Source organism: Camellia sinensis, chromosome 9 (assembly GCF_055761805.1).
Source record: "Camellia sinensis isolate YWXY chromosome 9, ASM5576180v1, whole genome shotgun sequence".
Classification (NCBI taxonomy): Eukaryota; Viridiplantae; Streptophyta; class Magnoliopsida; order Ericales; family Theaceae; genus Camellia; species Camellia sinensis.
Window position 1 is genome coordinate 82314200 of NC_138969.1, and position 62189 is coordinate 82376388.

The 62189-nt window shown below is 35.1% G+C and overlaps 1 protein-coding gene and 1 pseudogene across 4 annotated transcripts; one reads left to right on the forward strand and one right to left on the reverse strand.

Moving 5' to 3' along the window:
* The first annotated feature begins 15452 nt into the window (after positions 1–15452).
* LOC114278582 (IQ domain-containing protein IQM3-like) lies at positions 15453–37174 on the forward strand (annotated as a pseudogene). Its single transcript, XR_014341291.1, has 10 exons — positions 15453–15763; positions 16242–16356; positions 16855–16864; positions 32379–32428; positions 32603–32691; positions 34085–34172; positions 34335–34481; positions 34588–34680; positions 35756–35857; positions 36393–37174. The product of XR_014341291.1 is annotated as an IQ domain-containing protein IQM3-like (transcript).
* Positions 37175–38991: 1817 nt separating this feature from the next.
* On the reverse strand, positions 38992–48621 carry LOC114278583 (subtilisin-like protease SBT4.15). 3 transcript variants are annotated; one of them, XM_082887181.1, is made up of 8 exons: positions 48178–48621; positions 47700–47805; positions 45438–45942; positions 45241–45341; positions 43382–43600; positions 41046–41154; positions 40729–40942; positions 38992–39685 (listed from the first exon to the last, which is right to left on the reverse strand). In XM_082887181.1, exons 3-8 carry the CDS (start codon positions 45753–45755, stop codon positions 39138–39140), a joined length of 1509 nt encoding a protein of 502 aa, XP_082743307.1. In that variant the 5' UTR covers positions 45756–45942; positions 47700–47805; positions 48178–48621; the 3' UTR covers positions 38992–39137. The 3 variants fall into 3 exon arrangements, with proteins under 3 accessions (XP_082743307.1, XP_082743306.1, XP_082743305.1); XM_082887180.1 differs by having other exon boundaries at positions 48175–48600; XM_082887179.1 differs by lacking the exon at positions 48178–48621 and having other exon boundaries at positions 47700–47982.
* Between the last annotated feature and the right edge of the window lie 13568 nt (positions 48622–62189).

Sequence of the window (62189 nt, forward strand, 5' to 3'; positions counted from 1 at the left end):
CATAATGACTTACAAGAACAAGATTGGAGGCATCCAATAATGCAGTACTTGGCTGGTCCATCTTCGAAGGTCAGTAGAAAAGTTAAGTTGCAGTCTATGCAATATATGATATATGGTAATGCTCTCTACAAAAGGGGGGGGGGGGAGATGGCTTATTGTTAGAATGTCTAGGCCCGAAAGAAGCATTAACAGCCATGGCTGAGGTTCATGAAGGCATTTGTGGTGCTCATCAATCTGGTGTAAAAATGAGATGGTTGCTTCGAAGGCATTCCTATTATTGGCCAACCATCCTTAAAGACTGCATAGAATATGCAAAGGGATGTCAGGCATGTCAAAAGCATGGCACAATAAGGCACGTGCCCATAACTGACCTACATGCAGTAGTGAAGCCTTGGCCATTCAGAGGGTGGGCCATGGATATGATGGGAAAAATACACCCACCTTCTTCGAAGCATTATTGTTTCATTTTAGTGGCCACTGACTACTTCACTAAATGGGTCGAAGCTAAGCCATACAAGGCTATAGACCAAACAGAGGTTATTGGTTTTATTAAAGATTTGATCCATAGATTTGGCATCCCGCAAACCATAACAGTTGATAATGGAACTGTGTTTGATGGGAAGATGGTGAAGGCTTTTGTGGCAGAATTTGGAATTAGCCTTGTTAATTCCACACCCTATTATGCACAAGCTAATGGTCAAGCTGAGTCATCCAATAAGTCATCCAATAAGTCATTGAAAAAAGGAATACAGAAGGTTGTGGATGACAATCCCAGGGATTGGCATAACTTATTATTGGATGTTTTGTGGGCATATAGAACCTCACCGAGGTCAAGCACAGGAGTCACTCCCTACGCCTTGGTGTATGGACATGATGCAGTCTTACCAGTAGAGATTAATGTTAAATCTTTGAGAGTAAGATGTCAAGATCAATTGAATCCTGAACAATACCATCAAAGTATGTGCTTAGAAATAGAAGGCATAGATGAAGCCAGAATTTTGGCATTAAATAGCATTCTTTTCCAAAAGAAAAAAGCAGCCAAGAATTATAATAAGAAAGTCAAACACATTGGCTTTGATGAAGGTGATTTGGTATGGAAGACAATACTCCCAATTGGGATTAAAAGCCATAAGTTTGGCAAATGGTCACCTAACTGGGAAGGACCATATCAAATTCATAGGGTTCTGCCTTTTGGAGCATACCATTTAAGAAATTTGAATGGTTATGTACATCCCAAAAAGATTAATGGCAGATATTTAAAACCTTATTTTCCAACCATTTGGGAAACACGAGGGATAGAGTAAACATCATATGCAAGCATCATATACAAGCTTGCTCAAATGGTATACAAAATATTGTGCTTTCATAAAGAATCAAGTACATTGTGCCACAAATTGGCCCAAAAATCATTACAATGCTTTAGTTGTTTTTCTACAATAGCTTTCCTATTGCTAAGGGAAGGAAATAATTGGATAGCCACAGCCATGTCTTCTTTTCGATTAGCCAGCCCTTGATTGGTGATGTGCAGTTTCTTATCAGTTCGAACCAAGGCTTGGTTTACTGCGGCTAACTCTTCTTCAAGCTGAGCTTTTTTCTCCAGAAGTTGGACTCAAAAGTGGGAGGCAGAAGAGTGTTGTTCTTTCAGAGTCGATACTTCAGTATGCACTTGAGAAACAAAACTCTGGTCCTTAGCCAGCTTCTCATCCGCAGTTTTAGCAGCATGACAAATATTGAGATAAAAATCAATAGTAGCTGCAGCCTGAGATAGATGACTTGAGACACTCATGGCAGACTGCTCAGCAATGTTACAGCATTGAAGGAACCCATTCCTGATGATGGGCCTTTGTAGAGCCTCGAAGGGGATCCTTGAAAAAGAAGTCAACAGTTGCAAGCATGTGTCCAAATCTACTAAAGGTGCAAAAGGCTTGTTGTTGGAGGAAGGAGAACTCTTGAAGATTTCCAATAGGGAGTCAGCCAAGGCTAATGGCTTAGCTTCAGCAGTGGAGGTGGGAGAGGTAGAAGGTATGTCAAAGAGACTAGCTAGTCTTCCTTCAAAAATGTCTACCTCATCCCTTGACATGAAGGACATAGAGAGTGTTGTGGTGGAAGACGCAAAGGGCTGCATAGGGATGGGAGAAACGGATGGAGCATCTTTGGCAGCCTCTATGGTCTTGGCCACCAGCAAATCAAGAGAAGAGGGACTGGAAGTAGGCATTGGTGATGAACCATGAATTGAAGGGCTACCAGTGTCTTCTGTGGAAGAATCAACTGCCATTGGGAATGGAGTAGCAGTTGGAGTTTCTATAAAGGATGGAGAAAGAGCAAGGCTTGAAGGAAAAGTAGACTGAGGTAGGTTACGAGCCAAAAAAGGGAGGTATGGCTTTAATCCAAGAAAAGGAGATGCAGGAATACTGGAGTCTAAAGAAGGTATGACAAATATAGGCTTTGGAAGTGGAAGTACAACTCGAACAACCCTAACATTCTGTATTTGGTCAACCTCAACCGAAATTGAGGAAGGTCTCATTGGAAAGGTGAGTACAGTAGTTGTCACTGCAAAAGGAAGAAATGCAGAACAATGTTAAACTTCAATACCACAAGCTGACAAAGTAAAAAACAGCAGAGGTATGAAAGAAATTACTTGTTCCAGAGGCGCTAGTACTGATGGGAGAACTGCGGAGAGAGTAATGTCCAGCAGTCTGCTGCCTTCTTACCATTTCCCCTTGTGTTGCATCGGCAGCAGCAGCTTCCTCTCTTTGCTCTTGCCATCTTTTCTTGGCCCTCTCAAATACAACGATTGCCTTGGAATGTTCTTGTTCGACTGCCTTGGCGGCTGCTTTATGAGTAGAGTCCTCAACATAGTCAGTGACAGGAACAGTCATTTTCTTTCTCTTCTCCCTTGGCAGAGATACAACCAATTCTTTTCCAACCTCCCCTTCTTCAGATCGGGGTTCAGACTCTCCGAAGATAAGTTCTTTCTCCGCTATTATGGTGGTTGCCTCGCTAACAGGATTTTCAATGACATCAGATGAAGATACAGCTACCTTTTGTCTCTTTGTTCTTTGTAAGGGCACTTCCTTCTATGACTCAACCTCTCTTTCTTCTTCAAGAGATTCAGGTACTTCAGGAGGAAGGACTAGTCTCCTTTTTGTTTTTTGTTGTTGTTTCTTCTTGAGAATAGCTAAAGTTTCGGCTCTCTTGGGAGACTCTTCTTGTGGAGATCCTACACCAAAAGCATGAGTATAAGGAAACCAACAAAAGATTCAGAAATAAAAAGGAGGAGAAGAACTTGAAGATACTCACTCTTCTTCGAAGCAGCTCTAGTAACCCTGGCTGGAAGGGGTAAAGTGGCAGGAGTAGTGGTAACAACTTCAGGAGGGGGAGAAGTGTTCTGGGCTGTTGTTGACTTATCCTTCGAAGGCAGTCCCAACCCCACCAACAAGTTATGAGGGTGTGCAGAGAGGCGCACTTCCATATTGGCTGTCCACCAGTTCTTAAATCTTTTTAAGACTGAGCCAAAGGGGCGAAAGGGGATAAATTGGAATTCACTCAATTCCTTCAGCAGTCTGAGTACTGCTGCCTCTGGCTTGGATTTGGGTATTCTCAAATCTCTGGCAGTAAGATGGACATTTGAAAGACTGCAAAGAGGAACAGGTATCCCTTGAGAGAGCCCAAATTGCCTTGCAAATTGAGAAGGGCAGTATACCTCAGATATGCATTTATAGGCTCGAGGGTTCAGAGTGCCAATGAACAGCTCCCTTGGTAATAATATAGAGGCCCACATATCTTTGTGGGGAGAAGTGGAACATTCCTTATCAGCCAGAAAAGATTGTAGCCAGGTTGGCCCTCTATTGGCTTCGAAAGGACAAAAGAAGGAAGCAGATGGAGAGATAGGAAGTTGATAAAAGAAGGTGAAGTAATAAGCAAAGGAAGCAGGGTAAAGGGCAATCCTAGCATATTTTTCCCCGTAAGTACTAGGATCCTGAACAAGGAATCCTAAACACTTGGGATGTAGGTCAGTGAAATAAGTAAAGAGCCAGAGTTGGAGCACCCAGAGGGGACCTCCTTGGTTAGCATCGAGGGGTTTTTCGCAAAATTGGGAGCAGGTTCTGTAGACATGACCTAGAAGATAAGGAGCAAGAGCGATATGTTTCTTCAAGACGAGTGCCTTCGCAAGTGGAGCAAACTCAGGCATAATCCTCTGAGATGAGGTGCAAAAGAGGAATTTGCATAACCAGTATAATATGAAGGAGAAGAATTCTCTGTCCCGCACAGGACCTTCTCTCTTATTTTCAGCCTTTACGAAGTCACTATAAGAAGAGTTTAGGGCTGGGAGAGAAAATTTGACAGGAAGGTCTGGATAGTTGGGAGTAAAAGGAGAACCATGGGGTGAAAGCCCTAGGAGATGGCAAATATCAAGAACGGTGGGGGCCATCATACCGCACCGAAACTGGAAGAAATTGAAAGCCATATTCCAAAAACATAAGGCAGCAGGAATCAAAAAGGGGTCTTCAGGAATAATGAACCTGGAAAGTCGAAGGACATCGAGGATATAAAGCTCTTGCAGGTCATCTTCTCTCGCAGGCACCACTCTGTCATACCATTCCTCCCAGTCAGTCCTCAATGTCGGCCAGCAGCGATGAGGACGGTTTACCCTCCAAGTTCCCCAATCAAGCCTTCCTTCGTAAAGAAGGAAATTGTCCTCCAAACGAGGGTACAGAGCTGGGAGTTGAGCAGGAACCTCCCGGAAGATAGGACCTAGGACGTACTCCTGTTTGTTGCTGTGGCGACGAACGAAAAGACGACCATCGATGTTACTTGACTCACCAGATGTCAGCTTGCTGATTTCTTCATCGATACAATGTTTCAAAGCCATGGTAGGACTGATATGGTCGCCAGCAAGTACTTTTAGAGAGAAAGGATCCATTGGTAGTAAGCAAAAGAAGAGCAAAGAAGATCAGAAGAACCAGTAGAGAGAAGGGTTTGTAAAAGGCAAGAGATTTCGGAACATGAAACGAGAGGGTTTTAAAACCTTTGTGTCCGAAATTATACCCCGTAAGTCGTTAAGTACTAAAAGTACGAATGCGAGGAATTTCTTCCAATATTGATAGTTTTGGAGGGAAAAGCTTATTCTGGGGATTGGGGCCAGCTTCGAAATGAAATATTTGGCTTCGAAAACAAGATCTCGACGTCAAAAAATCAAATAACAACGGCTTCGAAATACATAAGTCGGCTTCGAAGCCTAGTATATGCTTAAAGGTGCTAAATTGCTTGGTTATGGGTCTGTTTAGGGGTTATAAATTAAAGTAACGACCTTCGGAGCAAAACCTAGTATTCTCTGAGTATGAGAAACGCTGTTCGGAGCATACTACATGCTTAAAAATGCTTGAATGCTCAAAGTACTGGTCTACTTCAAAAAATCTAAAGACCTGTTTGAAGGTTATCAGTCAAAATGACAACATTCGAAGCAAACCCTAGGACTCTTTAAGGAAGAGGGGCACTGTTCGAAACATCCAAGACCAATCATTGGTTTCTATATGAGCAAGAAGGAATTGCCATATGTTGCCCTTCGACCAAAAGAGATCAGTTTAAAATTAATTGGCTTTATCAACCATGACCATATATTGGTTACAATTAGTGTTGAAGAGTAAAGTCATTCGAATTACTAAAATAATATCTGCCAGAATTGTCAATTTTACACCATGAATTGGAAAAAGACATGATTGGTTCTTTTAGTACTTCATTTGATTCGAAGGATGAGATTGTTCAAATTCGAAGTTACGAGTTAGCTGTTAAAGATAAAAGGAAACAGAGTCAAACAGTGTTAAGTACAGAAAGACTTTGTTTACATTAAAGCCAAGACGACTACATTAAGTGACCCTATTTGGGTACAAATTCAAGTTCATAAAAATAAGGAATAGAATAAATAACGAGGTCATGAAATTTTGTCCAGCAATGGTCAATAAATTTCTGTTCTTTCTTTATTATTTCTTCTATCTCTTCCAAAGTTGGCTGCATAAGCTGATGAGCTCTCACTTCATAATAGAGTTCTTCAGCCTTTGTTTCGAAAGCCTCTTCCCTCGATTTTTGTTCCAATTCATCTATAACCAAATCATCCCAGTACGCAGAATCTTTATTCCTGAAGTCATCGAACTCTTCGATAAAATTCTCTGCTTCATACTGGGCATGAATTCGGAGAGATGAAAGTTGATCCAGATTTTGGATGGTGATCTTAGAATTCTGATGCCAGTAGAGGAGCACTGGGAGTTGGTCCAAAAACAAATAAAGCTCTGCCTAGGCAAGAGGGTTGAGGACATGGCCCCTAGTCAGGATATCACAAGCCCATTGAAAGTTCTTAAGAGGAATGTCATCCTCAAGAACATTGAAGGGCAGGTGGGAGAAAGCCGCGAGCAAAAGTTGAGCTTGCTTTCGCTCGGCTGGAGAAGGGGGTGACGGAGGTTGGTAAGGTGGAAAAACTTTGTCCATTGGAAGGGCAAGTCTTAGTTTCTCTGTCCAAGAAAGAATGGGAGAAGGAGAAGGAGAAGATGATCCTGCTTCGGAAGATGGGAAGAGAGTAGATGGCTCTGCTTCAGAAGACAAAGGGGAGGGAGTAGATGTTTCTATCTCAGAAGGTGTAGAAGAGGGTGTGGATGCCTCTATTATGGGAGATGGCACGGGAGCAGAAGGAACAAAGGCATTAATGTAATCAAGCCAATCAGAAGAACAAATCTTCGCCTTCTTGGCTAAGAATGAAGGGGTATACCCTTGTGCTTCTTCTGGTCGCCGGGCAGGGTGCATTATCTTTGTAGGCATGGAAGAAGTATACCAAGCCACAAGCAGAGTCTCTTCCAAGCTACGTCGAAGGTCAATGGGCACGTAAGGGTAGACCACTGAGCTTCGAGCGTAGGAGGGAAACTCCAAGGGGTTAGTAAACTCAACAAAATGGTGATTGATTCGCTCCCTTAAATCATAAGTCTCAGGAGTTGACCAGCTTGTCCAGCCAGAAGCCCCAGAGAGTGGAGAGGTTACAGTTTCATCCCATGCAGAGGTCTGTGAAGAAGAGTTTCCTAAGTCCATATTTTCAACTTGTCGAAGCAAAGGCTTGAGAGTAGTTCGGTCAAAATACAAAGGGAGCTTAGGGGAAGAACTCTTTGTGTCTGTAAGTTTGTAAACCAAGGGATTGAAGGAAATGTGTTCATAGTCCAAAGGTTTATAATCTGCAAAAGCCTCCATTACCTGAATAGAGAAGGGCGGGTAAAGGTGGCTAATGAATGCGTGGAGATTCTTTCGAGGAGGAATAACATCACTCAAAGGCTCTTCATATGCTTGATCAGTAGTAAGGAAAGTTGATGCAGCATAGCCTGTTCGAATACTAAGGTATTGGGATGTTCAACGAGTTAATGCAAATAATCACCAAATGGATGACGGTTGTATTTCCAGAATTTGGACATACACGATCTAGAGGCGCGGGAAAACTGTAATCCACTAATATCACCAAGTATTGGGTATATTAGTGCGGGGGGTAATGTTGGCTACATATTTTGTAAAAGCCAGTTACAGTTCGACACGTGGCAGAGTAAGGGTAATAAAGGGAGGTTATTCAAGCCTTTAATCCTGATCGTACACGTGGCAACAAATATTGGTCCTCACATGATCTGAGTAACACTAGATCAATGACGGGATGCAAGATGACATATCTTCAACGGTTACTCATATTCAAATTCAAGTACAAGAGGGAAACTCAACTGCCAGTAATGGCGTAATGGAGCTATTTGTAAGGAAGCATGATTAGCGATCATGGAGGAGCGGTTCGACAGTTCGAAGTGCAGTTCGAAGGTCATCACTGACAAGTATAAATAGCAGAGCAGCCCCCAGAAAAAAGGACGGACTCAGATCATACAAACCAGTCATTTACTTCATATATTTTCTTTTCCAGTCTTTTACATTTCCAGTCTTTAAATACCTGTTCTTTAAATACCTGCACTTTAAATACCCGCACTGCACTTCAATTCATAGGAGTAGCTTCAAGTAGATTGCTGTTGTAAACCTCTCTGAGGCTGAGTTCGAACCATTGTAAGTGTTCATTTTTATGAAATACTTCAATTGTTCTTCATATTATTATTATTTCTATTAACTTCTCCTAAGTCAAGCCACCAGTAAAAGTCCTCTTCATTGAGGCTGAAAAGAACTAAAACACAATCGTCTGATAATTGGTTGGCAATCACAATTTCTGTAAGGACTGATTGATCCTTACTGGCACGCTCACATTCACAAAAATATCATTCGAAAAGCCAAAAAGCCAACAGGTCTACTATGAGGGAAAAAAAATATTTTAAAATTTAATATGTGTTATCCTTATTAATAAATTCATATTAAGATATAATAGAATTAAAATTTATGAATTTAAATTAGACGTAGACATATTTTAAATTCAAATAGAATCTCCCAAATAAAATGTTATGATGGATTTCAGTGGCGTGGTCCTCATTCAGAAATGTGATCAACCTCCATTCCGAAAATAAAAGCCCACCTAACCTAGGGCATGAAGTCACACACCCCTTGCCACACCTAGCAAAAAAAGCGCCCATATTAATGAACGGGACCGAACCTAGAATTCTAATATAAGGGGCCAACATATATATTGATAAAAATTTAAAAAAGAAATTATAACTTATAACATCGATTTTTATTGATATAAAATGTGAAAAATATCATAAGAATAAATATAAATAAAATATTTTCTTATATTTATGTTAAATTACAAAAAAAAAAAAATGCAAGACAACCTATGAACCCAAGTTATGAGATTTTTTTTGGGGGGGGGTTATAATTTGTCCAAATTATTAAATTTTATAGTTTCATAGATATAAATATAGATGTGTGAGCTATGCAACAACTTAATAATTTTTACGAGGCGAATCAATATAATTTTAAAATAACTAATAGTTAATATTATTGTATAAAGAGGGTTTTTGAAATCATAAAAGGAGGGTGATAGCTCCTTTGGGTCTATCCTTTATAATGAAATAATAATCACCCTGTTTTGTTCTGAATTTTTAAAAACAGTTTTTAAATTTTCAATTCGTATTTTTATATTTTTAATGATTGTTTTTAATATCATTTTTTTTAATTTTTAGATTCACTTTAATCTTAATATACATAAAAAGTAAAATTTTTTACAAGAATCCTTAAAAAATTTATTAAATATAACAAAATACAAAAATGTATTAAATTAATTTTTTTTTTGTATTTTTTATATTTGGTAATTTTTTAAATTTTCTTTCACAAATATTATACTTTTTAAACGTATTTATATTAAGTGTATCTTAAAAAATTATATAAAATATTAAAAAATTTCATTAAAAATAAAAAAATATAAAAAATAAAAAATTCAATTTTCTAGAACCAAAAACTAGAAGAAAAATGCTTCCTACCCCCAGCTGGGGGTGACACCCAGTGAGGTGTCAGCTGGGGGTTGGTCCAGAAAAAACAGTTTTTTTTTTTTTTTTTTTTTTTTAATTTCCGACCAGTGGAGGCGCGCCACGTCACGGGGGCGCCACCCCCACTGGGTGTATGAAGCATTGTTGAAACTAGAAATGGCATTGTAATGGTGCCTTTGTACAAGCACAACAGCAAGAAAGTTTTCCTACTTTAATCTTGACTTTCAGTCCCTACAAACTCTGATCTGTTGTGACAGTAACAACTAATTTCTGGGTCTGGACGGTCTCCGGTCCAGATCTAGGACAGTTCAGTTCGGCTCATTGGATTTACTTTTGAATCCTTTTCGATAATCAGAACCGTTCACATTTTAAGATTTTTTAGGTACATTATTCTTGTAAATAATCACGTTGATCGGATAACGGATAATATATATTCGGATCACCTTTATCTGAAGAAAAAAAAAAGATCAAAAAGTTAACGGTTTTAAAAAAATGATTTAAATAGGTAGTATCTGTTATCCGATTAACATAATTTTTTATAAGAATAATATACTCAACAAATCTTAAAATATAAATAGTTTGAATTATTAAAAAAAACCCAAAAATAAACCCAATAAATTTGACTAGATCATCCAGTTCAGATGGTGAACTGAAAGCAAGCCACTGCCTTTCTGAAACATTCAGTACTGAAAGAAAGTGTTGTTTGCCTCCTTACTTCCTAGTTTAAAGGCAAAAGGATATGGCACCATTAGTTCTCCAAAAATAAAGCCATTGTTAACGTTTCTGATTCTCTTGTCTTCATCAACTTACCCATACCGTACCCCATCACAAGAATACTGGATACATAACCCTACTGATCTTGTTTGGAATTATGTTATTTTAGTAATTTTTTTAATTTTTTAATTAAAATATGAGGTAAAAAAAATTAATAGATGTGAGATGGTTTTTAACTTTTTAAGAAATGATATGTAAAAAGTAAAGAGAAAAATAAATCTTAAACTTTTTTTTTATATGTTATTAAAAGATTGAGTTGTCAAACAATAGTGAATCTGTGTTTCTACTAACTCTCTCTCTCTCTCTCTGTGTAGGATAGGATTAGGATGAACAGGAGTAATAGAGTTCGAGAGAGCGAAGAAAATAGAGATTGTGCATTATTTTTCATGGTTTTACTCATAATATCATCCATACTGATATTTCCTTACTACATGCTGTTAGGAATCCAGTGGTTGTGTGTATGTATAAATAAATATATAAATAAAATAAACAATAAAATAAAAATGAATAATCCAAAAAATAATTATATAAATTAAATTCCGAATCAATTACTTATAGAAATTATAAGTCGAGGTTTGTGTTGGACACAATCTCCTCAACGTAGATTTCGCCCTCGCTTCAGTACTTCGAGATTTAACGGCGTCTATTTCCCAATATGCAGCGACTACTACTTGATTTGCAGCACTACAAAATCAAGTCTGGCGAACAAAACTATGCTATAACTCTCTTTTTCTTTTCCTAGAAACTAAATGGTAGACTGATGCAAGAGCACAGAAGGACGAACAGAAGAAGAAAAGGAAAAAATGTTTGAAAAAATCGATGAAATAAATTGCTGGAATGGTAGGCTATTTATAGCCTACCATGCACCTGTTTGGGTTGGACTTAGTGGTTGTTCAAACATGGCCGGAAAGGTGCAACCAAAACAACACTGGTTCGGAAAGGAGGCAACTTCGAATTCGAAATTCAAAAAATCGAATTTGAAATTTAGGCACAAATTTTGAATTATTTCTGTAAGGAAAAAAATTTTCCCGCAAGAATTTTTGATGCCAAAATAATTTAATTCATAAAACGATTTTACCAAAGCCGGTTTATAAAACAGCTTTGGCAATGCCGTTTCATAATACAGTTTTACAAAAATCGTTTTCATAATTTTTTTTTTTCGGTTTTGTTTTGTTTTGTTTTGTGTGTGTGTTGGGTTAAAAAGTGATACACAGTTCGAAACACATCCACACGCACCCAAACACACCCATACACTCTGCAGTTCAACGAAGAACGACGAAGAGAGAGATGCGAGTAGAGGATGCCAAGAAGACGAAGTCCACCGCAAGAGTTGTTGCAAGAACGAAGAAGAGAAAGACCTCAAAACATCCTCGCACCTCTCCCTTCCATCATCGACATTGAGCTTTGTTTGGGATAAATTAGGGTTTTAATTTTTGATTGGGAAATTTCAAGTTCAAAATTAGATTTGTTTGGGACTGTAGACATTGACAGCAGATTGTGTTTATGCTGTAATGTCTGAGATTGTAGTTGTATTGTACCCTGGCCCTCATCCCCTGAACCCCAAGCAACGGTTGTTTTGGACTGAGATAGGTGTTATGGTTCTTCTAGTCTAGTAGAAAGTTTATCCTGTGACTGTGCTGTTTTGGCCCCTCTACTGGACGACCGACTTTACCTTTCATTTCAGCCCTAAAATTCTAATCTGAAAGCACCTAATCCTTTCCAGAACTACTGTGTCAGCTAACCATCTACTTGCCTTTAAGATTGTTTTTTCAGCTCCCAAATGATGTTTTTTGTGAGCCCTTCATTGCTTGGCTTCCCATCACTGTGGTCCTCATTCTGATTGGACTTCCAAGAATTGAATGGTGACTCTTATTACTGTCCTGATGGAGAGGGGCAGCGAAGGGAAGTTTTTGATGGAGCTGCCCATTCATATTTGCTGTGCCTTTATTGTGGGCACTTCGTCTGTTTAAACTTTATTAGTCCCCCAACTAGACTAAGCACTTGGCTTTGAGCTTGTTTCACCAGCCCCCAAGTTCAGTTTTCTGTCAACCTCTCATTCCTTACCAGAGTCGTCATCCTCATTGGACATCCCAGGATTGAATGGTGACTCTATCTTCTTGAGTTTTAGAGATTGAAATTCTGAACCCCGACCATCACTAGTTGAAGAAGCCTAGTTAAGGGAACCTTTTGACTGAGCAATCTGCTCTGTTTTCTGTGCCATTGAAGAGGGCACGTCATCTGTTTGAATTGCATTACCCCCCTAACTGGACCAACCAATTGGCTTTGAGATTGTTTTTCTAACTCCCAAATTCTGTTTTTTGCCAACCCCCCCTAATTCCTTTCCATCAGTGTGGTCATCATTCTTACTCGACTTCTTCTAGGAATCACCTGGTGAATCTTTTTGCCATCCTGTCAACGATTGTAATTCAACTTTACTCTAGCCCTCTTCACTTGAAGAACCCCAACCCCCTCTACTGGACCCCCAACCATTTGCCTTTGACGTCATGTCGTCTCCCAAATTCTATTTTTTGTCAACAGCCCACTCTTTGCTACCATTGGACTCAGTGTTTTTATTAGAACTCCAGCTATTAGTAGGTGACTCATTGTCATGCTCGGTTTGAGATTGTATTTCAACTTTACTCCTCTCAGTATTGGAAGAACCCCAAGAAACATAAGTTTGTAATTGTTACTTATTCTACATATTCTGATTGGACTATATGAGCCCCTAACAACCTGGTTTGAACACCGTAGGCCCTGACCCCCAATTACTTGTTCTAGCCACATGTCAACTAGGTTACGAGCTTGTAGAACAGGTTCATCTGACACTATACACGGAAGTCATGGTTGTGAAGGAGTAATATCTTATTGAAGTTGCATGAGTTTTAACAAAGTTTATGTGTTAATGTAATTGTCAACGTCTTTTGATTTGTTTAAGCAATTATGGCAGTCTCAATTTGGTGCTTTTTAAATAGTGAACAATGTCTGACAATTGTAATGGTGTAGACGAGTAGATTGGATTGTCGAATTTCTTGTGGTTGGTTTGCTTCTATTCTCTACGCTATATGATTATAAGTAAGGTGTTTGTATTTCTACATTTAATTCTTGTTGCCTACTATTGAGGAACTTCAATATTAAATGCATGACGTAGCTATTGGTTGAATTGTGTTCGTGTTGGTTAAAACTTGTATCCGTTAATATTTTTTGCTACATTTTGGCCAACAAGGAGTGAAATGTTACTCCATAGTTTCTAGTGTTGCTCTAAAACCATGAAAAATAATTATTTCTTCTTATTTGAACCTTTTATTTTTTTCTTGGCAATGACAAGCACTTAGGTTTTGAACGATAGGCTGATTGTTGTTGGTTTGGATTAATGTGATTTTTAGTTTTTAGTATTGCTCTAAAACCATGCAATTATGAACTCTTGTTAAAAGTGTAAATGACACTGAAATACTTTCAGATTTACAAATAATATGCACTCAATTATCAATTATTTCGTAAGTAACGTACGTTCTTTTGATTACAACGCTTACCCTATTTTTATCAATAAATTGGTAGCCATGAATAAAGAAAATTATTACATTGAAATACATAGCTTGTGTTTGGTTTAGTGGTGGAATTATGTTTTCAGTGTGGAGTTATGATTTCAATGTCAAATTGTGACTTCAGGTATCAATAAGGGAAAATTTCTTTGCTTAACAGTTTTGAAAAGAGTTTTGCAAAGTGTTTTGAAATTAATTTATTATAATTCCTAATTGAAAGCCAACATTATGAAACTTTATATAACTAGCATTAGGCCCTAAAGCTTGTTCATACAACCTAATTACTAATGTATATGACATTATAAGCAATAGGGCTTTGATACAGCAAAATCTAATAATCTAATTTGTCATCCTATAAGAACCTAATTTTACAAGCCCTAATTTTTCATACTATAACAACCTAAGAACTTCCGACATCAAAATCCTAAATTGTTGACAAGTTCAAAAAAAAAAAAAAAAAAAAAAAACCTACCATGGCCACAATTGTTCAATCTCAAACAATAGTATAAAATATTTAAATTCCAATGCAATCAGTTTTCCCATGAAGAATAAAAATTATTTTGCCCTCTCAAAACATAAAAATAACAAATTTTATGTCACTTTTTACCTTCATTAATGGAAATAAAATCATTTGCAAAGAAAATAAATTAATGCCCACATTTTAAATAACATACAAAATATGAAAGAAATAATTTCGATAATTTTTTTGGAAACAAAAATTTTGTACATCATTGACAAACGATTATAATGACAACCATTTCATGAAAAACGAATATAAATTCATTTCGACAGAAATTAATATAATGACAACCATTTCAAATAAATTACAAAATATGATAAATTAATTTGCAAAATTTTTTTGACAAAAGATTTTGTTCAACATTGATGAACCTAGATCTTTCTTGCAAAACATATCTTACGAATAACAAAATTTTATCCTTTTCAAAACCCTAGTTTCAGTAATCCCTAATTTCGAAATTAAAAATCCCAACTCGCAAATGAAAACCCTCATTTATGCATTACAAACCTGAATGTGGATGTTTGCTGAAGGTCTTCCTCGTTTCGCCGGTGGTGTCGCATTGCCCGTTCTTCGTTTGGTTGCTCTTCATCGTCGGTCTTCCTCTCCTCTTGAGTTGTGGTGAGTGAAAATGTTGGAGTGTGTAAAACGGATTTTGTAAAGACAACTCAAACGTGAAATAGAAAATGTTATTACAAAACGGCTTTCATAAAGCCGTATTCTAAAACGGCTTTGCTAAAACCATTTTTTGAATTAAATTATTTTTGGCAAACAATATTTATGTTGAAAATATAAATTGGGAAAAAAAATACTAAAAAATGGATTTAAAAAACCATTTTTAATTAAGTCAAAATTAATTACACATTAAGTAAAAAAGGCTTTTCAAATGCCATTTTTGTGGAGAGAAATTTTATTATTTTTTTATTCACAAAAAAGGGCATTGGTAAAGTCGGTTTTTGGAAAATGGCTTTGGTAAAGCCGGTTTACCCTATAATGAGAATAAAGTGAAAAACACACCCTATAACGGGACTAAACTTTTGAGAATTCCATAGTCAGGGAAAAACACCCCACGACCAACACTTCTCTCTCTCTCTCTCTCTATATATATATATGTATATATATGTTGGTGCATTTGTAGGGTTTATGTATATATATGTTAGTGGATTTGTAGTGTTTGTTTAAGTAATGGAGATCATCGATACTCAAAGCCTTTCGAACTTGGATCTTAATTCCAAACCACCATTCTCTTATAACTCCATCAACATTTGCACCGACGCTGCTTCCCAACAACTATCTCAGTCGACTGTCCTAAGCAGAGGTTTCAACTCTCCGGCGGCGATGACCAGAATGACAAACAGTGGTGATGTGAGTGGCGATGGTGAAGTACCAAATAATAGTGAGTCGAGTGCTGCTATCATGTGGGTGCAGAAGGTTTATCGGAGCTACCGCACCTGGCATATGTTAGCCGATTCAGCAGTTGTAGCCGAGGACCTCTGGTTGGTACACTCCACCCCTCCCTCAGAGCATGTCCAACCCCTCATCATGTTTCATTAAATTTAAATTTGATAAAAAATATGAAAACGATAATCCAATCGTTTCATTAGTTTGGTATCAAATTGTAAATGTCTTAAATTTTTCCTCAAATTAAAGATGTCCAGTGCCTTTTATCAAATTACTGTAGATAGTGGTTAGTGTAGAGCACTAGACGACCGGCTGGTTGTTTGGCGCTAGTCGACAGCTAGACATCCTCTTGGTTGTCCTCCAGTCAACCGGTGATTCGATGAAACTCCGTTGAACGTTCAACATCAAATGAAGTTTTTACTTAAATTTTTACTTAATTTTCATAAAAAAGAAAAGTAAAGGTTAGAGATACTCTCATTAGATATACTAATTACACATTTATTACTACAACATACATAAATTAATACGAATGCTTTAATTTATACTTTTAATTTAGTGATAATTATTTTGAAGGTGGTAGCCAATCGACTATGCTAGATTGAATCAGAGTACAATTTCCTTCTTCAATTTTTTGAAACCAAAGACAACAGCATCGCGGTGGAATCGAATCAGATTGAATGCTTCTAAGGTTTCATCTTCTTGTCTTGTGCTAAAAAAATTAAAACAACAGAAATTATAAAGCCATCTCCAGTCTAATTTGAGTAAAAATGTCATTTCATTATGCAGTAGTAATCCAATGGCCAAACTCAAATTTGAGTAAAAATTTGGTAAGTGTCTCAATTGTAAATTTAGAAGCTATTATTATTATATCACCCCAAATTGTGTTTAGAAATTTGAGTAAAAAAAAAAAAGTGTCTCCCTTGATTTCAATTAAAATTTGAGCAAAATTCATTTTGATATGAGTTTGAGTAAAGGAGGGGAGAGAGATTTTGAGCATTTTTACTCGAATTTAAATTTGATATGGGTAAAGGATATGGATTGGAGATGCCATAATAGTGGTGTACGTTTTTTTGCTCAGTACCTGTTATAGATTTCACACTTTTTTTTAAAATTTTTTAATTTTTTTAATGTTTTAATTTTTTCATAGAAGTGAGTAATATGACTTGTTAATTGGGCTCCTGGGTAGGTGGGTAAAGGTGACGAGCATTCCACACCATGTGAAAGTGGTTTTCTGGAAGTCAAGAATGGAGGCTACATAAGTTTTTTTTCCAACTTAGGGTGGTTGTGTATTAAGCTTGCCATTTATGTTTATGGTTAATGGTTGGCAAGCAAAGGTTGAACTTTGGCACTCCCGTTTGTGTATAAAATGGGAAGAGGTGAGCTGAGTTAGATCATCCGAAAGAGAAGGAAACACAGAGAGTGTAATCTGTGAGTGAGAGTGCTATAGAGAGCGAGTGAGGTGTGAGTGTTGTACAACTCTCTCCGGGGAAAAATTCTATAGTGGATATCTCTCCCGTGGACGTAGCCTATTGTCGAATCACGTAAATATCTTGTCTCTTTTCTGTGTGTGATTGATTTCTAGTGTGCCTTAATCCTAACAAGTGGTATCAGAGCCGCGTTGGTCGATTTTTGAAAAAACAGGGTGTGTTTTTCAAAATTGCCTAAAAATCAAGTTGCTCGAAATTCACTTTTGAGCATACTAAGAGGAAGCTCTCGCCGAGAGGAGTCCAGAATTGCAAAGCAGAGCCCCAGACGAAACTCCACGCGCTCTTACGTGTCACCTAAAGAAGGTGCGTGAGTCCTAGTCTCACACACGTGCTACACATGCCGTTGATAGTGCCGGCACGTCTCACCAATCTCAGGCATGCGCCTGACGCGCGACTGAAGGAGAAAGGCGAGTGAACTACGCGTGACACCAGCGTTACTGCCACGCGTCACCGCCACATCATCAACACGTGTCTACCACTTCATCGCCATGCGTCCGCCATGTATCCAACACGCGTTTTCCATGTCAGTGCCACACGTTTGCCACGTGTTTGCCACGTCAGCCGTTTTTGTCCAGTCAACCAGTCAGTTTGACCCGACCCGACCCAGAGACGGTGGAGTTATCCGGTGCTACGCGGCTACAGTACATCCATAGATCTAAACTGTTGAACTTATTTTGGCTAGATTTGAGGCATTTGAAGTCCGATTTTGATGATCCAACAGTGGTTTCCAACTATTTGGAGTATTCAGAAAGATTCGTACGGTTAGATTTTTGAATCAGAATTTCTGTGAAAAGTAAGAAGACGATGGAGGAATCCACATCAACTTCAAGATCCATGATCCAGTTGAATCGTTCCAATTATGCAATCTGAAAGTCACGAATGGAAAACATCCTATATTATAAAGATTTGTTTTACCCTATTGCTTTAAAAGGGATTAAACTAGAAGAAGTAAAGGATGAAGACTGGATAAAGATGAACCAGAAGACTGTCGGTTGTGTCAGACAATGGATAGACCACTGTGTGTTCCACCATGTCACCCAGGAGATAGATGCATATGTCCTCTGGACAATGTTAGAAGGAATGTACTAGTCAAAGACTGCCCAGAACAAAGCCTTAGTGATGAGAAAGCTTGTAAATCTGAAATTGAAGAATGGTGTGTTTGTCGTTGAGCACACCAGTGAATTCAAGAATCTGGTGAATCAACTTGCAACTGTCAAGATGCCCTTGGACGATGAAATGCAAGCCGTTCAACTACTCAGTTCTTTACTAGACAGCTGGGAGACGTTGGTGGTTTCTCTCAGCAACTCTGCACAAGAGGGGAAGCTGACCATAAGCATGGTCACAGACGCCATGTACAATAAAGAGACAAGGAAGAAAGACATAGAAGGTAATTAGTCCCATGCTCTTGTCATAAAAGATAGAAGCAAAGACAGAGGTAGAGGAAGAAGCAAGAGTAGAGGCAAATGGAATAACAAGAGTAAATCCAGAGACAATAAAAATCAAGGTAACTCTAGCTTCACTTGCTTTCACTGTGGCCGGGAGGGTCACATAAAGAGAAACTGCCCAAGCCGGAAAGATAAAGGCCAAAGCAGTAAGTCAAAGAGAGATGAGAACATGACAGCCACAACAACTGATGAAATACTTCTTGCAGTTGGTGAAGAGAAGGATTGCCTTCACGTGGCTGACCACAGTTGTACAAAGTGGGTGATAGACACAGCCGTATCCTATCACACCACTTCCCATAGAGAACTCTTTAGTTCGTACAACGTTGGAGATTTTGGCATTGTTTGAATGGAAAATTCTAGATATTCCAAGATTGTGGGCATTGGAGACATTCGTATTCAGACTAATGTCGGACACAAGTTGGTTCTCAAAGATGTAAGGCATGTTCCAGATTTGCGCCTAAATCTTATCTCCGGAAGTGCCCTGGACTGACAAGGCTATACAAGTACATTTGGAAATGGCCGTTGGAAGCTGACAGGAGGAGCTTTGACAATCGCCAAAGGAGAGATGTTTTCAATATTGTACAAGACTCAAACAAAGATCTGTCTGGGAAGTCTTAATGTAGCAGAAGACAAGGAGTCACTAGACTTATGGCATAGAAGACTAGGTCACATGAGTGAGAAGGGATCGAATCTGTTGGCAAAGCAATCCAAGATACCCTTATCCAAAAGGAGTGCTCTGAAGCCGTGTGATTATTGCCTTTATGGCAAGCAGCATCGAGTATCATTCAGTTCAACGAGCAAGAGGAAAACAAAAGTGCTTAGTATGGTATGCTCGAATGTTTGTGGCTCAATCGAAGTGGAGTCACTTGGCGGCCGCAAGTATTTTCTGACCTTCATTGATGATACATCAAGCAAGTTATGGGTGTATTTCCTAAAAACGAAGGATATGGTATTCCAGCACTTTCAGGAGTTCCATGCAATGGTGGAAAGAGAGACCGAGAAGAAGTTAAAGTGTCTTCGCACAGACAATGGTGGCGAGCACATTTCCAATGCTTTTGAAACATATTGTGCTAGCAGAGGTATTTGGCATGAGACAACAGTTCTCAGTACCTCACAACACAATGGTGTGGCAGAGAGGATGAATCGCACTATTATTGAAAGAGTCAAATGCATGCTCAAAATGGCAAAATTGCCAAAGTCATTCTGGGTTAATACCTCCCATACAGCCTGTTATCCCATCAACAGGTCGCCTTCAGTCCCGTTGAATTTTGCAATACCTGAGGAAGTCTAGTCCAGAAAAAAGGTGTCATATTCTCACTTGAGAGTCTTCGAGTCTACGACGTTCACACACATCTCCAAGGAAAACAGACAGAAGCTTGATGACAAGTCCACTCCATATATATTTGTGGGCTATTCAGATACAGCATTTGGGTACAAGTTGTGGGACCCAATGAACAAGAAGATGTTTAGGAGCAGAGATGTTATGTTCCAGGAAGACCAGGCAGTAGCAGATTTTGAGAAGTCTGCAAAGTCTAGAGATGTCATCACTCCAGACTTGTTCCCATCTCTTGAGCCATCACAAAATGCTAGATGTTATGATGTGCAATAAGAGGTGTCAGAGTTGCAGGATCTTATGCCAGAAATTGAGGATCAGGAGGAAAGAGATGAAGACCGAGATGAAGAGGGTGTTAAGCAGGGGGAGCAACCTCCTCAACTAGAGGCAACTGGGCCTCAGTTGCGGAGATCTGGAAGAGCTGTCGTGCCATCAACTAAATATCCCGCTTCTCAGTATATTCTGATTACTAATGACGGGGAGCCCAAAAGTTTTTCGGAAGCGAAGAGTCATACAGAGAAAGATTGCTGGACACAAGCCATGAAGGAGGAGATGAGTTCTTTGCAAAAGAAACACACTTATGAGCTTGTTTCACTTCTAAAGGGCAGGAAAAAACAAATGAGTGTACAAATTAAAAAAGGATGGCAACGGTAAAATACTGCAGCATAAAGGCCGCTTGGTGGTCAAAGGTTTTGGTGTCACGCCCCAAAATTTGGATAATTAAATATTAAACTAAGACTAAACCCTAATTAATATTCCATCATCCAAACCCTAGGGGTGAAACAAAAAAACTAAAACACCAACCAAACCATCCACCATAATCTCATAAATAACAAATACCTCAACATCAAGGTAGCAACAACTAGTCAAAACAACTAAAATGAAGTACGGTTACAAACCATACCAAATTATTCCAATACTAAAGTCATAAAAATAATAATAATAATAACAAATACATAAACTACTAACAACCCTAAACTCAAAAAAAAAACAAAAGAAATCAAAGAGATATGCCCAAAAACTTTAGTTACTTCTCGTCACCACCGTAGCCTCAACTAAACCTGCAAAGGAAGCTCAGTTACGCTCAAACAGAACGTACCCGAGTTGCCAAGAGACAAAACGGGTCAGTATACGAGTATACTGGTATGAGTACAAGATTTAACACCCACGTGTCCACTTGACACAGACAAAGATACATTTAATTTTTATCACGGGACAAGACAAGTAGTTCCAACCGTACCGAGACGAAGGGGTAGTTTCCCGAGATACGGTGGCATTTAGTTTCTTGTCCGTACACAATGATATATAAATTGATTATAAAATAGACAAAATAGAAATAAAAAATATGGTGGGTCAACCCTGCATAAAAAGTTAGTAAGACCCACCATCCTGCAAAACAAATAAAGTTAGTATAATTTAATCATAAGTAACTTATAAAAAAAATAAAAAATTACACCGTTTCATACTTAAATAATTCGAATTGATTAAAACTCAAAGAACGAAAGTTGTAAAAAATCAAATTTCCTATAAGATAGCGCAAACGAATTTAACAGAAACTGAACAGGTTAAGAGAAAAACTTGATATAAAAATCTAGACAGAATTCAATCGAAAAATCTGAAGCTGAAAACGAACCAAAACTGCCCTAAGATGATTTTTTTCGAAAAATTTCAAAACACGAAAAGTGTGCAGAATAATGTTTTACTTCAGTTTATGCGAAACCAATAAAAATGAGCTCGTTTCATGGGTTAAAACAACCTATAAAATCTGCATTACCAAAATGAATCAAACCGACAATAACCAAGGTCATCCGATTATAAGTTCTAATCGATCTTTTTAATAAAAAGTTACAACACAAAAGTTGTCCAAAACCACGTATACATGCCTCTCCTCAAATTTCATAATTTATTGAGGTCGATTACTATTTTTCAAGATGTACAAATCAATAAACTCATAATTAAATTTTTGTACCTTAACTCCACCACTTCGGCCCTCCCCTTCCGGCCTACACATATACCCCATGTGCCTCTCGTATACCTAACACCGCTCCGAAGCCAAACTTGCACGGGGATATCGTCCCGAGTTTGACTCACACTCCCCGGATGGTTAGCATATACGTACGCGCGCAAATCAAAGCACTCGTCTACTCATGAGAACGAGGCAACAATATATATATACACAACATCTCACACATGAGAATAAACATAACAATGCCGAGCATAAGGCATTCAAATAAATCTCATAATCCTCACTTTTTGTTATACACTCTTTCTCACAACACTTAAATACAACAACAATCCATGGAGTCATGGTGGAGTATAAGGAATTTATCTATAGGTTCTTAATTAATTTTAATTTTATATAATCATGAGTGTGACTACAATCATAAAATCAATCCTTATGAAAACTCTAAACCTTGCATATACAACTAATCAAAATAATTAAAATTAATAAATCAATCATCTAAAAATCCTAAACCTTACATAAACAACTAATCAAAATAATTAAAATCAATCAATCATCTAAGAACCCTAAACTTTACATACACCACTAGTCAAAATAATTAAAATCAATCTATCATCTTTATGTGAATACAAAATCAAACGAATATCAAATAAATAAAAATAAATAAATAAAAACAAAGAATTAAACATAAATCAAGGAAAGTGAGTTTTGTACTCACAATATTATTTTGAAGATCAATAAAATATTTAGAGAGCTAAAGGAGCCACCAAAACAAAACCCTATTCCTTTTATTTTTTTCCCTCTTCCTTTTTCCCGGTGTTCCTCTTTATCTCGGCTTTCTTGGTTTTTTTTTCTTTTCTTGATCTTGGTTTTCTTTTCTTGATATCTCTCTCTCTCTCTCTCTCTCTCTCTCTCTCTCTCTCTCTCTCTCTCTCTCTCTCTCTTTTTCTCTCTTTTTGTTTATAACCTAATTGACTACATATTATATATATATATATATATAACCTAAATCTCATCCATAACAACCTAATAAACTATTATATAATATTATACAACAATTTATAATATATATAAATATAAATATACGATATTATATATATATATACAATTTATAATATATATAAATATAAATATACGATATTATATATATATATATATATATGTAAATAACAAATATAAATACACCTTTCTTTTTTTATATATATAAAACAAATATAAATATTTAGATTAATTATATATAATTAAATAACACATTAAATTAATTAATTACCACATTAAATTCATTAAATACCACATTAAATTCTCATGTAACCTACACAATTAATAAAGTCAAAAATAAAATAAGATATAATAATCATAATAATAAATAAATGACTTAAGAAAATTAGGGTCGTTACAATATACACACCTCAAAAGAATCTCGTCTCGAGATTTGATAGGAGAGGGTATTAAGCAAAAAGTTCAGGATGCATACGCCGAACTTTCTCTTCTAACTCCCAGGTAATGTCGTTCTCATCTTCACTCCATTGCACTTTCACCAAGTTCACTTTCTTGCGCCGCAACTGCTTTACATCCCGATTTAGAATAGTAACCGGTCGCACCACATACGTTAGATCATCACTAATCTCCAACACTTCTGGTGACACTACTTGGGAAGGGTCTTGTACACACTTTCGCAATAAAGATACATGGAACACATTGTGAATCATAGATAAAGCAGGTGGTAGAGCCAATTTGTAAGCCATATTACCAATCCTCTCAGTGATCTCATATGGTCCCACAAATCTAGGTGCCAACTTTCCCTTCTTTCCGAACCGCATGATACCTTTCATCGGCGAAACCTTCAAAAACACAAAATCTCCGACATTCAACTCAATCCCCTTACGTTTTCTATCAGCGTAACTCTTCTAACGACTCTGTGCAGTTTTAATACGTTCCCGAATAATATTTACCTTCTCTGTAGTCTCCCTCACCAACTCTGGCCCTAACAACGGCGCATCTCCTACCTCCATCCAACAAGCAGGTGATCGACATGGCCTCCCATACAAAGCCTCAAAAGGTGTCATCCCGATACTAGAGTGATAACTATTATTATAAGCAAACTCCACCAATGGCAAGTGTTCTTCCCAAATACCACCAAGATCGAGGACACAAGCTCTCAACATATCCTCTAAGATCTGATTTACCTGCTCAGTTTGCCCATCTGTCTGGGGATGATAAGTTGTGCTCAAGTCTAACCTAGCACCCAAAGCATGCTGAAAACTCTCCCAAAACTCTGCCACAAACAACGGATCACGATCCGAAACTATAGAAACGGGTGCGCCATGAAGTCGCACCACCTCCCGAATATATAGCCTAACTAGTTTAGCCGCAGTTCGGTGAACACTAATAGGAATAAAATGGGCAGACTTTGTGAGTCGATCCACTATCACCCAAATAGATTCATTGCCTCACTTAGACCGCGGCAATCCATCCACGAAATCCATAAAGATGCACTCCCACTTCCAAGTAGGGATCTCAAGAGGCTGCAACAGTCCAAATGGTCGTTGATGTTCTGCCTTAACCTGTTGGCACACATAATATCGAGAAACATACTCTCCTACGTCCTTCTTCATACCTTCCCACCAAAACGTTCTCTTCAGGTCATGATACATCTTAGTCCCACCAGGGTGAATGGTATATCGGGACCTATGGGCATCATCCATAATCTCTTTCCTCAATTCAACAATATTAGGTACTCACAACCTGCCCTTGAATCGCAATCCCCCATCTGAGTCCACAGACCAATCAGTAGGACAATCATCGATCAAATCCACTACAAGGTCATCGAGCTTGCTAACGAGAAACCCATTTAAATTTTCCAACTGACGAGCTTGACCCAGTAACGTCGGCTGTACGGTCAAACTACCAATGTATGCCCTCTCAGCACTCTCTATTGGTTGAATATCATGCATCGAAATTAACTCCAAGGACTTCCATTCTTGAATCATCAAAGAAGCCATAATCTCATGTTGTACTAAGTGCATCAGCGACTACATTTCCTTTCCCTGGGTGGTAAAGGATCTCGAAATCATAACTACTGATAAATTCAACCCATCTCTGTTGCCTCATGTTTACCTCTTTTTGAGAAAAGAGATATTTGAGGCTCTTGTGATCTGTGTACAACTCAAAGTGCTCCCCAAACAAGTAGTGTCGCCACACTTTCAACGCAAAAACAACCGCTGCCAACCCTAAGTCATGAGTAGGGTATCGCCTCTCATGAGGTTTTAGCTGTCGAGAAGCATAAGATACAACCTTCTGATGCTGCATCAATACACATCCCAACCCAGTTCCACTTGCATCAGTAAACACTACTAACTTTTCCCCTTGTACCAGTATAGTTAACACCGGTGCTGTAGTCAACCGCTGTTTTAACTCCTGGAAAGCTTTCTCACAATCATCTGTCCATATGAATTTCACATTCTTGCGGGTCAACTTGGTCATGGGTGCTGCAATAGTGGAAAACTTCTCTATAAATCTTCTGTAATAACCGGCTAGTCCTAAAAAACTTCTCACCTCTGTAGGGTTCGTGGGCTGCTTCCATTCTTTGACCGTAACAACTTTTTCAGGATCTACCGCTATCCCCTGATTGGACACAACATGTCCTAAAAATCGAACTTCTTTCTCCCAAAAGTGACACTTACTGAACTTAGCGTATAACTGTTGCTCCCTCAAAGTTTGCAACACAACCTTCAAGTGTTCTCTGTGTTCCTCCTCATTCTTAGAATATACCAGGATATCATCTATAAAGATAATCACAAACTTATCTAGATACGGTTGAAAAATTCTGTTCATCAAGTCCATGAAATAGACAGGAGCATTAGTCAAACCAAAAGGCATTACAGGAAATTCGTATAACCCATACCGGGTCCGAAAAGCAGTAAGCGGTATACTTTCCTCTGACACACCCATCTGATGGTAACCCGTTCTAAGGTCAAACTGAGAGAAAATGGCTGCCCCCTTCAACTGATCAAACAAGTCATCAATTCTAGGTAGTGGATACTTGTTCTTGATAGTCACCTTGTTTAGCTCTCTGTAATCTATGCACATACGGAGAGTGCCATCTTTCTTGGAGACAAAGATCGCGGGTGCTCCCTACGGGGAGTTACTTGAACGAATGAACCCTTTCTGAAGCATCTCTTCCAGTTGCTTCTTCATCTCCACAAGCTCTTTAGGCGCCATTCTGTATGCCGCCTTAGAAATTGATGCAGTTCTTGGCACTAGGTCAATGCGAAATTCTACTACCCGTCGAGGAGGAGGTCCAGGTATCTCCTGAAATACATCTTCAAACTCATGCACCACATCTACCTCACTAATATCCTGCTTAGGAATTTCTACCGAGCACAGAAAACTCGTCATCACCGACTCTTCTCCATCGCTAGAAGTGTGGGTAAGCCGTGGCATTCCGGGAATATCTATATTTACAGTCCTTCCAGCACAATCTAGAGTTACAAAGTATTTTCGCAGCCAATCCATACCCAAAATAATTGTGAACCTTTCAAACCCTAACACAATTAGGTCTGCATGCAAGACTTTACCCGTAAAATCAATCTCAAAATCTTTACACAACTCATAAAGAGTAACTGCCCCTCCTAAAGGGGTCTCAACACGAATAGGTCTAGACAATGAGGTAGTTACAATATGTTCTCTTTCTACAAACTGTCTAGATATAAAAGAATAAGAGGCACCCGTATCAAAAAGAACTCTAATGGGTTCTTGAAAGAGATTAAAAGTACCTTGCACTTTGTCAGTTCCTGGCATAACAGCAAATGCCCTGGCTGGAGCTGCCTGACCCTGTCGCGCCTGCTGTTTCTGAGGGCAATTCTTGATTACATGTCCCAACTGCTGACACCCAAAACACTTCCTATTGATCGGTTGAGGTGCTACTGGTCTGATAGGTGGGGGTCCCTCCAACTGAGGTACGGGAGGACGATAACCCAACTGTGACACTAGCTGCCGCTGTCCTTGATAACCCTGGAGGCGCGGACCACCCTGTCTCTGATAATAGTGCCCCTGTGGCTGGAAATTTCCCTGGGGCCAGAAATTATCCTGATGTCTGAAATTTAACTGACTACCTTGCTGTTGTGGCCTCTGAAACTGCTGACCCCTATGTCTTTGATCATAGGGTCTGTATCTGTTCCCATCCTGCTGCTGGAAGTGACTCCCTCCAGAAGTTTCTCCGACCTTGGCCTTCCCTTCTTTAAACTGCTTCTTTTTTTCCTCATACTTTAGTGCCAAGTCAAGAACCCTGTCAAACGGTTCAGCATCAAAGGGAATAAGGGACTTAGACAGGTAATGATTCAATCCCTTAATAAACTTCTCATTCTTCTTCTCCTGCGTATCGTTCAAGTAAGGGGCATAACGGGACAACTCATTAAACTTGGTAACATACTCGATCACTGTTCGACCCCCTTGAGTCAATTTCGAAAATTCATCACTCAGTTGAGACCGAATAGCGGCAGGAACAAACTTTCGGTCAAAACGAATATTGAAATCTGCCCAAGTCAAAGTCGTCAAGTCTACACCCTCCTTCCACGAGTTCCACCAAAATAGGGCTGCTCCCTCAAGCTGATGTGTCGCCAGCTCCTATTTTTGGACCTCGGTGAGCTGCATACGACCAAACACCATCTCACATCTCTGAACCCAAGCGTCAGCTGCAATAGGTCCTCCATCTCTAGAGAATTTTTGGCCTCCCAAAGAACCAAAGTCTTTGTTTCTCTTCGCAAAGGGATCTCCCTGCTGGCCTTGATTATTGTTCTGCACAACCTGAAGTAATTGAGCCATCATCTCTCCCACATTAACTTGCACCGTATTGGTTGCCTCGGTAGCAGTCGCCGTTGCCGCTGTCGCTGCGTTAGCAGCTGTTCCTTCCCCTATGCCATTGGACTCAGCGCTTCTCAAATTATACCTTCCAGCCATCACCTTCAAGTTAACACACAAAAAGAATTCGTTCATGAACACTTAGAATAAATTCAACCACCAACCTAAACCAGCTAACCCGTGTTTCCACAATCCGAGGATCACCTAAACTCTCACAAGTCTAGGGTAACCTAGAGCTCTGATACCAAACTGTCACGCCCCAAAATTTGGATAATTAAATATTAAACTAAGACTAAACCCTAATTAATATTCCATCATCCAAACCCTAGGGGTGAAACAAAAAAACTAAAACGCCAACCAAACCATCAACCATAATCTCATAAATAACAAATACCTCAACATCAAGGTAGCAACAACTAGTCAAAACAACTAAAATAAAGTACGGTTACAAACCATGCCAAATTATTCCAATACTAAAGTCATAATAATAATAATAATAATAATAATAATAATAAATACATAAACTACTAACAACCCTAAATTCAAAAAAAAAACAAAAGAAATCAAAGAGATATGCCCAAAAACTTTAGTTACTTCTCGTCACCACCGTAGCCTCAACTAATCCTGCAAAGAAAGCTCAGTTGCGCTAAAACAGAACGTACCCGAGTTGCCAAGAGACAAAACGGGTCAGTATACGGGTATACCGGTATGAGTATAAGATTTAACACCCACGTGTCCACTAGACACAGACAAAGATACATTTAATTTTTATCACGGGACAAGACAAGTAGTTCCAACCGTACCGAGACGAATGGGTAGTTTCCCGAGATATGGTGGCATTTAGTTTCTTGTCCGTACACAATGATATATAAATTGATTATAAAATAGACAAAATAGAAATAAAAAATATGGTGGGTCAACCCTGCATAAAAAGTTAGTAAGACCCACCATCCTGCAAAACAAATAAAGTTAGTATAATTTAATCATAAGTAACTTATAAAAAAAAATAAAATTACACCGTTTCATACTTAAATAATTCGAATTGATTAAAACTCAAAGAACAAAATTTGTACAGAATCAAATTTCCTATAAGATAGCGCGAACGAATTTAACAGAAACTGAACAGGTTAAGAGAAAAACTTGATATAAAAATCTAAACAGAATTCAATCGAAAAATCTGAAGCTGAAAACGAACCAAAACTGCCCTAAGATGATTTTTTTCGAAAAATTTCAAAACATGAAAAGTGTGCAGAATAATGTTTTACTTCAGTTTATGCGAAACCAATAAAAATGAGCCCGTTTCATGGGTTAAAACAGCCTATAAAATCTGCATTACCAAAATGAATCAAACCGACAATAACCAAGGTCATCCGATTATAAGTTCTAATCGATCTTTTTAATAAAAAGTTACAACACAAAAGTTTTCCAAAACCACGTATACATGCCTCTCCTCAAATTTCATAATTTATTGAGGTCGATTACTATTTTTCAAGATGTACAAATCAATAAACTCATAATTAAATTTTTGTACCTTAACTCCACCACTTCGGCCCTCCCCTTCCGGCCTACACATATATCCCATGTGCCTCCCGTATACCTAACACCGCTCCGAAGCCAAACTTGCACGAGGATATCGTCCCGAGTTTGACTCACACTCCCCGGATGGTTAGCATATACGTACGCGCGCAAATCAAAACACTCGTCTACTCATGAGAACGAGGCAACAATATATATATACACAACATCTCACACATGAGAATAAACATAACAATACCGAGCATAAGGCATTCAAATAAATCTCATAATCCTCACTTTTTGTTATACACTCTTTCTCACAACACTTAAATACAACAACAATTCATGGAGTCATGGTGGAGTATAAGGAATTTATCTATAGGTTCTTAATTAATTTTAATTTTATATAATCATGAGTGTGACTACAATCATAAAATCAATCCATATGAAACCCCTAAACCTTGCATATACAACTAATCAAAATAATTAAAATTAATAAATCAATCATCTAAAAATCCTAAACCTTACATAAACAACTAATCAAAATAATTAAAATCCATCAATCATCTAAGAACCCTAAACTTTACATACACCACTAGTCAAAATAATTAAAATCAATCTATCATCTTTATGTGAATACAAAATCAAACTAATATCAAATAAATAAAAATAAACAAATAAAAACAAAGAATTAAACATAAATCAAGAGAAGTGAGTTTTGTACTCACAATATTATTTTGAAGATCAATAAAATATTTAGAGAGCTAAAGGAGCCACCAAAACAAAACCCTAATCCTTTTATTTTTTTCCCTCTTCCTTTTTCCCGGTGTTCCTCTTTGTCTCGGCTTTCTTGGTTTTTTTTTTTCTTTTCTTGATCTTGGTTTTCTTTTCTTGATATATCTCTCTCTCTCTCACGCCACACACACAACACTCTCTTTTTCTTTCTTTTTGTTTATAACCTAATTGACTACATATTATATATATATATATAACTTAAATCTCATCCATAACAACCTAATAAACTATTATATAATATTATACAACAATTTATAATATATATAAATATAAATATACGATATTATATATATATATATGTAAATAACAAATATAAATACACCTTTCTTTTTTTATATATATAAAACAAATATAAATATTTAGATTAATTATATATAATTAAATAACACATTAAATTAATTAATTACCACATTAAATTCATTAAATACCACATTAAATTCTCATGTAACCTACACAATTAATAAAGTCAAAAATAAAATAAGATATAATAATCATAATAATAAATAAATGACTTAAGAAAATTAGGGTCGTTACATTTGGACAGAAGAAAGGAATTGATTTTGATGAGATCTTCTCCCCAATTATGAAGATGACTTCCATTCAAGTAGCTCTAGGATTAGCAGCTCGCTTGAATCTGGAGATAGAACAGATGGACGTCAAGACTGCCTTTCTCCATGGTGATTTGAAGGAAGAGATCTACATGGAGTAACCAAAAGGATTTGAAGTTAAAGGGAAACAGAACTTATTCTGCAAACTAAAGAAGAGTCTCTATGGCCTGAAGCAGGCGCTAAGACAATGGTACAAGAAGTTTGATTTATTCATGGTGGATCACGAGTACACAAGAACAGTAGCAGACCATGTGTATATTTTCAAAGGTTTTCGGATGGAAACTTCATCATTCTACTGTTGTATGTCGATGGTATGCTGATCATCGAACATGATATTGCTATGATCAACAAGTTGAAAAAAGACTTGTCGCAGTATTTTGACATGAAGAATTTAGGCCCAACATAGCAGATTTTGGGCATGAAGACTGTTCGTGACAAGAAAGCCAAGAAGATATGGCTGTTACAGGAGAAATATATTGAACGGGTGATTGAAAAGTTTAACATGAAAGATGCCAAGCCAGTTAGCACACCACTGGCCAACCATTTCAAGGTGACAAAGCGTTCGTGTCCCACGACCAACTCTAAAAGGAAAGAAATGGAGGCAATCCTTTATTCTTCCGCAGTAGGAAGTTTGATGTATGCAATGGTGTGTACCCGGCTAGATATAGCTCACGCAGTTGGCGTTGTGAGCAAATTCCTCGCCAATCTAGGAAAGGAGCATTATGAGGCAGTCAAATGGATTTTTCTGTACTTGAAGGGAACTTCAAAGATGTGTCTATGTTTTGGGGGAGCTAAACTAATTTTAAAGGGTTTTATAGATGCTGATATGGCGGGTGATCTTGATGGTAAAAAGTCTACATCAGGATTTCTGTTCACCTTTGTAGGGGGAGCTATTTCATGGCAGTCCAAACTACAAAAGCGTGTTGCTTTATCTACAACAGAGGCAGAGTACATGCCACAAATGCTGGAAAGGAAATGCTGTGGTTAAAGCGGTTTCTCCAAGAATTGAGTCTATAGTAGGAAGAGTACAAGGTACATTGTGACAGTCAAAGTGCAGTTGATCTGAGCAAGAATTCCACATACCATTTACGTACAAAGCACATTGATGTTCGGTATCATTGGATATGTGAAGTGATAGAGAAGGAGTTATTGGAATTGGTCAAGATCCACACAGATAAGAATCCAGCCGACATGTTTACAAAGGTGATCTCGAGAGAAAAACTCGAAGTATGCAGGGACATTGCTGGGACAGACTTTCAGTAAGCATTCTACGTCTCATAGGTGTGGAGGGGGAGAATTGATGAGCATTCCACACCATGTGAAGGTGGTTCTCTAGAAGTCAAGAATGGAGGCTACAAAAGTTTTTTTTTTCAACTTAGGGTGGTTGTGTATTAAGCTTGCCATTTATGTTTATGGTTGATGGTTGGCAAGCAAAGGTTGAACTTTGGCACTCCCGTTTGTGTATAAAATGGGAAGAGGTGAGTTGAGTTAGATCCTCAGAAAGAGAAGGAAACACAAAGAGTGTAATTTGTGAGTGAGAGTACTATAGAGAGAGAGTGAGGTGTGAGTTTTGTACAACTCCCTCCGGGAAAAATTCTATAGTGGATATCTCTCCCATGGATGTAGGCTATTGCCGAACCATGTAAATATCTTGTCTCTTTTCTGTGTGTAATTGATTTCTGGTGTGCCTCAATCCTAACAAAAGGTTTGGATACCAAAGCACAAAAATTGGCTTTCCAACATTGGATTGAAGCTGTAAGTTTTCCTACTCCTTCACCTTGTGCCCTCCTTTTATGTTATTGCCCTTTTCCATTACCTTATACTAATTTACAGTATTGGTTTTTTCTAATTCATATATTTTCCTAGAGAATAGCATACCTTCTTACAAAGTAGGCGTTTAAAATGTTTGTTTTACTCTGCGAATTGTAGATTGATCCAAGGCACCGTTATGGGCATTGCTTGCATATGTATTATGAAGAGTGGTGTAAAACAGATGCTGGTAAGCCATTCTTTTACTGGTAGGAGAAATTTTCTTTTAGTGATCAGTTTTTTTTCTAATTTTGCATTTTAAATGTTTTTGTTTTTTGTCTTTTTTATAAATTCCTAATTTCTTCAAGATATAATGTTTTTTATTTTATTTTATTTTGAAAAGAAAATCATTCATGGTCTGATTCTGACCCTCCTATGAGGCCTGATCAAGGACTAATTGGTGCTTTTACCTTATCTTATAATCATAGAGTAATGTTAGAAACTCCAAAAATATAATCCCTATATTTACCCACACTAATGTGTCAGGGGTTTGAGTCTTGGTTGGCTGATTCCTAAACAAATCAACAACTCACATGCAACAGTCCACGTCATTGGGGTCAAGTTAGGGGTCTTAAGCATTTTTAATAATGATAATGGTGAATGAGGGGCATATGCAATAACTAATTGCTTTTGCGGGAGTGCGAGCTGCAGTTGGCACTAGTCAGTTACTGCTTCCCCACTGTCTTTTCCATTTTGGCCTAAGTCTCTAGGCTTTGACCCCAACAAATATTTCAGAGTAAAGAGATACATCTATACCCAAACAAAAATTGATGTTTTGTAAGTGTAAGATGGTAAAAGCTGAGGTGTAAGAAAACTAAGATGGCCCAAGTGTCCTAATCTTGGGCAGAATTTGAGATTCTATCATTGCACTTTCTTCATGATTATAATTGACTGCTTAATTTGTAATCATCAACAAACCTAGTTGATGTACTGTAGTAATAGCAGGGATGCCTAAACAAAGTCACCTATTAATTTGTGAGGTGATGTTGATAATTGTATGCTTTTAATTTAAAAAACAAAAACCCAACTTTCCAATGGAAAGATTGACCCTACTATGAAAAAAAATAAGGCAAACAAATTTGGTATAACAGGCATTTTGCTTAAGTGCAGTAGTGAATATGCAGCACAAATGTCATTGTCTCTATGCTGTCTATAATTTGTTGATGTCACAAAACATATTTTCTTTCTTAAGTAATAAACTCTTGCATCATTTTATTTTGCAAGTAATTCCCTATAAGAAATGATGAATTTAACTAAATCAAATAATTTATCTATTTTTTCCAGTTGATGCCATAACAAGCTCATTGAAATAAGGTAGGACAATACAAAACAACATTGCTTGTATATGATCCTTATGCCACGTTCAGGAAACATGAAGTGATAATAACAAAATAGATAACTCGGGGTTAATAAGAAAAAATGGAATCTCAAATGCAGTGACAAAATTGAAAAATAAAATAAAATAAAATAAAATTATATTGTTAAGTTGTATTAGTTATGTTTTTCTCTCCTTTAAAGCTCTGACGCTGCATGGATTGTAAAGCAAAATTTACTGTCAAATAAATCAGATGCTGAAAACCTTCTTATTTCTACTTGTTGCAGACTAGATATTGGAGATGGCAAAGAAGTTGAACTTAAAGATTGCCCAAGATCAATGTTTCGGCAACTATGCATCAAATATCTTGGACCTGTATGTGCTCTCATTTTTCAGTTATTGCTGGAGCTCCCTATGAAAATTGTATTTCTGATTGCATTATTTGAAACTGCATGGCTGGCTGTTAGTTCTAACTCATTCGATACTAATGTACTACTGCTTTTCTTTTAACGTGGTTGATTTTTGCTGAAAAATCAGCTAGAGAGAGAACAATATGAATATATTGTTGTGGAGGGGAAAATAGTGAACAAACATAGTGGAAATTTTCTTGATACAATCAAGGGAATGCCACGGGTAAAATGGATATTTGTGGTGAGCACCTCCAAGAGACTTTATGCTGGTCAGGTGAGACCTAAAATAAACAACATAATAATTGGTTTGCCAGTTTTCTTCTATTTTCTATGCTTTCATTGTGGTTTGAAGCTTAATTTTTTTTTTTTATTACTTTCAGAAAAAGAAAGGACTCTTTCATCATTCCAGCTTCCTTTCTGGAGGGGCTACTCTAGCTGCTGGAAGGCTTGAGGTAGAGGATGGAACACTTAAGGTAATAGTATTTTTCATTGTGCATGTTGAAACTTATTTGTGTGTGTTTTCCGTCTCTTTGTTATTTGATTCTAATTGATTTCTAACTCAATTTTCCCATCCATGATTCTCAAAATTTGAGTCACGGTAGTTGATGCTTTTCTGAAAAAGACCCAAGTTCAACATCAGTTTTTTCATGGATCCTTTCATGGTTGTACAATTATGACATGATTTTGAAAATCCTTGCTAATTTTTTTTAAAAATAATTCAACTATTGTCAATTTCATGGAAAATCTTCACACCTGTCTGTTGACTGATTGTAACTGCTTTTAACGATTTTCTCTAGCAGATGAAAACGAAGATCAATTATTGTATTTCAGTCTTTTGGATTTGGGCATTGCCTTGTTGAACAAATTATTTCATCCTAAATGATGAGTCACAACAAGTACATTTTAGAACTTCCAATTTTAGCATAACAGGAATCTATTGCCTTTGTTAGTTACTGTAATCAGTAAAGCTCTAATTCACGTCAAATGTGCATAGTCTGGCAAATGAATGAACTACTAGTCTACTACCCATGCATATATGTGCATGTCAATTCCTGCTGGCAGCTGCTCAAGTATCTAATTGATTTGTTTTTCTTGTAAATAGTAGGGTCAAGAGTAGCTTGAAACAACCTCGAAAAAGAGTAGACTAGGTGGAGTTTTCTTTTCACTTTTATTTTTTATTTTTAATGTCTATAGAAACGAAAAGTATCTCATTGTGATCTGCAAATCATGTCAGGAAGAGCTGGTTTGTGTAAAATATTAGGATGTTATGCTCACGGAACTTAGGTTTCTCTCTAAAATCTTTGAAGTCTCTTATTTTAAGAAGTAAAATAATTTTAAGACTTGTTTAAACTGATATTAAAACACAATTAGATAATTCAACTTTCTGTAGAGGTTTTGATACCCTTTCTCTGGTGAACAGACATTATTTTCTATTCAGCAAAACATATGTATACAGGCACATGTGCATACATCTAAATGAAGTATCACAGTTGACTGATAGATATTCCCTAGCATATGATCTGTGACTTTTTAAATTTATTTTTTCAGTCTATATCACCATACAGTGGACATTACCGGCCAACTGATGACAGCCTTGACAACTTTTTATCACTTCTTAATGAAAATGGTGTGAACCTTGATGAAATCGAAGTATGTGATATTCTTTTCTACTGTGTCATTAGACTCTCATAGATCTGTTGATTAGTGTGTTAAACCTCCTGCAAGGGAGGTGGCTGTAAGGTGCAACTTCTTGCCTGTGCAGCACAAACTTGTTTTGAATCCTCAAAAAAGGGTTTTGAGGTTAACATCAAGAGATAAGCTGGTTAAACACCAGATTTCATATGAGCCCTGAGTTGGTTATATGACACCTGGAAATACCCTTGACTGTTGGTGTACTTTCAGCTGTCATATAGCTTCCTCCTGCCTTTCATGGCAATTGGCATATTTTTAGTTTGTAGAGCTTCTTGATATCTTTTAAGTCTACATACACATACTTAAACTACAAAGTACCAAGAAAGTACATGTCAGTGACCATCTCTGAAGATGATTGAATGAGGATAATTTTAGTATGCCTACCATGCTGACACGCACATTCTGGGTACTTTTCTAACTCGGATATCCATATATTTTCCTGTTCGCCACAATTTGTCTGATGGTAAATTTTCTTTTGATCTCTTGTTTTCAGATACGCAAGGCAAATGAGGATTATGAAATTTTTGAAGAGAGCAAATTCAATAAAGAAGAAATTGCAGCTGAACTTTCAACAAATTCAGAATTCCATCAACTTCATATTCTGAAGGAAGAGGAAAAATATATAACCTTAGAACTGACTGAAGCTCCAGAAACAGAAACCAAAAGCAATTACAGCAGGACTCTATCAGGCGGTCTTCGTAGCCCAAGAGCTGAGGTGCCCTAGAAAGCTATATTGGAAAGAATTAATTCCAAGAAGGTAGCCAGTTCATATCAACTAGGTCATCAACTCTCGCGGAAGTGGTCAACTGGCACTGGTCCGAGAATTGGTTGTGTTGCTGACCACCCTGTAGAATTGAGAGTACAGGCGCTTGAGTTTGTCAACCTCTCCTCAAGAACTCCACCGCCATCATGGTATAGGCAGATGGCTGGTCTTGCATCACCTACAGCTTGCCCTGCATCAGATCTCTATAATGGGCATTCGATCTCCAGTGTCTAAATCTGTATTTCTTCCCCTCCAACTTCTAATACTTCTTGATTACAGGCTTTTAGTTGATGTAAATGAACTAGAAGTATAGCTGAGGAGAACCTATGATGAATTGAAATAATAAGTAGGTAGCAAGTTCAAAGTTTCAGTTAAAAGTGAGTCAAATTGTTAGTTATTCTTGAGCAGGAAACGGTTCTTGAACTGCACAGGCTATAAATAAGATAGGAATTCTCTGGTTGTTCAGAAATAAAATTCATTTACAGAGCTTTTCATGCTTTGTTTTCTGGAAATCCTATTCTTTCTCGTCGACTTCTTTGGGCTTGCGTCACATTCGCCTGTATGTCACTTGAGCTTTTTAAATCCATCTCCATCTTAATTTCCCTTAATCTTGTTTCAAATTTTTACTGATATTGATTCCATTTTCTTGAAGCACAGATAGATTGTGTGTTGTGTAATTCAAGCACTTGGAGAAGATCTTATTCGTAGTTAAAATGATAATTGAAGTTGGATCTTGTTTTTCTTACCAAAAATCTAAATGAGTCACCACTATGATTAGATCCGAAGGATGTCACCTTTGTTAGGTTTTTATTCTTGGCAATCCTGTTTGACAAAACTCTTTTCAGTTGTACTTGTTTTCGCACTTTTATTTCACTGAGGCTATGAGTTTTTAGATGCGAATCCAACTTGAATTGTGCCTTGCAGAGAAGTTTGTGGTGCTAATTCTTTCATAATTGCCACTTCGCTGACTATGACGGGAAAGCAAAATGCAAAAATGCATTCGAAGTTGCTTGTCCGTTCGAGCGAACATTCCCTCGCTTGAGTGGAGAAATCTTGGCTCCAAAAGTTTGATCGCCTGCAAAAATACTGGAAGATGTTTTTTCCCGCTCGAGCGGAATTTCCTGTGCTCGAGCGTCGGTCCGCTTGAGCGGCCATTCCGGCGCTCAAGCGGAGATCACGGAACAGATTGCTATAAATATGTGTTTCAGTCAGATTTTAAGGTTACGCTTCCAGATCTTCTTCTTGAAAATTAGGGTTTATATCTGGAGCTATTTTGTTAGTTTTCTTTGATGTTTGATTGGGTATTTAACTCATGGTTTAAGAAGTATACGCCAAAGGATTGTTTGTTTATTCTATACAAAAGAGAGAGTTGTTCTTCGGTGGATTCTGGAGAATTTGAACCTAAAATTTTGGTGAATTTTGAAGTGGCTCATCGTCGTGATTCGACATCGGCATTGTGGATTCAACGTTGGGCAAGACAATTCCGAGGTGAAGACGGGCTGGAAGAGGCACATAGGGATTGGTTCAATTTGGGCGTGGATTCGCTAAATAATTGAGAGTATACCTGTGTAATTCCTTTATTTCTTTTTAGTGGATTATTTTGTGGCTTTTGCCCATAATTTTTTTAATCACAATTGGAGGCGCTCCAATTGTAATTTTTCCACGTAAAATCATTGTGTTGATTTACCTTTAATTGTTTGATTGGGATTGCTATTTACTGATTAAAATTGATACATAATCACAAATCAATATCTAGGAGATTTGTAGATTTTTCAACTTTGACAAATGTAGTCTCAATCATGTCTTTGTTGTGTGGTAGGGAGTCGAAAACGAAAATAGCTTATGGGTCTGTGTACATTGCTCAACGATTCTGTTGATTCATAGACAACAAAGTTTGATGATCCATATTTGCACTAAAATATCCATTTTGTTGCATAGAAGGGGCTATATTTTGTGGATTGAAAATACTTGGCTGTTAAAAAGTGTGAGATTGCTTGTACAAAATTGATGACAACCACTTTGTGAAACATAAAAGACAATTTATTTATTTTTACTCAAGTTGTGCTACGTCTGTCTGTTTTGTGCATCATTTCTATACACAAATATTTTTCCCTTTTTATTTTTATTTTTATTTTTTCCCCCTTCCATTATTTTGATGCCTATTTGCTTGTTTTAATATTAACAGATGTTGGGATCAGTGGATTGTCTATCAAGTGCAAAAAAATTCTCATCACATTTTTTGAATTTTCACCACACTTTTTCTAGCCGTCTGTTAATCAATGTCTAGGTTTTTTTTTTTTTTTTTTTGAATTGTACTGCTAACATTCACTAGTCTGAAAAGAATTCAAATTTCTCAACTATTATTAATCCTATAATTACAAGAAACAAAGAATGGGAAATAAGTGAAAACAAACACAAGGCCATGTTTGGGCAATGTGTGTATCTAGCAAGCATGGCCCTAAAACCTAAACTATGCTAAAATGTTGTTGACCGACACACAAGGATAGGACTCCTAACCGTGTGCTTAGAGTCACTCCACTCTAACAATGCTGACAAGATCCAAGCCCTATCATTCATAAATTTTCCTCTCAACACAACCTTGAACGATTTCTTCTGATGCCGCCGCTTAAATGACAAAGTTTTGGGGACAACTGTAACATCAAGACCTTTAGGCAACTTCACTCTCGCTACGTAGACTGAATTGCCATATCCTACATTAGTCACTGTCCGATAAAATACTGCTGAAATGCTGGAATTACCGCTTGCAACTTGGGTATGCATGGAGGGATAGTTGAGGCCATCAGTTCCTTGGGCAGGCTTGAAGCTGGAGCAGTTGTATAGCTTCTTGCCGCCAGTGAGGAGGCGGATGGTGCTGCTGTTGTAACCTTCCCTGCAGAGGAAACTAAGGTAGGAACTCATCTGAATGTCATACACGAGGCCTGGATCTATTGCTCTTGTTGGATTTATTTGGCCTGAGCCGGAGCCTAGTGCACCACCCCGCTGCTTGATCTTCATTCTTTTTGCTGGAGTAAAATGGCAAAAAAATGATTATAGGATGAGTGCATTTTTGTACATATTATGAGATTACCAAACTTGAAAGCAAACACATGGGGGTGGTACTGTTTGATGCAGTTTAAATGTTTTATTTGTTTTTTGGTGGTGATTTTGCGATCATAAGCTTCTACTTACCACTTATATAGTAAAAAATACGAAGCAGGGTGTGTGTACGCGTACATCATGTGTACACTGATATGTCAAAATTTATAAAAATAAGAGTAAGATACGAAAACAGTCTAGTACATCCATAAATAAGTATATTTATATCATTTGTAGTAGTACATGACATTACAATTAAAAATTTAATTTTAAAAATAATGAAAGTACTAGTAATGATCAGAAAAAGAACCCTATTTTTTTTTTTATAATTGCCAAAATATTCTATTTCTTTTAAAGTTTTTAAAAATAGGTACAACATAATTTTTCTAGTACCCATATATTTATTTATGTTCTAAAGTACCCACAAAAGTATCTGAAACATAACTATGCCGTATTTCACATATCAGATATGTATTTTGTGTACCCAATACTAATGCAACTGTACCGATACGAGTAGTTGTACTGGGTACGGCAATATTTTTGGAATACCATGCTTCATAAGGTAAAAATAACTTAAATAAGTTTAGAAAAGAGAAATGCTATGCATCCAAAATATTCTACCAAACCTCTTACATGGTGTAGGACTTACATAAATCCACATGTGTGTTGATCCCACACCCATGTGAGAGATTTAGTAGAATATTTGGAGTCCCTAGCATAACTCTTTAGAAAAAAATGATGATCTTGAAACTGGAGAAACTTTTGGATTTTTTTGCATATAGATTATCGGCTTTCAGCTTAGAATAATTAAGCTGCAACAAACAGGGGATTAGTAGACCTGGCGTCAAGCCTATATCCGCCAAAACAGTGATTGGGTGCTCATGATGATCACAATTTTACCATCAGCCGCAAAAGTTAGCATCAAATCAAGTATGGTTATGCACAAATTCTAGGATTTTTTAAGTATTACCAGTGGTCATAAGAGAAGACTTGATTGCAGCAGGCGACCAGTCTGGATGGAAGGACTTGACATAGGCAGCAGCGCCTGCGGCATGAGGGCAAGCCATTGATGTTCCAGATATTATGTTAAATTTCACAAACCGATTGTCATCCTGGTTTCCTGTTATAGATGCCAACTCTGAATATGCAGCTAATATGCTCAGCCCTGGTGCAGTTATATCAGGCTGCCCACCAAAACTTAATTACTACCTTATATACATATGTATATGAGAGAGAGAGAGAGAGAGAGAGAGAGAGAGAGAGAGGGAGGGAGGGGGGGGGTGTTACCTTGAGGATGTTGGGAGTGATTAACTGGGGTCCTCTGGAGGAGAAAGAAGCCACAAAAGGGGCAGTCATGTTAACAGTTGTTGACTTGTATATAACAGCTCTGGCTGTTCTGAAATTGCAACAGAGAAGAATATATTAGTAATCAATCATCATGTGCAAAGTTTAAAACATTTGCAAGTAAAAGAATACTTCTACCAATATAGCAACTGATGATGAGTATGTCAAATTGATAGCTCACCAAATGCTTGTATTAGCAGTAGAACTCAGGAGATTCATAGTGTCAATGTTAATCATCACATTATCATTTCAAAATGCTGCCGCGTTTGCTTTAGTTTTGAAATCAGTTTTGGGTTTTGGATTTTTGAAAAGAGTTTTAAAAATTAAAAACTTGTTTGGTTGTATATTTTGAAACTAGTTTTTAGAAATTTGAATTCAAAACTTGTTTGATTATGAGTTTTCAAAACTAGTTTTTAAGTTTTTTTGGATCTTGTGTTTTTTTGTCTTGTAGTCAAAACTTTCTTGCACTATTATAGTGAAATTTGTTTACTTCTTTCGTATACATAATCTAAACGTACATTTTAAATGCATCTAATCTAATCTATACGGCATAGTTTCACTCTGTACTTTTTAATTTTTATAAATGTTTTAAAATTTTTAACACTACTTTTCTAATTTTATATCCACTCAATTTACATATATTTAAAGCGTTTCACATTTATGAAAAACTTCTATAAAATTACTGAATAATGACAAACATACAAAAATAAAAAATTCATCTAGTTTAAAAACTAATACAATTTTAATGTTTTATGTATTTATTAAATTTGTTTTGATTTCTTCATATTTTATTTACTGTTTAAGTATATCTAGATCATATACATGTAAAACATAAAAAATTATTTCGCCAATCCTTGAAAACCAAACAAAATCGATTGGGTTTTGAAAAGTTGTTTGTGAAAACCTCAACCAAACAAGTTTTGGGTTTCAAAACTTCGGTTTAAAAAGAGTTTTGAACTATATTTCGTGAGGTTTTTGGTTTTGAGTTTTGTGTTGTGAAAAAGTGATTCAAAAACTCAACCAAACAGGCCTGTATTCCAATTCTCTCCATAAAATTAATGCAAAATTCCTTAATTCCTGATTAGTTTCCTTCATGGTTCCTTATACCTTCTAGTAGTGGCAAATGTTGGAGAAGAAATCAGATTTCTCAAAAAACATAAAATCTAATAACTAGAATGATGTGGAAGATACGTCACAGAGTTGGTGATTAGCTAGAGGAGTCAAGGTCTTTTAGAATTTTTAGAATTTATCCTAAGAATGCTGTTAATGTCAGGTATTCAAATGTTGGTGTCACATATTTTTCTCTCACAAAAATATTTTGGTGTTTTTATACTCATGTAAGACAATTTGGTGCATGATATTATAGTTTCTCTTATCCTAATTTGTGTGTAATTAGGTGTCATGACTTGAGTTGTACAAGCACAAAGCTTCCAAGAGTGGGAAAGTTAAAATAAATAAATAAATAAACTAAAAATAAATAAATAAAATAGTGAGAAAGCTTAAAGAAAATGCTTGTGAAGATACAATGATAAGTGAGAGGGTGAGAATGATAGCCACCATGAGAGATTAAGAGTGAAATCACAGAGCTTAATGTAACAAAAAATTCAACAATAATAGAAAATATATCTGCAAGCAATGTTTTGAAAACCGGACCGGTGAGCGAACCGGAAAAGTGACCGGGCGGATGGGTCATTGGTTCAACCGCGGGTGAACCGGAATTGAACCGCAATGTCATAATTATGTCATAAATATATTAAAATTTATAAGTATGAAAAATATGGATATTAAAATTACAAAAAAAAAAATATTTCTTAAAATTTATTTTTCGTTTTTTATACATTAGTAAAAATAATTAAGATAATATTGAATATATAATATATATACTTATTACATTGTCAACAATTGTGTTGATGGCTTACGAGTTTTGAGTGTTTGCTGTTTATGCACTTGGTTCCATGTTCAAGCTCTCTCCACAACATATTTTTGGAAGAAACTTCAATTATTCAAACCCAGCCCAATTCTGCAACTTTTTTTAGGACTACTCTATTAATTTGGCCAAAGAAAAGAGAGTGAGCAAAACACATTTTTTTATTGTCTGAATCAATAGAGTGGTCCTACAAAAAAATGTAAAATTAACCAATGGAAGAGTATACTTTGTTCATAGTATGTGAACAAATTTCAAACTTAGAAAAAGGACACTTCTTTTTGTATAGTTCAATTCTGGTATATAATATAATAATATTAATATTACTCCAATAAATGGAAGTAAAAGAACTTACTTAGTGGTGTTAATATATTGGTCGATCCTGGTTCCTTCAGTAACAGTCATTGTAGTTGCTGGAATAAGAAAGGGGAAGGCTAAGTCTGAGTTGTCATCTGCCATGATGATTCCTTCCCCACCCAAATCTCTGATGGTGGAATCCTGGCCACTAGTTCCAAGACAGTAGATGATCCTCCCCTTTACCATACTCTTGCTCAGAGTTCCCCAATCACATGCACTGCCAAATCATTTTACATACAAGTGTCATTATTACAGCTCTTCCAAGCCGAAAAATATTGTATGTAACAAGTATATCTCGTGATTAAGATAACGTGATGTATCCATTTCATTCATAGATTGTCATCATGTAACAAAAGTGGAGCTTGAAGAGTCACTTTATGCTTGGCCTTCAGGTGCAGAAATGTTCAATCACATCAAATTTCGGTTTCACTTTCTATCATATGTCAATTAACAAGTGAAAAGATATACCATGTCATCTCAACCACATGACGTCCCCGTTACATAAAGAACTTATATACATATATGTACATCAAGCAGTGCTATAAATGAGTTAATTATATTTCTAGTCCTCGACTTCTGTGTTATTTTGGCATTTAATGTTTAAATTATATCAATTTAATTCCTAATGTATAAAAGGTGATTCAATTTGGTCCCTCAACCTAACGCTGTCAATAGACACCGATAAAATCAGTGGTGAATGTGTAATTTTGGAAACGCAAATGACACATCGTATATTCAAGAGACAAAGTATAATTTTTTTTTAAATGAGTTTTCACATTTATCCCCAACTTTAATGGCTTCTACTGACGGAATTAAGTAGGAAAACCAAATTGAAATACTTTTATACAACGGATATCAAATTGATATAATTTAAACATTAAAAACTAAAATGACACAAACAATATACTTTAAAGACTAAAAAAATAATTAACCTGATATAAATTAGTAAGGCTAAGTACTGTCACTGTTATAAATTAAAAAATAATAATTTACAAATGGAATTTTGGTACATAAAATTTATTGTGACAATGTTATTTTCAAAATTATGAGTCATTATGGAAAGTTTTTTTGGTTAGGTTTAAAACAACCACAACCACATCATTCAATATAAAAATTTTGTAAAAAATGTGTTAATATATATCATTAACCACTTGAATAATTTATTTCACTAGGAAAGTGATCAAGATATGCCATTTATTTTTTCTGGTTAAATTAAATATGGTTGCCTATCTATTACTTTTTTTCAAATCCTACAAGCATAAGAGAATGGATTCATGCTTTTAGTATAGGGTAAATAAATATAATAACCAAAAAAAAAATTATAAAGAAAATATCAATTACAATATCAATTTTTACCACAAAAAAAATAAAGAATAAGATAAAAATATATACAAATAAGCAATAGCAACAATTAGACAATCTATCTACTAGAATGAGGCACCTTAAGTGTTTCTTAATGCTCTTTCATATCATTAAATGTATCTTTGATAGAGTCAACAATGTCTTCAAGCAATAGCAACCACTCGACAATCTATGTACTAGAATGAGGCACCTTGATTTTTTGTCAATGCTCTTTGATATCATTAATCGTATCTTTGATAGAATCGACAATGTCTTCCTTAATAAATATAGTAATTTGCTGATTTCTCCTCTGCTTTCTTCTCTTAATTTATTTTATTTTATTTTTAAATCTAAAGGGCCAGTTACTTAAACTTTTATTTAAAAAAATACAAAAATGAAAGAAAAGAGGTGAGTCTGTATAATTTTTAAAAAAATTATTAATTAATACTATAATAAAAGGATTTTTTGCCCCCTTTCCTTGGGCACAAACAGTTTCAAACAATTTGCAATTTGTACCTGACATTTCCATATATTCCGTCACTGTAATTTGCTGCATGGGCTCCATTTGTTAGAGAATACATTTGTCTTTTGGGTGAGAATGTGTTGATGGAAATTCCCTACCAACCAAAAAAGAAATCATATAAGAGAGAGAGAGAGAGAGAGAGAGAGAGAGAGAGAGAGAGAGGTTTACAAAGAGAAAAACAGAAACTTACAGACACATTCTGTCCATTACCCAATTTAACAGTGGTCTTGAACTGTCGATTGATGCTACTTGCAGCCACTGTCATGATCCATGGTGCAACATTTTGGATGGATGCAAAGTCAGGCCCTGAATTCCCTGCCGAGCAAGAAGTGAGGATTCCATTCTTCATGGCATGGAAGCTTCCAATGGCGATAGGATCTTCAAAGAATTGTCTAGGTGTTCCACCTATAGAGATCGATATAATATCGACCCCATCGGCAATAGCAGCATCAAAGCCAGCTAAGAGATCCATGTCGGTGCAACCGACACCCCAACATACTTTGTACATTGCAATACGAGCAGAAGGGACTCCTCCACGTGCAGTCCCTTCTGCTATGCCATACAAGCTTGCACCCTTGACAGGTATGCCGGCAGCAGTGGAAGAAGTGTGTGTGCCATGGCCGTCGTTGTCTACTGGACTCAGATCATCTACCGGGCCGCTGTCCAGGTTGTAGTATGTTGCTCCGATGACCTTACTGCCCACATTGAAATGAGGTTCAAAGTTATACAAATAAGTTTAGGCGTCATGAAAAGATGTTTCGTGAAAATTGTCTCGAAGTCATGGCTGGCTGATTAGCAAAGCTTAGGATAGAACAGCCAGTCGACTGGCTACGGTTTTTGGGACGATTGTGTATAAAAAAATTCATGATACATAGTATTGTTGTAGTTATAATCACATGCAAAATGATATATTTACTTGGAAACTACTCAATAATTCGCAAGGTTTAAAAGCCCATAAAAATCAAGCATTTTTGTTAGGGAAAATCATTAATGGGTACTAAGTAGGTCAAAGTCACGAAAAGATGTTTCGTGAAAATTGTCTCAATGTCGTGGCAGGCTGATTGGCAAAGGTTAGGATAGACCAACCAGTTGGCTAGCACTGTTTTTGAGACGATTTTGTACAAAAAAATGGAATTTATTTTAAGGTACCTGATATTATGATTTTATAACATAAAAGACATACCATATTTTCATAGTAGTTGAGGTCTCTCAACATTTCTACAGAGAAAATTCCTCTCAGATAAATTTTACTTGACTCAGAGAAATTTTAATTTTCACAGAGAAATTTCAATTTTCACAGAGAAATTTTTGAAATTTCTTTGTGATCTCTAAGTTGGGTGAAATTTTTCTGAATCGGGAAAAATTCCTCTTAGTCGAATTTTTTCTGTGAAAATGTTGAGGGACTTTAGTTAATTAAAAAAAAAACATCTTGGACCTCTCATACCACACAAAGTTGGAGAGGGGTGTTTTACTAATTTTCCCCACAAAAATTTGTGGTACATATCATTGCTTAAGTTATAATCCCATGCAGAATGGGGGACTTACGTATAGATCCTAATAGGTGGACTTATTGTCCAATAGATCTTATGATAATGAATAGCGTTTTTCATCAAACACTATTAAAAAACATCCCTAATTGTTAATTTTCAGTGACAGTTTAAAAATTGTCATTAGAAATGTTAGTAATTATAAGTTTTAGCAACAGTTTAAAAAAATCGTCACTAATTTTCAACTTTCAACGACAGTTTGAAAAATTCATCACAGAAAAAAGTCACTAATTGTAAGTTTCAGCGATAATTTATAAAAACTGTGACAAAAAAGTCAACAATTGTCAATTTTTAGCAAGACAAGTAAAAAATTGTCACAAAAAATTATTTTCAACGACAATTTTACTATGACTTATTTTCAATAGGACTAGATGAGAATTAAATCTAACTATTATGACATATTTGTAGTTGAAACTACTCAACAATTCACACGGTTTAAAAGCCCATAAAAATCAAGAATTTTTGCTTGGGAAATTCATTAATGGGTACCCAGTAGGTCAAAAATGACCAATTTTATTAAATTGTGATAAAGTAAGGTTATGTTTGTTGAATTTCAGACTAAAAGGAAGTGCTTGTGTATATATGTACATTCTCTCAGTACATACAAAATATTCAATACATACATACATACGCAATTTTGATTTTTTTTTGTTTGAATTCACACCACCTAAATTACAGAATTCCCTTTTCTTCAACTGTAACTCTGACCCTAACCCATTGGCTACCTACCACCTCTTCTCCTCCCCCTTGAAACCTCTCCTCCCCTCGCCCCCTCTCCAGCCCTCTCTCCTCCTCCATCCCCTCCCCTTGACAGCCCCCTTCACTTAGAAGACCTAATATTCTTGGAGTCATAACCGCTGACTATGACACAAATTTGGTAAGAGAGAGAGAGAGAGAGAACATACTTGTTGCATCCAATGAAGTTAGTTCCATTTGTACATTTGCCCTTCCATTTGGATGGAGGAGGTCCGTAGCCCACATCACTAAAACTGGGTGACTTTATCCAAATTCCTACAACAAAAAGATCAGAGAAAGACATCCAACTCAGAAATACATTAAAAAAAAAAAAAAAAATGACATTCTCATTTGTTAAATATATGATATCTATTCTATGTTAGTGTTACTATATGAACACATACATCAGCTTCAGATCATTTGTTCTCATTCTCTATTTCAACTCTCTATCTCATAATTCTAGTGTTGTTACAGCATTATAATTTAAATTCAATAGAGTCTATTTGATTTTCAATACAGTCTAGGCTTCACAGAAACATTTAATCAATAAAACACACCAAATACACTCCTCAATAGATATCAATAGTCGTATATCAATCAATAAAAGGAACATAGCATTCAATATCCAGTAGAAGAACCGCAAACCACATCGAAATTGCCTGCCGATCGCTGGGCGCCAACTTGATAGGAATTTTAGCAGCCATAAGCATCAATCTAAGTTAAGTTGTGCCTCCATGTTGGATGAATTGTCGAAAAGGTCGAGAATTTGGTGTACCCATAGGGAAGGGCTTGGGTGGAGCTGTGTTTGGGGTATGTGACGAGATCAGTCTGGAGATGGGACTGAATCCCACTTGGGGTTTGAGCTGAAATGTGAAGTTGGGTCAAGTTTCGCGTAGTGCGCAGAGAGCAGAGCCAGACCTTCCATTGTTGTACGGACTGTAAGGTCGAGCCTAGTCGAGTCGAGGGATTGCTTGCGGCGAAGGAGGGGACAGAGAGAGAAGTTGGCTTTTATAGCATGTGCCCAAGCTTATGATTGGTTTATGTTCTGAGGAGTGACTTTGATCAAAACCCAAAAAGCTTGGCTGCAAATGTGGGCTAAGAAATATGATAAATTCAATTTTTAAATGACTTTCTACAAAATATGATCACAGATATGAGATAAAATTATCTTAAATATTCTAATAAATTATTCTATCATTTGACTTAAAAAATTAATTTTATTTTTAAGCTTGAATATCATTATTCTCGCAGATAAACTTTATAAAACACGGAAGACAATTATATTTGTTGAGTCTCAATTAAAGAAACTTCCTTTTATTTTGATCTTGTTTTGTCAAAACCTACCTACGTAGGGATTTGGTGGCTATTGTGAACCCCACACGTTTGAGTCCGTTTTGGATTTTATTTTAATAATTTAAAGTATTCAGTTTTTAAGATATATTGAGTATAACATATTTGAAAAAATTAAATTAAATTAAATTGATCGGATATCGGTAGCACTTTCATTAAATCACATTTATATCTGAAAAAATGAATGGTAAATATGGTTTTAAGAAATAAAACTAAATGCAAAAGTGATTTGATGAAAATGTAATTGATATTTGATGAATTTAATTTTTTACAAATATATTATACTCGATATATTTTAAAAAGTGAATGACTCAAATTATCAAAATAAAATCCAAAATAGGCCCAAACGGCAGAACAACAGTGGCTACTATATATGTAGGGTGCATTGCAGCCATTCAAGTTCACATAAGTATCACCCTCAACACCAAATTCAAAAACAAATTATTTTTATTATTGATGGACCCTATTATTTTAATTTTTTTAAAACCCAACTAAATTTAGTCCTTGATACCAAACTCAAAAACAACACTATTTTATTAAGCAAAGCCCAAAGTAATTGATTTTAACTTCACCAAATTTTTCTAGCCCAATTTCTCATTTTGAGATGAAAATTTCTTAGGTTTTAGTATTCTCTATTGATGCTTTCAAATTTCAATTTGGGTATCATTCCAAGTTTTACTTCACTTGTTTGTTAACTCTACTTCAAAATTGAAATGTCAAGAATTTGGATTGTTTTTTGCTTTTTAGATTGTGGATTGAATTGTTTACCTATAAAGTATTTATGTAGGCATAAAAATAAAATAAAAAAACAAGAAAAAGTATAACAATTAATTCAATATCAAGCTAAGAGTTTTTTTGTTCAATTTTGTAACTAAAAATATAAAAAGATTGTATTATATTTAAGTGATATTGTGCTCAGTTAATTCAAATTTTTTTAGTATTAAAATTTTAGATATTTGTTTATTATTATTAGGCAAATGCTAACAACATTAGTTTCTATCTTTTTAAAATTTTTAATAATAATTTCTCTTTAAATTTGATTTTATCTTTTTGAGAGTTATGTAAAATAGCCCTAATGATGAATAAAACATATCTTGGTTACCTGTATCTAAGATACCAATTATAAGATTGCTCTCAACTTTATCATTCCTTCTCACTTTCTCATGCATTCCTAAAAAATCCCATGATCTTGTGGTGTGCAATTCCCGCACAGTGTTTGGAAACACTGATACAACATTCTCTTTTTCTGCATAATAATTAACATCAAGAGACATATGTTAATTAATATCATAGAAATTTTTTCGAAAAAATAATATAGATATCATTGTTCTAGTAATTTTTAAGTACCAGCTAATCTAGTTGCTTCATGTGGCAATAGCTTTGCCACAAACCCATTAAAGCTCCTTCCATAGCTGTGTATCTTCGATCCTTTGGCTATCTTCTCACTGTTTGCAAAATGTAAGTTTAGCATTAGTTCTTGCCACACAATTCTGTCAAAGAAAAGGCCTTTTCCTAACAATAATAATTAGGATGGTAAACAAGTTGAATTAAATTAAGTAAGAGGTTATTTAAATTTGATTTTAAAAATTTCAACCAAATGCTGCAGCTACTGTCTTTTTATACCACATTTTGTTTACTAGTTGATATGTTACATTCACAAGTGTTAGATATTAACGAAACTCATGCAAGATCTACTGGATCAATGGTGGTGGATATGTCACAATATATGGTAAATAAAATGTAACATGAGAAATGAGAAATAGCACACAAAATCTTTTTCGTTACGAGTTTGACAACCAAATGCAAGAAAAGACTTACACTAAGTGTCGTTTGGAAAGTGGGTTGACTTTTTGGCTTTTTTAGCTATTTTAGCCTGGCCTAAAAAGCTTGGTTTGGGAAGGGCTTTTTGACTTTTTTGCCTTTTTTTGTGAAAGAAAAGTGTAATGATTATGGATTAGATGTGATGTTTTGTTTTTTGTGGCTAAAATAATCTATTTTGTCTTTTGTGGTTAAAATAACCAAAAAAAGCTTAGTTTAGCTCTTCCCAAACGGAGCTAGCTATAAGAGGGACTTGCATCCATGAAAATATAATTATTTTTTAACTGTCCAACTCAAATACAATTTTCTTTAAAAAAATGTCAAATACAATATTATTGATGAAATTTACAAACCTTTTTTTATTCAGTAACAACAGTAATAAAACTTTGAAATGTGAAATAGGAATCTATAAAACCCAATTTTCTACTTTTGCACAACCTTATTGGCCTGACCCATAGAATAGTATGCTAAGCTAATGTATAATGTGAAGTTTAAAGGATAGGAAATTGAATTACTCTCCAATTGCTTCTAAAAGAAGGCTGTCGTGTTCGTCCACAGCAGAGAGGCTGGTATGAGTAGTAGTACTAGGCAGATCTCCCATGTATACTATATATGTCTGTTTGTTCATCAAAACAAAATTTGAAAAAACCAAAAAAAAAAAAAAACAATCAGTAGGAACAATTAGCATAACTTCAAAATTTTGACTCAAATAAATTAATCAAGAGAAGGAAAAAACGCATTGATCAAGTAAAATTTAAAATTAGATACTATACAAATGACAGCCCATGAGACCATGGGAGAGAGATTTTCGACTAATTTAACTACCCTTCGATTCAAGTATTTGACTGTCCATAAAACAAGAATGGATCAACAGTGTTCTGTATTCTATCTTTGCCCCTTTCTTGCATATGGTGGAGATCTCCAGTTCTTTACACATTGTGAAATTAAGTGATCAATGTCTATGAGAAGAATCACATCATCAAATTTTTAGAATTTTGGATTTTAAAAAGGAAAAAAAAAGAATATTTATAATAAAAAAAAAAAGAAGAAAAAAGATGTTAACAATAATCTCGACTGGTGGCAACACCATGTTGAATTGAGAGGGTTCACTAGAATCCCTAAAAATTAATGTATATGAGGGTTAATTGGTGAAAAATTCATTTTTATGGAGTCATGCTATTTGGTTCAATGCTTAATATTTTTAGTGATAAGAAAACACATTGAAAAGTCGCCAGAAAATTGATCGAAAAAATTCATCGGAAACTCGTCAGCAGTAACGGCTAGTGGTGATGAGGTGAACAATTAAGTGACACGTATCCAAATATATAACATTTAAATAAATAATTAGATATTTGAATAAATAGTTAAACAAATAGATGATATAAAAATTTTAAATTTTAATCTATTAGTCCGAAAGTGGACCTCTGTCTTAAGTAACCTAATACGTAAAGTTTTTCTACATAAAGTTTTAATTATTATTATTATTCTCCAAAGAGTAATGTTAGGAATACTAAAATTTCTATCAAATGTTTTACCAAATATTTTATATGGGGTGGGTTCCACATAAGTGTGGGTCCACATGCATACTTCCTTAGCAAAAATAATGTTACATTTATCTTTTGAGAAATATTAATTATCAATGAATTTATTTTGTCATTTTATTTTGTTTTTTATGTCTATTTATTTAATAAATGACATGTTTAGGGATATTTTTAAAAAAATAGTGAGATTTATTATGCCAATTTGAAAATTACATGGGATGTAAAAGGTTTAATAATTTAAAAAAGAAAAAAAATCAGTGATTGATATGGAGCAGTGTCCCAATGACATTTAATAAGTTTTCTTTTCTTACTGGTATAATTATTAAATTTTGCTAACATATATTTTTAAGACATATGTTAAAAAATTTAAAAAGATTGTACATTCTATATAAAATGTATGTAATAAAAAATGTATAATTTTTTTTAATTATCTTAATCTGTGAATTAAGAACACTCATTAATAAGACCCATAATTATTTAGAAAAATTAATGAAACATCTCTCTCTAACTTTGTGTACTAGGAGAGGTCCAAGATGTTTATTTTTATTAGTTAAGGTTCTTCGATGAAATTTCTCTATGATCATAACAGAGAAATTTTGAAATTTCTCCATGAAAATTAAAATTTCTTTGTATCGGGATCGAAATTTCTCTGAGCCAGGCGAAATTTTTCTAAATCAAATTTTCTCTATAAAAATGTTGAGGGGCCTTAATTATTATGAAAATATTGTATGTCATTTATCTTATAAAATCTTAATATCAGAGATTTTTAAAAAAATTCTTCTAATTATTTTCTCTATGGATGAACTAGTCCCATCTACTATTATTGACAAATTGCTAAGAAGAAAATTTAATTGTATAGAAAACTTATTTGACTAAGTATTTTGAGATTTCTTTTTCATTTGAAAATAATTTTAGGAATTATTTTTCAAAATTTTAAAAACTACGTTAGCAAAAAAAATTTGATGAAAAAGATATTAAAAGCATATGTGTTTTCAAATTTTTTATTTTTCAGAATACCAAAATAAAAATATCGCTACTTACAAAAATTTATGAAATTGCCACTGTTCTTGACTAGAAATGAATAAGACCTTACAAACAAAAAATATGTAGGGCCAATTGATAACTTTTATGTTTATAAGTAAAATTCATTTTTTCATTTAAAATAAATAAATAAAATGTAACAATTTATAAAATATATATAAAAAAAAAAAGAAGAAGCTATTTTCATTTATTTAAAAACAATTTTTCATTCATTCCGTCCATCCTTACCCCTTTTAGACACCACCCATTACCATCATTTGCCATTGTCACCGACGAGACAACCCTTTCTTACTACCGCTGTCGGTGACTACTACCTAACGAATCCCTCACCTTTGACCACCAACCACCATAGTAGCTGACCAACAAATAGTAATGCTTCTCGTGAGCCTCTGATAATCGCCTTTGGCCATCACCTCTGATTAATTCTCTCATTTATTTTCAAAAACAAGTTTTGAAAGATATACATGTATATCATGGAAAATTCTACAATACACATCACATACCATGTGCAGCTTGAGTTACTTTATTTTCTTTTTTAATTACGATTAATTTTCTTCTTTAGTTGTGACATTATTTTGATATATTTAGTTACACCTCATGTAATATTTGGTTACAACATTTTTTTATTATTTATTTTTATTTTTAGTTGTGACTCAGAAAGTATGAAATTATACTATTTTCTTCTTTAATTATAAGGTGCATGTAATACACACTCCTTAAAAGGTGTATACCATAGTCTTTCCCATATATCAAACATCACACTTTACATAAATACACGTAGACATTTGACCCATGGACATTAATAAATAAAAAATGTTAGAGATTCCAAATATTTTACTAAAATTTGTATCAAACAATCACATGAGTATAGATTCCAAGTGAGTGTGAATCTCACACCCAATATGAGTATTGTGTAAAATTTTTGGGAAGGCATTTGGTATCTCTAATATTGCTCTTAGACTATGTTTGGTTCAAGGATTTGGAGAGGAATTTGGAAAGGAAAAAATAAAAGAACGGTGAAATATCAATAAAATATATTTACATTTCATCTAATTTTACACATATTTTTCCTTTCATTTTCAATTTTTTTCCCAAATCATTGAACCAAACACAGCGTTAATGAATCTGAACCAGACAACATACCTTTCTATCATCGTGTACAGATGCATTGATCAATGTAGCAGCATAACAGAGATTGAGGAAGACAACTAACACTAGAAAGGATCCTGAAGTCTTCATGGCTTGTTTTTCTGTCTCTGTCTCTGTCTCTCTCTCATGTGATGGGAGTGGTAATTTACAAGGTATTAATACATTTTGGAGAGGTAGGAGCACCATGTCATAATACTGCAACGGCTTTCCTCCGATCTTTCTGTAAGCTGTGGAGAGTTTTGTGGCTTCCATTTTGGATCTTCATGATTTGTTTCACAACTGAAACCAATTCATTTTAAAAATGTATGTATGTATGTATATAAGCTATGCTTTGAGCGTAGTCGGAGGAGACTTGTTCCTTCTTTTTGTGCATGGCAAATTTGTATTGCATGCAGGGTAGTCCCACTTTTTTTTTTTTTGAAAAAAAAAATTTTTTTTTAGAGGTTTCTAATAATATACTAATAAGTCACCCAACACATAAACCAATGGGTTGGATTTCTTTCAAATTTAAATACGAATTTGAGAAAAATTTGAGGGCTAATGAGGCTCATCGGATGTTATTTCGATGATTTGAATTATTTATTTTATGGAACTTTCAGTGTATATCATTTATGGAAAAAGTTGGGTCAATTTGATAATTATAATTTTTTTTATTTTATGATATTTATAGCCAAAAAAATAGACAACTAAGTATATTTTTTTTAAATAAAACATTTAATTTTTTAGAAACAAATACAATAAAATGAAAATGTTATGATTATTGGATCGATTTCATTTTCCATGGACAATATATACGAAGAACCTTACAAATTGAATAATTTGAATAATTGAAACTGGACCGGGGGACCCTACGAGCCCCTCAAATTCTCTCAAGTTCAAATTTAAACTTCAAATAACTCAACCCTAAACGAATTATAGAATTAGACACATAATATGCATGAACTGGGTTTTTTTTTTTTTTTTTTTTTAAGAAAAAAATAGACCCACAAATAAATTTCCTAAAATCTTGTATATTCAAATGTATTTCATTTGTAATTCTATGATTGATTCCTATGTTAATAGGAGAATTGATAACATTAAAGTCACAAAGTGCGTGTTTGGAATTTTTTTATTTTCATTTTGTGATTTTTTGGTTGTTTATTTTTGTCTTTTTTATAAATTTTTTTAAAAAAATTTATGCTTTTAAATTCTACTTGAGGTGACGAATTACAAAATTAAATAATTTCACAAAAGACAAAAATAAGCAAAAAATAATGAACTTTAAAAAAAAAAAAAAACTTATTTTAACTTTTTCAATTTGTTTTTAAAATTTTCAAAACAAAAATTTATCTTGTAGATTCTTCTACACAAGATCGACAAAATAAATAAATAAATGTTGACATAATTTTTTTTTAAAAAGTCACTAAAATAAAAATAAAAATTTGACAAATGAGGTGGCTTAATTGGGAGTTACTGATGTGTTGTTAATACATGATATAATATCTAAATTAAATCAAAAAAGTTTGTCTTCTCTCAAGTTATCATCTCAACTTGAGATAATATTTGGACTTGGTAGACTTATTTTGGAACTGATTTCGGTGATCCAAACTGTTCACTTTTTTGGATTCATTGAGTATAATATTCATGCAAAAAATCAAAATGATTGGACAACGAAGCTATAATGGGCTTAGAGGTAAATAGTAATTTTCGCAAAAAGTCTATGCTTGGCCAAAACAGGTTTATGTAGCAACTCCAAACATCCTTAATCATTCAAAACATGAAGTAATTTACTATTTCATCATCGAGAGACTTGCAAGTGCTTAAAGTCTTAGGACTAGTCAAAATGGAATGTCTACACTAAGTCGAAGACGCTTCTGTTGCATGTCGTGGCTTAGAGAAGTCGAAGATGAAGCCAATGGTAGTGTTGGAGAGGAAACAGACAGGAATTGAGATGATGCCAGTGGTCGTATTTGGTATTTACCACCGCAGGCAGCGGCGATGGTCGAGAGAGAGAGGAGATTTCTTAGAGAGAGAGAGAGAATGGATTGTGAGGAATATAATTCGAATAGATAAGATGAGAGTTGTTTCAAAGAAATAACCCATGATGAGCGTAGTTTGGTCATTTCCCAAAATTATGTCCTTATGAACATATTATTTTTAGCGTTTAGACCTTTGGATAAAGAAAATCCAAAATTTAATTTATTGCTCGGGTGCCTTGTTAAAAAAAGAAGATGAGTTAAATGGAACATAACAATTAGAAATAAGACTTTCTAAAAAATTACCCATGAAAAAAATATGATAAATAAAACATTATGTAAAATGAAGTCAAGAAAAGTTAGGATTACATCAAGGAATATAATCAAGAATTGTATAATTCAATTTAATCCACTCAATTTTAAGAATATATGCACAAATTAGACAATGATAAAAAAAAGTTTAATGTTATCTCAGGTAGACAACCCAAGAGGAATGGTGAATTGCTTTATTAAAAATAATTTCGCAATTTTAAATATAATAATCAAAATATTCAAATTTTAACAAATAAAAAACAGAGTAATAATTATCAATATAAAAGTAAAAGTGATAGGGAAAGAAAATCAAACACAAGAATTTATAGTAGTTCGACACGCCGAGCCTACGTCTACTCTTCAAGGATCCTCTTTAAGAATTTCTTCACTATCAAAATGAATCAATACAGTACCAAACATTCACCAAACTTGTGGATTTTATACAAGTCTTACTCTTATCAATTGAGCCTCACTAAACAATAAATGTTTCGCCCTTACAAAATTCTCTCACAAAATAATGAATAAAGATAAGAGATACTTCAATCATCTTTTACAATAATTTTCTCACAAAGAGTAGATATAAAAATATAAGACAACACTTAGATTTGAAAAGTGAAACGATAGAGTGAAAAATATAATCATAATTTCAGAACACATAAATTTTTTTATCTTAAAATTCTTGATTTTTATCTAAACAAAACACTTCTATTCATACCTAAAAATATATTCCTTAGGAGAGGTGACGCTCCTTTGCCAGAACATACACTCCATCACCATACAGTGCTCCAACAGACAGCTTGTGAAAATGAGCACACCACACTTATTCTTTTTTAAACTTTTACTGAGGACAAATTTGATTCAAGCAAACTCACCAAGGGTTTGAATAGTTTATATAAATATAGTACAAAAACTTACATTCCCTGGTAGTCAAAACTTTTGAATATAATATTATATATATGTATATATAATATAATTATAATATAAATGATATTCTAAAAGATACATACCATAAATATTTTTTTGCAATTAACATCATATATACGTGTAACATCATATATGCAATGTACACATTTAAACATAATTAAATAAAAGATTTGGCCTGAGAAACCACTTGAGTATTATATTATATATTATATTATATATAAATATATATAATATATTCACATGATGCAAAATAATGACTCATCATACTCATCATGTAGGTGTGTCTTACATACAATTGAACTATTAAAGATACAAAATAAATTTGAATTTGGTGCAATATGTATAAAAAATATATATAATACATTTTATACATTTTTATATTTTGTGTCAAATTATTATAAAATACGTATATTAAAATCAAATAATATTTTAGACATTATCAAAATTAAACAACATGATTAACATTTAAAAATAAAGAGAGAATTAAAACCCCCAAACAAAAACTCAAATCTAATGCAAAAGTATATGAGTGTGCATATATTCTCACCCATCCAAGAATTGAGGGTATTTTTTGTTGTTGTATTGTGTTATTTATTTTTATTATCATTTTTGTTTTTGTGTGTTTGAAAAAAAAAAAAAAAAAAGGGAAGATAAGTTTGAAAAGTTCGGAAAACTACTGTTTCGAAACAAAATGGAAAAAAAAAGTGGGGGTTTTTTTTCAGAAAAAAGTTTTGAAAACAATTTGCTTATGTTTCAAAGAAAGGAAAAAATTTGAAAACACAATCAACCACGAAAAAAGTTTATTCCCTTCTTTTTTTTTTTTCTTCCTAATTTTTCTGTTAATCAATGTGTAAATAGAAATCAAGGACTTCTCCTCTGAACAACAAACAATAATAATGTATGGTTTAGATTCAATGTTTAGATGGTAAAATCCACATCTAACATATATATGAAGAAAATTTATAATGAAAAATCAAAATAGCATAAAATATTAGGTATCTTGAACTTACAGAACATAGAGAGCAGAACGGAATTCAAACCACTAAGGAGACTTGTAGCTTGGAGATATCAAAACTTAGTAGAAGAAGTGGAGTAGTGGAACTGCCTTAGTGTTCATCAAAGAGGGTAGGAAACTGAATTGGTTTAGACTTGGGATATCATAATGTTTAGAAGTTGAGAAATATATATCCCCACTATAGTAGTGGTGGGCCAACAAAGATGTACTTATTTCACTCTTGGCTAAGGTTCCGTTTGGCAAGAGTTTTTTTGGTTATTTTAATCACAAAAGACAAAATAGACTATTTTAGTCACAACAAACAAAATATCACATCCAACCCATAATCATTACACTATTCTCTCACAAAAAAAAAGTCAAAAAGTCAAAAAATCCTTCACAAACCAAGCTTTTTAGCCCAGTCTAAAAAAGTCAAAAAGCTAACCCACTTCCAAAACGGAGGTTTAGTTTGTGTTTGGTTGAATGATTTGATAATGAAAATAGAAAAGGAAAAAGAAATGCAATATAATCTTTTGCTTGGTTATAATAGAAAATACTGAGGAAATGAAAGAGAGGGAAATGCAATTTCACTTTTTGTCTTTTGGTTTACTTAGGCTCTTTTCTTTTTCTAATTCCTAACTTAACCAAATATAGTTTAGAATTCAAAGCCTGTCAATTCTTTCTCATTTTTTTCTATTTCTATTTCCTTTTGTCCTTTTCATTTCTCATCCTCCAACCAAACACAGCCTTAACCAGGAGATTTTATTGGATTTTGCCTCACTATTATGCATTGTGTACAACAATGACTGTGTGCGGTTTGTGGAATTCACTTTGGCTTTTATTTTGATAATTTAAATCATTTAAATTTTAAAAAATATCGAATAGAATATATTTGTAAAAAAATCAAAATTAATCGGATATTAGTAGTTGATGAGGAGAGCTATTAATATCTGATTAATTTAATTTTTTACAAGTATGTTCTACTAGATATTTAAAAAAAAAAAAATAAACAGTTCATATTATTAAAATGGAGTTCGAAGTAAGTCTCACGAGCCAGAGTCTCGGTTGTGAAGTGGTCCAAGTACAGAATTATCCCTTTTGCTGGATTGCTTTGTTAAGTTAAATTCCTCCCTTTCTCCTATGAACTAATACTAGACTAGAGTATTGGTCCATTGCCAATACTAGTAGAGTGGACCATTTGGGTACTCATAACAAGATTTAAGTTGTATTTGAATCATAAATTTGAATAAAAATTTAGAAATAAAAATGAAAAATGAAGAAATATGTTGCATTTCACCCATCTTTTCTATTTTCTCCTTCCAAATAACCACCAAAATATATTATCTAAGGACTACCTTAATTGTTTTAAGAGGAATGGTCCCATCATCTTTTGGAGCATTTATTACTTCATCTCGTGTAGGAATGCTCTTCTAGTCTCGTTCCCTTTGCAACCTTGCTTTATTTAAACACAACTTGATTTTTTTTCATTCTGCAAACAACTCTAATGCCCAATACTGCTCTCTTGTTAATTATTTTGTAAGGTTATTTATTTATTTATTACTACAACAATTGAAAAAGACACTGAAATGTTACCAAATTTGTGGAAATGAACCACTCCTTCCTTGGACCTTGCAAACAATGACAACAAAATGCGACCATTTGACTAGATTGCATTAAGGAAATTGTATTGGTCACATTAGGTCTTTGTCCTCAAAATTTAGATCTTCAACGCACTTTCAACTACACAATGTGGTCAAAATATCAAAATACAAAAATCATAAAACAAGATTGTACAATTGAGAGTGAATTAAGAATAGAATTTTTAGATACAAAAAATTCCGTACAAACTTGGTCAACAATGGTGACTTTGCTAATGATGTAACAAAGTTAGTGTTTGTGAGGAAGTTGGCTCAAACTTCTCCTCCCTCTACTTCACCATGAGGAAAGAAGCTCCTATATCATCCCTGAAGGTCCTAGATGATCCAGAAGCTACTGAAGTAGATGGCTTTGAATTGAAGTTCTTAGTTGGTCAACAATGGAAGCCACCATAAAGCTTCCCGAACACCTCCGAAACACGGTGGTTTTGGCGTCACCGCTTCCGTCTCCCACCCTCCTCAGAAGCCTATAAATAGGAAGCTAATGTGTTGTATTAGATATAGAAAATATTTGAATTTGAGAGAGATTGTGAGTTAGGAGAGGTTACTTCTCCTTTATATGAGTTTGTGAGATTATTGTATTTAATTTGAATTTGTTTGAGTGAATTAGAATTTGTTTTGTTATTCTTGTGCATCTTTGTCTTGTGTATTCATATCTGAGGCCCTCTGGCATAATAATTGGCATCAGAGTATCGTTGTGCAAAATAGAGCTTATGCATCTCTGTTTCAAAATTCTACCATATTTCAAAGTTGCCGAAAACCAACTTATGAATACACTATTGCGTAACTCTCGTCGAGTAGAGCAACAAAAAAAAAAAAAAAAAAAAAATCACCTTAAACGAACACCGGAAACTCTTCCAATCGACGGTCAAAGTTGGCTTGAAAAATCAACCATCGAGCTAAGAAGACGGACTGAGCCGAGCCAGCCGAGTCGAGTCAAGTCGAAGAATATTTTGTAGAATATTTTGTGACATCACTGTGACATCATCGCAAGATCACTGTGGAAGATTCTGTAGAATATTTCGTGCCACGTTAGCAAGTCAAACAACACATCAGTGTTGACCATCCACCACGTCAGCGTTGACCGACTGCCACGTCAGCCCTACCACGTTAGCAAGGTGTCACGTCATGAGTAATTTTTGAAACTGCATTTTGGCCCCTGAATTTTAGTGAAATTATAATTTAACCCCAGTTATTTCTGAATTTATGTTTTGGCCCCAGAACATTCTGGATTTTTAGTTTAGCCCCTGAAAATTTGAAAATTTTTAATTTGACCCTTGAGAAGGGTGTTAGCATACCAAACTGCCCTATCATCTCCAAAGTAGACTCTTTTGGTAGTTTCAGTTTTTTTTTTTTTTTTTTTAAAGAAAAAATGGCTGAAGAAAGAGCTTCAACAAGTAATCCAAAAAAGAGGAGTTCAATCTCTAAAGCTAAGTTCGCTGTGGAGAAATTTGATGGAAACAATAACTTTGGCATGTGGCAATGCGAAGTTATGGATGTTCTCTACCAACAAGAACTTGACGTCACTCTGGGAAACAAACCGTCTAGTATGAATGAGAAAGAATGGACACAAATCAATCACCAAGCTTGTGGCATGATCCGATTATGTTTAGTGAAAGAGCTGAAATACTTTATCATGAAAGAAACTTCGGCAAAAGAATTATGGAAGAAATTGGAAGATAAATACATGACCATGAGTATAGAGAATCGTCTCTAGTTGAAGAAAAAACTCTTTCGCTTCCAATATCGAGAAGGTATTTCGATATCTGTACACTTGAATGCTTACAATAAGATACTTGCTGATCTTCAAAATTTGGATGTTGCTATTGAAGATGAAGATAAAGCTCTTTTATTCCTAAATTCTCTTCCTGACAAATATAATCATCTTATCACTACTCTGTTGTATGGTAAGGATGAAATA

Coding starts and splice junctions, on each gene's coding strand:
- LOC114278583 (XM_082887179.1), bottom strand. CDS start 47,833: ATGTCTTTCTCTGATCTTTTTGTTGTAGGAATTTGGATAAAGTCACCC. Junction 45,943..47,699: donor AACTTCATTGGATGCAACAA/GTATGTTCTCTC, acceptor CAATGTGGGCAG/TAAGGTCATCGGAGCAACAT. Junction 43,601..45,240: donor GGAATATATGGAAATGTCAG/GTACAAATTGCA, acceptor ATGATTTGGCAG/TGCATGTGATTGGGGAACTC.